The 69,637-nt window shown below is 42.1% G+C and overlaps 6 protein-coding genes and 2 non-coding genes across 10 annotated transcripts in view; 5 read left to right on the top strand and 3 right to left on the bottom strand.

Annotated features, from left to right (window-relative positions):
* LOC139912059 (junction-mediating and -regulatory protein-like) overlaps positions 1–7,301 on the bottom strand; it is a 15,313-nt gene extending 8,012 nt beyond the window's left edge. The window contains exons 1-2 of the mRNA XM_071899753.2: positions 6,462–7,301; positions 2,658–2,831 (exon numbers count right to left, since the gene is read on the bottom strand). Coding sequence (XP_071755854.2) covers positions 2,658–2,831; positions 6,462–7,301 — 1,014 coding nt within the window. The remainder of the gene's footprint in view (positions 1–2,657; positions 2,832–6,461) is intronic.
* On the top strand, positions 112–183 carry trnaq-cug (transfer RNA glutamine (anticodon CUG)). The gene has a single exon. It is a non-coding gene; the product is annotated as a tRNA-Gln (tRNA).
* Positions 7,302–11,412: 4,111 nt separating the features above from the next.
* On the top strand, positions 11,413–11,484 carry trnaq-cug (transfer RNA glutamine (anticodon CUG)). The gene has a single exon. It is a non-coding gene; the product is annotated as a tRNA-Gln (tRNA).
* A 6,058-nt stretch (positions 11,485–17,542) lies between these two features.
* LOC139912034 (betaine--homocysteine S-methyltransferase 1-like) lies at positions 17,543–23,003 on the bottom strand. Of its 2 annotated transcripts, none has more exons than XM_071899720.2 (8): positions 22,932–23,003; positions 20,815–20,947; positions 20,432–20,544; positions 19,819–20,010; positions 19,576–19,723; positions 19,313–19,495; positions 18,614–18,842; positions 17,543–18,368 (listed from the first exon to the last, which is right to left on the bottom strand). In XM_071899720.2, the coding sequence occupies exons 1-8, from the start codon at positions 22,956–22,958 to the stop codon at positions 18,284–18,286; spliced, it is 1,110 nt and encodes a 369-aa protein (XP_071755821.1). In that variant the 5' UTR covers positions 22,959–23,003; the 3' UTR covers positions 17,543–18,283. The 2 variants fall into 2 exon arrangements, with proteins under 2 accessions (XP_071755821.1, XP_071755822.1); XM_071899721.2 differs by having other exon boundaries at positions 22,961–22,999.
* A 770-nt stretch (positions 23,004–23,773) lies between these two features.
* cenph (centromere protein H) lies at positions 23,774–27,094 on the top strand. Its single transcript, XM_071899791.2, has 10 exons — positions 23,774–23,982; positions 24,802–24,981; positions 25,189–25,244; positions 25,334–25,379; positions 25,488–25,556; positions 25,681–25,737; positions 25,990–26,053; positions 26,439–26,490; positions 26,670–26,830; positions 26,931–27,094. Exons 2-10 carry the CDS (start codon positions 24,860–24,862, stop codon positions 27,021–27,023), a joined length of 720 nt encoding a protein of 239 aa, XP_071755892.1. The 5' UTR covers positions 23,774–23,982; positions 24,802–24,859; the 3' UTR covers positions 27,024–27,094.
* Positions 27,095–27,209: 115 nt separating this feature from the next.
* dimt1l (DIM1 dimethyladenosine transferase 1-like (S. cerevisiae)) lies at positions 27,210–31,649 on the top strand. The gene is made up of 12 exons (XM_071899743.2): positions 27,210–27,372; positions 28,345–28,418; positions 28,604–28,690; positions 29,757–29,818; positions 29,951–30,044; positions 30,141–30,190; positions 30,300–30,423; positions 30,576–30,668; positions 30,804–30,868; positions 30,975–31,038; positions 31,164–31,270; positions 31,407–31,649. The coding sequence occupies exons 1-12, from the start codon at positions 27,315–27,317 to the stop codon at positions 31,447–31,449; spliced, it is 921 nt and encodes a 306-aa protein (XP_071755844.1). The 5' UTR covers positions 27,210–27,314; the 3' UTR covers positions 31,450–31,649.
* A 716-nt stretch (positions 31,650–32,365) lies between these two features.
* Positions 32,366–50,576, bottom strand: LOC139911994 (kinesin-like protein KIF2A). 2 transcript variants are annotated; one of them, XM_071899644.2, is made up of 21 exons: positions 50,429–50,576; positions 44,841–44,935; positions 43,822–43,944; positions 43,107–43,161; positions 42,245–42,355; positions 41,844–41,888; positions 40,351–40,451; positions 40,052–40,147; positions 39,899–39,953; positions 39,559–39,721; positions 39,180–39,270; positions 38,867–38,930; positions 38,578–38,669; positions 38,340–38,482; positions 37,820–38,024; positions 37,429–37,539; positions 37,249–37,316; positions 35,534–35,681; positions 34,426–34,527; positions 33,701–33,836; positions 32,366–33,374 (listed from the first exon to the last, which is right to left on the bottom strand). In XM_071899644.2, exons 1-21 carry the CDS (start codon positions 50,487–50,489, stop codon positions 33,289–33,291), a joined length of 2,151 nt encoding a protein of 716 aa, XP_071755745.1. In that variant the 5' UTR covers positions 50,490–50,576; the 3' UTR covers positions 32,366–33,288. The 2 variants fall into 2 exon arrangements, with proteins under 2 accessions (XP_071755745.1, XP_071755746.1); XM_071899645.2 differs by lacking the exon at positions 41,844–41,888.
* Positions 50,577–54,455: 3,879 nt separating this feature from the next.
* Positions 54,456–62,816, top strand: unc45b (unc-45 myosin chaperone B). The gene is made up of 20 exons (XM_071899805.2): positions 54,456–54,658; positions 55,120–55,281; positions 55,489–55,525; positions 55,621–55,796; positions 56,241–56,330; positions 56,444–56,611; positions 56,792–56,957; positions 57,141–57,311; positions 57,447–57,618; positions 57,771–58,071; positions 58,282–58,376; positions 58,689–58,830; positions 58,969–59,109; positions 59,378–59,505; positions 59,850–59,916; positions 60,602–60,715; positions 61,097–61,212; positions 61,298–61,415; positions 61,572–61,727; positions 62,349–62,816. Exons 1-20 carry the CDS (start codon positions 54,656–54,658, stop codon positions 62,619–62,621), a joined length of 2,796 nt encoding a protein of 931 aa, XP_071755906.1. The 5' UTR covers positions 54,456–54,655; the 3' UTR covers positions 62,622–62,816.
* Positions 62,817–69,637: the final 6,821 nt, after the last annotated feature.

Below are 69,637 nucleotides of genomic sequence, written 5' to 3'. Positions count from 1 at the left end.
GAGGAAGAAAAGCTATAGAAAGCCATGTTGTGCTTGAGGCTCCCACTGGCTATAAATAGACCTCGGAAGAGGAGGTTTAACCCTCCCTCTCCCCAGCCCGCACCAGTAAGAGGTTCCATGGTGTAATGGTTAGCACTCTGGACTCTGAATCCAGCGATCCGAGTTCAAATCTCGGTGGGACCTGTAGGTTTTATGGTTTTCGCTTCCTTTCTGGAAAAGCCTCCCAGGGATTCATGGGCTCGTGTATCTATGAACAAACTTGATGTACTGTGTGTAAAAACTAGAGAGAGCAACAGCAGCGAGACAGAAAGGAAGAGAACAAGCTCGGGCAAACACAACTGAGCGGTGAAGAAGTGGATTGAGGGTGAAAGCAAACACAGCTGACTGTCAACTTTGACCTACTGCCGAACGTGATTTCCTGCTTTGTGAGAGGAAAGTGAGAGAGACAGATATGCAGTCCTGCCCTTGATATTGAGTGGTTGACTAACAGAGTACTCTGGACAAATAGGAGCTACTTGCTATACTGAGGTTTTGTATCAGCAGCCTGCTGAACCTACAGGAGAGTCAAGGCCACACTAATTGAATATCACTCACTCCACTGCACAGAAATGGTACAACTGGGTGAAGGTGCTAAAAGGCTGGAAATAAATCAAATAATCAGAAATCTGATAAGGTAAGTGAAGAAAAACAGACAACTGACACCAAATGATCTATTTTTCATTAAATTAATCTAAACACAATCCCTAATGCAAGTTTAATCCAATCAATAGCATCTTATCTCATCACCATGTCATATCATTTAGCAGCAGGAAGCATAGCATAACAATAGATGTTGAGCATTCAAATAAAATTCGAGGATATTTTCTCATCTATTGTGCATCTGAATTAGTCTGAATATAGGGTGAAATTGTTGTTGCACATTTGTATTAGTTTGGTTATAGTTTCCATTGCCAATTGATCAACAACACAAACTTTATCATGTGGTTTATGTGTCAGAATTACAAATTTAGGAAAAAATTAAAATCTTAAAATAATATTTTTCGTAAAACAAGTGAAGAAAATGTTGTTCATTCCACTTGTTTCCAATGGAAATAATTTTCAAATTTTTTTTTGCAGTGTTAAATTCACTTCAGTGATTTAATACAAATGTGATTTGCTTAGTAGACTATCATTTAGTTAATGTATTTGAGCTTTTCAAACAAGGTAAAGGCAGAGAGTGATGGTGTTGATGCACATACAAGAGGGATATGTCAGAGAGAGGGATGGAGGAATGTGAACAACAACCGGTCACTCAGCTTAATTAAATGCATGATTTCCTGCCTACTTTCCTGTTTTCAGTCCAACTGCCTTCTAATGTCGAGCAACTCCAGGGTTCACGCTGGAAGTTCTCACCTCCCCAAAGGAACCGAGCTAAGAGGATTCATTCAGCCACACCTAAGAAGACAGGTGTGAAAGCACTCTGACTTAACTTTACCATCTTTTCATTTCTGGTTCACGCTTTCTGATCCCAGAGCAGCAACCTGCTCCAGCAGTAAACCTATAGGCCCAGACACAACATGACTTATTCATGTCTCTGTGAGACTGCAGGAAATTGGAGATTCGTGGAGCTTCATTCCAGCTCACAGTGTGTCACTCAAACCCCAGCTGCCACATTCCAGAAGCATGTGAGACAGTATGGAAAAGGACAAAACTAGCAGCGAGATATCATGATCCAAGGTTGGGCAACAATGTGTGTGTGTGTGTGTGTGTGTTTGTGTTTGTGGGGTGTGCGTGTCTGTGCACGTGTACACGCTTGCAAGCAAACTCACTCCCATGTCGTGCAGTAGCCTACTGTGGTGCTATTACTGATGTGCCGTGTGTGAGTCAATGAGCTAAATATAAATGTGCCATCAGCACTGCAATAGATGAACAAAGCCTTTCCTCCATTTATCCATTAAACATCCTCCCTCTTCCCTCTGGAATGAAACATATATCACTGCCCTTCCATGTGCAGAAAAGGCTTTTTAACCATAAGGCATTACCACGCACACACACACACACACACACACACACACACACACACACACACACACAGAGGGCAGAAGCTATTTTAAGGGGCATGAGAATTTCCTTTGACCATCTATTGTGTTTTACGACCGTTTGCATGTCGGTGCCTGTACAGAAACACAGCACTGAATCTTGGCCCACCTGCATAATAGCCAACTTCCTATGCAGGCACCCAGTTTAGCCTGCATCTAAATAAACCCCTAACCCAGAAACAAGTCCCACACACTTCACATAGCTTACAGCAATAGGACCAAATACCAGAGACAACAAAAATATTAATAATTCAGTCATTTCAGTAATTTTCTCTTTTTTGGATTTCACCTTCTATGCCTTTCTCTAACTGTCCACCATTTTTTCACTTTATTTAAATCAGCCGGCCATCTGTGTGTGTATATGTGCTTGTCAGTGGGGGCTGGTAAAATGCAGGACAGGCCTCAGTAAATTGCAGGGTAAAAACATTTGGCCCAAAACCGTATGGCTAATAGGTCTACTATACTCAAGACTAAACAACCTACTTTTAAAGGAAAACATCCCAAACATTGCGGAGGATCAGCCTCCCCTGTTGCGGCCATGCATACATTCATACTGTACATGTGTGAACTGTGTGTTACCTTGATCTGTTGTCTGCGTAGCATTGCTAGCTCCCTCATGTCTCTGAAGGGCTGCAGCAGGTACTGGTAGAGCTGTGTGGAGGTCTCCAGTAGGCCTCCATAGGCCTGGTCTTCTTCCTCATACACCTCCAACAGCTCCACCATACTGTCCATGGCCCTGTGCTTCTCCAGCAACTGCATCACACACACACAGGAAATTACTTTTATTGCTGTGTACACATAAATAACCTTCAGGGTAGCAGAATGAGAAGGAAATAAAGAGAGGGATACTACAGGATGAAATTACAGTTTAATTTGTCTACTTCAGAGCCAGATGGTTGGGGTTTGTCACAAAAGGCAATATAACAGTGCCATGAAGTCAGTTAAAAAGGAAACGTATTAGAAAGGGAAGGTATTTGAGGGTCAGAGGAAGACACTAAAATATATCTTTCAGTGTCACTCAGCACTGAATGGAAGATTGTTTCTCAGTGGTACTGAGGTCAAGTGGATGCTTTGTGTGACTGTAAATAATAGGGGTATATGTCTGAGCGCTGTCTCTCAGTGAACAACCCATGGCTGGATGGGCGGAGTCCTTCCTACTGCTGGGAATAAGATCAATACACACACGTTTTTATCAGACCGAACAATCCTGCAAGCTACCAGCGAGCGCTGAAAAAGCCATCAACTTAGCCTGTGAATGGAGTGGGATGATCAATAGGCCAGCGTGTGCATGTGTGTGCGTGTATGGGTGTGTGTGTAAAAGCTACCACACAACAGACTCCTCCAGACTGAACGCCACTGTGACTTTGTTTAAATGGACTGCACAGCACTACCGCTGTAGTCACACAAGCTCGGGCTGTGATGAAATACAGAATGAGATCAGCAGTTCCTCCTTCAACCTCAAGATGAATACACCTTTGAGCAAACTGGAAATCCCATACAGTGATTGACATTTACTGAAACAATTGGAGCACATTAGATTGGGTTGCTTGGTGCAGACTCTGTGAGACTGATAGCTCTGCTGTTTGATGTTTCTTGTTCAGGAAGGGCAGTGAGGCACGGCTTCCTGTGTCTGGGTTTCTCTCTCTCTTTCTTCATTGTGTGTGCGTGTGTGTGTGCTTGCACTCTGTGCGAATGGGAGTGGGTGTGGGACTGATATAGGATGGAATGAGTCGTGGGTGATTCGTCTCTGTTCCTCACAGCCTCCTTTCACTGCCAAAAACAGAGCAGGGAGGAAACGCCTTGGCCAGACACTCACATAAACACACCACTTCACACAATAAATGGATGTAGTCTCTGGTCTCTCTCCCTTACTTTTGCACAGACACATACACGCAGATATGAACACATTCAAGCCTATTGTGAGCTTGCTGCACTTACTGCTGGAGACACCACTACTTTGCTTTAAGCTTCATGCTCTCTCTCTCCTCTCTCTCTCCGGGGAACTCTGGCTCCATGAGTCAAGGCTGCATTAATCTAACACCATTGATTAGTAGGATAATTTGAGAGCCAGTGAGCATCAATACCATGTATGTTTATATTAAGAGCAGTGAATCAATCATTGGCTCTTGCTGGTATGTAAGAGAAGCTGTTGCTGTAGGTATGGGCACTATGTGTATGCCGTCTGGAGCATGTCTTCACTGTCTGTTGCAGTCTGTATTTGGTAAGTCTACATTAAAGATACAAACCAGAATTTAGTTGATCATTTAAATATTGGGACAAGTATTTGATTAGATTAAATACAAGATTGTTTTACTCCAGTGAACATTATGAACATTAGACTTTAAAGAAACCTTTTATAATCTTGAAAATGCATGTAAAACTTGTGTTTAGCTATCATATATCAGTTCTTAGTTCCAAAAAATGAGGCAATACATTTTAGAGCAAAATAATGCCTTGAATCCAATAAATCATCATGTAAACAAAGCCGGGAGGGGGCTGACAGTGTTTTACTGGAATGCACCATACTGCAGTTATGGACTGGGCCTTTAGCCTGATAGTTCACTCCCTTGTCCAGACCAATCACCCCTCTCTGCCAAAAACGATATATTCTACATGCCATGTCTTCTCACACCAACAGACAGAATGAAAGAGAGTGAGAGTGGGAGAGACAGAGAAAGAGATATATAGAGAGAAAGAAATCTGATATAACATCTGATATTCAGTGTCTCAAAGTCATTAAAAATTGAAATATAGTGTGTCACCTAAGTCTTGAAGTTATAAATAACCAAGGGTGGCCCAATATAAATGGTGGCAATGCTATATACCGATTAATTAGGACACAATAACTAACCGTTGACAGTTTGCAAAGTCACGGTAACAATCTGCCAGTCTATCAGTGGGTTCAATGTCACTGCTCTCAAAGAAGATGACTTGGCACATCATTTAGGCAAACAGGCAGATTCTAAAAGGAGTCTGCAATCTGTGTGTGTGTGTGTGTGTGTGTGTGTGAGTGTGTGAGTGTATGTGTGTGTAGTTCTTGGTGCTCTCAGCTGTGTAAGCAGCAGGCAGCCATGCTGAGTAAATAAAGTGCTTATAGTTGCATGATTTTACAAATTCTTACTAGTTAGTCAGTGAGTTATTTTCAAGTTACTTCTTTGATGTGAATGAACCGAATGAACACATATGAATGCATTATTAGATAATGGACACAAATCCCTGCCAACTATCTCATCAGTAGGTAGTGGTTAGGTGACAGATGCTCTCACTTCTCTCTGTCTATTTATGATCTCTCCTATTGTGCTTCTAGATGCTAGACTGTGGCATGCATTGTTCCACATGGAAAATGCGGGACATCTGGTGGCCTCTCCTCCTCACAGAGCTCCCAGATGGTTCTTTTCATCCCTTAGATAGGCACCTATTAATGTATAATCCAAACCAATTTGGCTTCTCATAAACATCATGCCCACTGGCTGAACTTATATATATACCATATACCCATGAAAAGAAGTGCATACACAGAGGCCAGCAGGACCTCTATGCAGTTCCCCGACAAGAAGGAAGACCACTAGTTTGTATCACTGATTATAATGGTTTGGGATTATCTGGTCTGCTTGATTATGTGATAGGGCAGTGTATTAGTGGAGGTTAAACACACCTAAACCCAGTTTACCTGTGTTTTTGTTTGCAGAATAAAGTTTGTTTACCATTTTAGGATGACATCAATCTCGATGATGTAAATTCATAGTAGATCATAGTAAGTATTATCAAAATGAGGCAAAGAAAACAAGCATAAATTAATGCTTTGCTTAAAATATAGGCCTAGGCCTAATTCTTTTTTGTTGATATTGGTGGTTGTTTGCCTTATGAAGGTCAGGTTACCCACTTTAATATATCACTACATCACTGGTGATAGTCCTATACTGTAATTGAATACAGGCCCAATATGCCACTGGGAACACGTGGTCTCGCCAATGACTATGATACAGCTTTCTTGCTCTGACATAATAACTAATAATAGGGAATAAATTCCCTATTAACTACCTATTAACCATGTTTGATGTACTATTTTGTGTTGCAACCCCTCTAAGTGCTTCTGTAAATGCTCTGACTTCAAATTAACAGGGAAACAGGTACAGGGAAAGCATGGCTGCAGAAAGTGAATGAGTAATTCCACTTCCTCAACAACTACCCTTAAGCTGCCCTTGGGCAAGGCACGTCAACCTCAGCTACTCCAGTGGAGCTGCTCATTGGTCAACAGTAGAAGACTTCGGTTGTACTGGGCAGCTCACAGGTGTGAATGTGTGTAACTGTGTGAATGTGAGGTCCTGAAAAAGACACTCAGTCGTGGGAGGACGCTTCAGAAATGGCACAGAAACCTCTCACCTCGTGTAGATGTTTCTTTGCGCGGTTGAGAGCCTCCTCGTACCCGGACTGCCTCAGTTCGCTCAGGCTCTCGTAGTATTCATCTGGGTCGTCGTTTTCCGTGAACAGCACCTGCGACAGGATCTTCCAGCCGCACGTATCGAGCGCGTGGCCCAGGTACACCTGTAAACGGTAACACAGCTCGTCCATTTCGGTCTCGGGGACCTCCGCCGAGCCGAAAAGCACTGTCCACATTCCCGCCGGTTCCTCCGGGAAGACCGGGAGGCATGGCTCCAGGTCCGAGTTCACAGAGCACAGCTGCAGGTGGACCGTCCGCAGGTCCTGGAAGGAGAAGAGCCCGGCCCAGCTGCAGTCCTCTCTGCACAGACTGTCCAACTCCTCCAGGTCCAAGCTGTCGACTGTGGAGGAAACGGGGTCGTCTCTTATTGACTCCAGTACCTCAGTTTCAGGGCTGACCGGGGATGCTGCACCTTTGCTCGCAGTTTCAGTTTTGGCAGGGCTTAATTTTGTCGCTGCCATGGATGGAGACTTTGCCTTAGGGCTGAAGCCTTGAACCGCAGCTCCCCTCGCTCCTTTGCTAGGGCTCTTGGCCGCTTTATCTTTGACGGGACTTTTGGGCCATTTTGTTTTATCCTCCTCCTGGGTCGTCGTCTCCACCAAAGGGTCTCTTCCAAAGCTTCTCCTCTGCACCGTCCTGTTATGACACGTAATGGCAAATTTGCCCTCCACTTCGTTCCAGGCGACGATAAAGACGAATTTGTGCTTTTCCTTCTCCTCAAACACATTCGGCCGAACGGCTACCCACCCCGACTCCAAATTATCCTCCATTGTGAAGGACATATTTGCAGGATTCAAAGTGATGAGACAGAAATAATAAAGCTGGTCGCACCAACAAACCTACGTTGGCACTCTGTTTAAGAGTCGGATGCAGTGCAGCAAAACAGTGTTATCACGGAGTTACAACGTTGAAAAAACGCAGTTTTCTCCCCGAGGATATTTTGGCTGACTGGCTATCCTTCTTTGCTCAAGCGGATGGATTTGGAGCAGTGCGGTGTCGTTTCCCATCTCTGGCCCACCTGCTTTCTACTCGGATGTCTGCCTGGCAATCCCAACCCCTTACCGTTAGCTTTTTCATTAGCTTTCTAACAATACACGATTCACATCTGTACATGCGACCGTTTGTTTACCGGGTCCAACGGTCGATCCTTCTGTCAGCTGTGTTCCGTTATTCCCGATCCCTCGGCTCCAGACTCCCCTTCTCATCATAAACTGGAAGCGGGATGTAAAGACGGCGTACATCGTTCAAATGCGGTAGGCATAAACCATAAATAAGTGTGAGAAGGGGTTTCGTCCAATCCCACTTTTTCAGATGGGTTAGACTCGTCCCGAGGCTCAAACCAATGTTTTCATCTTCGTTTGCCCAGACCGCAAACGCAAAATACTTATGTTGCCTTCAAGTACTGTCAGAAATATCCACGTCTTAAGTGCACATGAACGACCCAGCAAAGTCACTTGGAAAGACAAAAAAAAACGTTATTTACATACCTGATTTCCTCTTCATTCTGTCGCTGCAGTACAAATTAGCTCGGTACCCCTTGAAATAAATAACAGCCAGAATAAAATTATTTTGCTGTTGCCGACCAAAAGCCCTTCAATGCGCGACAAGTTGTATTTACTGCTGTCTAAACGGAAAGTAAGCCAATATCATGCAGCTTCAGACTCGTGGAACAAGCTCCAGCGTCGTGGGTCTGCAGCTGGACGTCAAAGTAAAAGCTTCCCAGGAGTACATGAAGGCAGCATGAGAATCTCAATTTGAGCAGGGCACGTAGGGACGTGCTGACGTTTTAGGTTAAGCAGTGCAGGATGTTTTGCAGAGGGTCTGTAGGCTACAGCAGCATCCAAGTGGCTTACATGCAAAAAACAGTAGCTCTAAACCAATCACGCCTTTTAAAAATCGTTTCTTTAACTGTATCCTTTAATTAAAGGATACAGTTACACCACAGGCGCTTGCTGCCTTCAAGTGCTCCCTGTAAGCTCCTGCTTCCTAGATCAGCAGTTGTAAATACGACACATTCAAATGCCTTTTAGTAGGAAATACTAACAAAGTGGATCCCATAACAAAAGTATTTTTTCGGTGGCTGAGATTTTGATTTAGGAATCAAGCGGCAGTTCTGGTTTGTGCTGTGGTGGCAGAAGGGAGAGGAGAAAATCCATGTCAGGCCATGATGTCTTAATTTATTAAAAACAAAAATGCATGTCAGCTGAAAGTTAAATAAAGAGTAAATAGAAACATAGGCTACAAAACTAGTTATTAACATGGGATGCCAAACAATAACATATGGGCCTAGTAATAATTGTTGTCAGCAATTATTGACATATTGTATGCTTTCCGTGCACTAAACGTCACATCTCGGCCATTTGGGTCTTATAGAAAATTCCTACTTTTCCAGTCATATTTATTACTTTGTTGAGTCGTTCATGTGCCCTGAAATACTAATTATGGTATCTGAAGGCAGAGTAAGTTCAAAGATATACCAGCCATGTTATTATTAAGTGTAGTCCAATCACCAGGCCTATTCCTTCCAAAAAGCAGAATAGTAATCCTGTAATAATTTTCAGAGGGATCTGCCTACTATACAAATATAACATTGAAACTATGAAATACAGATCAAAATTATACCACAAAAAGACATCTCAAGTTATCTGACTGAGTTATCCTGGCTATGGGAGAGAATTGTTGAGTTGTTAATAAATACCGACTGGACTGTCTCAGATGATAGGAATGACATATATGAATTGTTAAGTGAGTAGTGTTCCCCTTTAATGGGCACGGCCCTGAGGCAGATAAAAGCTAATCCCTCACTGGAGGCGTCTCTTCTGATGATCTCTAATGATGCTAAAAGAAATTCTTAATGGATTCCTACAGAGTTCGCCTCCGCTTTGATGAGCCCGGAGCAGCACCTCTGGTGCAATATGTTTGGATTCATAAATAAAACTTCTGCTTTCTCATTCAACCGTTTTTTTTTTTACAAACTCATTCAGTATTTCTTCATTATGTTAGGCCTATGTGATGGCCTTCTAGAAACTATAGAATAGGCCGAAAGCTCTCCCCAGTATAAAATGAGGAGGAGAGGAGAGGAGAGGAGGAGAGAGGAGGAGAGGAGACAGAAAAGGGGCTAAGGATGGAGACAGCTGCGGCGGTGAGGTGAGGTCCCAACAGGCAGCTGACACCTGGCATATAAACGCTGGAGCCAGAAGGGACAGCCCACCTCAAGTTTAACCTGGCTAGTCTTCTGAAAAGTTGTGACAGGAAATCTACGTATATTAGGAGACCTTCCTGTGCCTTCTCCAACCAGCATCAGCACAAGCTCTGAATAGCACAGGGACTCAATTTATGCCTTTTGACGTGAGCTGCCCGGGTTAAAGACAAGATAGTCACATGTCTTAAACCACTCCTTTGTTTAGCTTCTGACACCCTAAAAGTCCTTCAAACTGATTGTAACATAGAATGGGAATTGCTTCAATACATCAAAGGCTAAAAGAGAGCTAGAAAGAAATCTTTGGAAGACATGAACTGTGTCTGCTGAGGTTCCTTGATTTTTATCTGTGAGTCTTAATATATATTTAACAATAGGTTAGAGTTTTAAAATGTAGACCTTACCAGCATCAGTGGGATGAAAGGTCCCGTCTTTCCCCCATGTTATGGCAGCCTGTGTAATCTCAAACTTAAAACTCTGAGCCTGAGCCACTGAACAACCTCCTTGTCCATCATTTGTGTAGGAAATGGCAACAAGTCTCAGCCTTAATGCATCCATGGTCTCAGCCTTTGTTGTCCCTGCAGTAGAGTAGAAAGAGATTAGGCTAGCCTCTTAAAATTAGCCTACCACCCAAAATATCTGCCTCTCACATCATAGTATGCCTGGGTATTTTTAATAATAACTACTATTATTAGTAGGATGTACTATTCAATGCATTTACACCATTTACATCAACTGAAGAAGAGATAACAAAAGAAAATTAGATAGATAACAAAATAAATAATCTCACTAGGGGTCAATAAACGTTAAATATTACAAGCAAATATTACCTGGTTGTGGAGATTACACACAGGTTCTAGCTACCTAAGATAAGGCTATCTCTACACATTAAGTCACACTATCACAGCACTTTTTACATTACAGTTTGTAGAGGGTTAAATTTCTGTGAAAGATTGGCCAGTGTCATCAAGTTATCAGTGAACTCACCTTTACACAGACAGACTGTACACAGGGCCCCTCTGCTCTCCTTATCCACTACAGGTAGAGTTCACAAAGCAGCGCTGAAAAATTCAATTCTGTGAGAAGCTGATTGGGGACAGAAAGTGTGTGGCAAAAAGGCAATATCTACAACAACAAAGGTTTTAAAGGAAATGAGAAATACATGTTTCTATTCCACTCTATTCCACTTCTATCTCATACAAGTACATTTACTTCAGATAGGCTACAGGATACAACAAGAAATCCAAAGCAAATTTTTATGTAATAACAAAAAAATAAATAAAAATAAAATTAAAAATAATTGCCAGCAGGTATATCACTGCTCGCAAAGATAATTTTAGGTTTGACATGGGTGGATTTAGCTTCTTATCCAGACATTGTCACACCCTGTATATGCAAAATATAAGCAACTGCAAAACAATTATTTCTTTCTTTTTTTCCCACTAAATTGAAGTCACCTGCAGGACTAGATGGTGTGACTCAAACAGTAGCTGTAGCTTACCCTGCAACTATACAGATTGTTCAAGGTCAAATGAAAGAAATAAGCCTCCAGCAATAACAAAGACTTTGTCCGGATCTTAGTGCGTTTGATTCTCAGCAAAAGGAAAATAGTTAAGTGAAAATATATTTTCCTCGCTTCACTACGTCCTTCAGCAGCAACAGGAGACGACATTGGATTCACAGGTCTTCCATGTGGTTCCATGGTGTAATGGTTAGCACTCTGGACTCTGAATCCAGCGATCCGAGTTCAAATCTCGGTGGGACCTGCAAGTTTTGAAAATCAATCTACATCGCATAAGCACCGTGCGATAATGTTAGATATTCAAAATACAGTTGCATAACTACATTGCAGCAAGAGTTAGGCTTGAAGCGAATTCACAAAGAAATCACGCAGCACCTCATGAAAACTCGTCAATTAACGTGAACGATCCATCCATGAGTCATTTGCCCATTATACGTTGATCCGCACAAACCACCCACTCGTTATGAATGATTATAAGCACGCTATTCCCAGTTGACTTAATGTAATATAATATAAACCACGCAGTGACATAGGCCTAATGCCGCCAAGAAACAATGTAAGTTTAATGCAGAGATTCCTCTTTTTTAACTCGCAAATGTCTGACTTTAATCTCAGAAATTCTGAGTTTTTTCTCCCTCCCCCGGAGAGAAGTCACCTATAATAATAGGATATGATAGCAAAAGTACACTAACTTATTTTGTTTGAATGGTAACTGTAATATAATTACTGAAATGGTGAAAGTGATTTATTATTCTACTCATTACTGGAAAAATAATGAATGAATGAGGAGTTCTTTGCCACTCAACACTGAAACCAAATAGGCCTCTCATCTTTGCATCTTGCTCTGTGACTGTAAGTAATCAGATTGGTTTCATTGTCTCAAAATTCCCCAAATATAGACTGTAGAACAGATCTCAGTTTATCCCATGAAGCAGAGAAAAACTAGAACATGACAAAAGGAATAAGAGAAGTTAAACTTGTGCGAAGAGGAAGAAATAGTGAGTCTATAGACATAAGAGCCCATAAATCGGCCCTGGTTGTAGACGACTCAGCATCTTCACCTACCCTGACAGAAGGTGTCATGGTAGCACCCTCAACTCTCAATCAACATTCAATTCTTGGTGGGATCTTCTGGGTCTGGTTCCAATCTCCTAGGACACAAGTTACTTAGAGCCGTCTCGGTTGGCACAAACCATGTACCCACAGCTTCCTGTGTCTGCATCTCTCTCTCCAGTCTTTCCTGTCTCCCTGTTATGCAAACTATCAAACAAATACAAAAATCACTGTTAGAAACCCACCCATTCCATACCTTGTAGCAATGTTGACCAAGATACATATAAAATGAACTTTATATTACAACGGCTGTGCTTTGAGTACATTTTGAAAAAGTATTTCATCAAACAGTGTCATTCCAAATATATAGAAACATTGACAAATGATTAAATCTGATTATGATAGCCATAAATCTAGACTTTTGGTGAAAAAATGCCTCTTGCTCTCACATTATTTCTCATATTACTTTGTATGCAACAGTGTGATAGGAGGGGCTAATGGAGAGAAAGAAAAGCTTTAGAGAGCCATGCTGCTGACACTACTGTAGACTATAAATAGACCTGGAGGGTGAAGGTTTGGGCCCAGCAAACACACTGATATGAGGGGCAAAACATCACAGAGGTGCCATAGGTTGAGTTAGGGGTGATAGTAAACAAGTCTGACCTACAACTAACAAAAATCTAGGTTTGAATCTAAAGGAAGAGGCACACTATTGTTCAGCCTCAGTGGTTAACTCACAGAGCAGCAGGAAATGTGAGGTGCTGTGTTGGGTTTTTACACCAATGACTTTCTATCTTCCTTCAGTGGTGCGGAAAAAGCCAACAGATCAACAGGGCAAAACAGAAAGCTGACACCGAATTGCTGCTCATTATGTCCGTCAGAACACAAACCTTTGTGCAAAACTCTAATCTGTGAAAGTGTGTCTTACAATTACTCAAGCCTGATTGGATTTAGTTGTGCCTTCCATCGTCTCATCCCTGCTGCATGCCTGCTGATCCCAGAGTGTTTCGGCTGCAGCCTGCTCCGGGACCGGCAGTAAACCTATAGGCCCAGACACAACATGACTTATTCATGTGTCTGTGAGACTGCAGGGAACTGGAGATCTGTGAGGCTCCAGCCCGGCTCAGTGTGTCACTCAAACCCCAGATACCACATCCACAAGTATGGGAAAGACAGTATGGAGAAACTGTGTGTGTGTGTGTGTGTGTGTGTGTGTGTGTGTGTGTGTGTGTGTGCACGCATGTGTGTGTGCGCTGCACTATGATGGTGAAGGCTAATTATTACTAATTTGCAGTATGAAAGTCAACAAGCTAAATATAAATTTGCCTTCAGCACTGCATTAGTCAAATGAAGCTTCTCTTCTATTTTTTTTTTTACTTTGCAACCTCTCATCTCGTTCCCTATAACGAAAAATATATTCCTGTCTCCTTCAGAGAAAATACTTTCCTACTCTGAGATCCGCTATCATACTACACTGGATAACAAAATTGATAAAATGTGCAGGAGCATGAGAAGTTTCTTTGTTAGAGGTATACAAGGCTGGATGTAGACGCACCTGTATAATGAGTCCACTCTAAAGACAGAAACACAAACAAATAACCTTAAACTTAACCTTGTAACCCTCTAACCCCAAATCAAAGCCCACTCATTTCACATGTTTAACAAAGGAAGGACCAGATATCAGAAACAACAATGTAAATCTCATAATTACTCTTACTACTACTTTTTCGATCCCATCTAAGCAAAAAAAAAATTTCATTTGTTTCCAAAGCAGTTTCATTTGTTCCAGGAATGTTCTTGAGTGTGTCAATATCTTGAAACAAGGCCAAATAAGGCAGATCTTGATTCAAGAGAATTCTTGAATTGAAGTTTATTAAACTTGATTTGCATTGGGAACAAGTGAAATTGCCTCACCCCATTCTGGGGGTGATTTGCCAGACTGAGACTGAGACTTGATTTGCAAGACTCAATACTAGATTAATTGATAATTGATGACTCCATAAAATAATATGGATGTTTTTTTGATATTAGTGAGAAAATGATAACATCATTCCATACTTTTCAGTCATTCTCTTGTCATCCTCTTCCGTCCACCATCCTCTCACATTTAAATCTGTGTGTCTGTGTGCTTTCATATATGCATGCACATGTATATCCATGCCTATGTACGTGTGTGTTACATGTATGTGTATGTGTGTGTGTTTTGCCCAGTAGGTTCCTCATGGCAGTGCTGTGTTGCGGCCGTTCCCCAGAGAGACAGAGAGGAATGAGCAGCGGATGATTCATCTCTCTGCTTCTCATGGCTAACAACAGGGAAGAAACACATCGGCCAGACACTCATGTAAACAAACAGCAGCGCCCAGCGCAGCCTGCCCGCTGCATAGAGCCTGTCTCTGTTCACTCTCACATACAGTAAACACACAGACAGATCTCAACACATGATATCAACAGTCGGCTCTGAATCCATGGCAGTGACTCCTGGATCCCAGGCCACGATGGGCCCAGAGGGGATAAACAGGATTCTGTTTTGTTTGTTTGACATAGTTGGTGATATATTCATTCCTTACTCATCAGTTAATACGCATTCATAAGTTAAGCCTGTAGTGTGAAGTTTGTCCCAGGTCCTTCAAGCAGCCATGGAAACATGATGAATATATCTCGCTGATGTACTTCATTACCCATGAAGTTTTGGAATATTTTGGATCTTGGTAGCCCCTAGTGGCGAAGCAGTAATAGTAGACCCACTGTCCTCATTTCCAGTTAATCCCTGCCGCTCTGCCATGTTATCTCAGGAACAACAGTCTCACTTTGTCTTTTTTTAATTTTCCCCTGCCTTTTCTCTCTTCATTGATTTGGCGGCTGAATCAAAGCCGAGTGAAGGAACAAGACCAGTTTTGCCAAAGCGCAGCAGCAAACAGGCTGTATTCACAGATAGCATACATTTGTCATTAGGGAGTTTAAACAGTTTTGCTTTGAACTAGCAGTGTTAATTATGACTAACATTAGCTGAGCCGTGTCTCAGAGCCACTAGCTAGCAACAACCAGGTGAGTTGTTCCTCTTGGTTTCATGAGACTTCTGTGAGCCAAAAATGAAATCAAAGGAACTGCAGGGGATACAACCCAGCAAGCCAGAGCACAGCTGATGAACTGACTGTACTTTGAGTAGATGGCCTCATTTGTTTAAATCTGACTATCAAATACGGCACATGGCACCTTTGAAGAATCCAAATTTTAAGTATATTCACATAACCTAGCCCATAATAATTCAAAATTCTGCTTTTTAATTTTCAGATGTTGTAAAAATAAACTTTATACTGTCTCAAAGTGCGTGTAAAACTGTGTGTAGCTTTCATATATTGTCGGTTCTTGTAACAGAGGCTCAGACGATAGATTTCTAAGCGCACTGAGAAACAGAGGCAAAGACAATGAACTAATCCATAGTGGAAACATGGACAGGGTTTAATCTGTAGCCTGTGGTACTGGTCTCAGAACTACCACAGGGTGTTTTGGGTTTTTTTTTTATCTTGTGAGGTACAATGGGTACATCAACACTTGAGATATTTTTTCCCTGATATATTCTGATAGATTTCTCCAGATCTCCTGATTGATTTTTGTCTACTTATGTTGCTTGAGGCCAGACTCTGTCCTGTGAAATGCTGATAAGACAAATATGCTGCATGGAGCAGAAGGAACCGATCTCTGTTTTGAGCATTAAATTGTTTATGGATCAGCAGCAAGGACTTTCTTGAAAAACTTGCACAGTAGATTCAATTAGAGTGTAATTTGACATTTAACACATTCCTTTTAAGTAGGCTACACAATACACATAGGCCTATATCTGCATTTGTGCCATTTTGTACGAACACCATACACATGGCAACATAATTGACTGATATGTGAAATTGATTCATATGTACATTGATTTCTCTATTACCTTTATTGGGAGGATATTATCAGAAATTCCTTTCATACCTAAGTGAAATCAAGACAATCAGTTATTGAATGTTTAGTTCCATCTTCTGCACTCACACCAAATTTATTTGCTCTAAGCAACACAGAAAGTTATCTGTGGTGTTTTCTTTGACATATTAACTTTAGATGTTAGTCAAGAATGGGTTGTATATAAATTATGTATTATATATTAACAAGTTTCTACTTTATACAAAATGGGACCCTGGACCCTGAAAATCATGACAACATTATAACCATCAGGCCTATTTGGATAGAAGTTCATCTGTGATAATAACTGCCATCCTTTAAACACTGTGCGACACTGATGGCGATTTTTGAACCACTCCCTCTCTAGATTGTCTTCACTGCAGAAGAGAGAAGCAGAGGGAGAAAAAGTAAAGGTGAATGAATAACTATTACAGTCAGGGTGCTGTGACAGAAAAAAACTCACATTTTCAGTAAGAGTTATAGGTGAAATGGAAACAAGCTTTTTCTTGACCTTATATAACTCCCAACCTGCCTTTTTTTTATAACTAGGATGTGCAACATCATTTCCACTGCCCCTGATTTTGAGTATTGTTAGGTTAATGGTTAATGATTCATTAACACTCACGTCAATGGTCTGTGTGTGTTAATGCAGGTGCATTTGTGTGTGTGTGTGTGTGTGTGTGAGAGAGAGAGAGAGAGAGAGAGAGAGAGATCTGCCTGAGCCTCACATATCCAGCCCTGTGCCTTCACTTAGCCTCCATCGCCTATCACCATCTTCTTGCTTTCAGTATACAAAAATCACACAACATTGCTTATAGTAAACACACACATCCAAAAACACCTACACATACACATAATCATATGTGTAATGTTTCACACACCCATAAATATGTACATATGACCAAATCAATAAACTTTCTCACACACAGGTTGGCGGTGACATATGTTAATTCTTTCACGCTATCTGCATAGATTGCTGGATCCTGATCTGACCACAGGGCCAAGACTGAAGGAGTTTACTTACTTCTTTGACCCCCCAAAAAATCACTGCCTGCCTTTGTAACCAGTCCCAGCCATGACCGCACTCAATTGGTCAAAATAGTGCTCAGAATATAAAGAAGGAAGTAAGTGTAGCTGTGTTTCCAGCAAATCAGTTGAACCAGTTCACTCGCTTGCTCCTCTCCACTTTAAGCCTAATATCTCTCTGCAGTGTCAAAGAGTTCTTAACATAATAATTAAGAAACAACATTGTTGGAAATATGAAGATAACTTGCACAGATATGAAGAGAAGAGACATTGCTTGAGTTGTTTATTGAATATGTGACAATGTATAGCAGCAGATTGCAACAATCTAACAAAAAAGACATAAATGTCATATGATGAACCTATCAGGATGTAAGTGTGTTAATTGAGAACATGAAATTAAAGAGGGAAGCTGCCTTTGGTTTTATGTTTGTTGTTAGATTTAGTGGAAGAATATGAAAAGGAATGGAGAAGAGAGAAATTAGACAACATAACTGGATCAGAAATTATTGAACTAAAGCAATGGTGTGTACATGGTATGAGTAAGTGGTTGACCCAGCTGGGCATTACAATCTCAAACATCTTTTAGTGATAATCTTTTAACACTGCTATGTTACACAGAAGACCACAGTATTACAGTCAAGACAATGAGACAGCCTGTGGAGTCTAAATGGTCATTTGAATTTTACAACAGCTCAAAGCACTTCATGATTCTCTCTGTAAACAGAGAGAAGGCTTAGGCCAAATGATCAGATGGCTGTTCGACAGAAATTCTTGATGCTACATTATGAAAAGCATTCATTTGGTCAGTCATATAAAAACAACAGCATATAGTAATTACAGGATTATATGTTGGTAGGGCCTCTCATGGGGCGAGGCGCAACTAGCTGCTAAAGACCGGGATAGGTGGAGGAAAATCGTTGATGCCTTATGCCTCGAAGGGGGCGAAGAGCATGAGATGAGAAGAAAAGAACATGGTTGGTGGGGCATCATGCATGTTTGATGCCAGCTGTCCCGATGCTGCCCGTTCACTCAGTGGCTGGAGTGGCCATGGAAGGGCATTTGGGACGTCCAGAAGCAGGCAGAAGGTTTTCCCAGTATTCACGACGAGCCCTAGGACAAATTAAGTTTGGTAGTTCAGTAGGTTGCAAACCAATTTATCTTCACAGCATGATTATGCACTTTTCTCACTTCTTTCCCCATGTTTATTTTGCCTCCTTTGTAATATTAATTGTCACAATTCCATCTTGTGTAAAAGACATTACACTGTTTTCTTAAACTATCTGATGCAGATTTAGCAGACTAACTTGATAAGACCAGATTCCTATTTCCACTCAGATGCATTCCTGCTCTCTCACCTGGCTCTGACCCAGGGTTTAGTGTGCATCTCCAGAGCTGCACCCCAGAGTCCATGCTTCTCTGAAGCCGGTGGGAGGAACCCTCTCTCTGCGGCCAGCTCCTCTGCTATAGCTCTGATATGATAAGGCTCAAATCCACAGCAGCCGCCTATGTAGCGAATTCCAGCATTGTAGGCCTCTCTGGCGTACTTCTGCATGTCCCAGCGGGTCATCGCTCTGGTCTCCAGCGCTGTAAGGACAAGAATATATTTAAGCTTGGGCACGTTGTTATACTCATCGTTTTCATTAACCGTCACATATGCTAAGTGAATTTACAAAATGAGATCCGCGCTCACATACTAGAGCTGCTCCTGTGTTATATGGGCAGGACATCAAACTCCAGACACCTGCTTACTCACCTAATTGCAGATTTTTACCCTTTAAGACGGTCATGTGCATGTTCCATCATGACCTGATGAAGCCTTATGGGGAATTTTTAGTTTCCCCATTTTTTTCATTTTGTTGTGTAAGAATAAACACACACACCAAGTATGTGAGAGCGGATCTCATTTTTTGCAAGTTATTTTGTCTCTTCATGCACCACTAGAGACATTTGAATAATTTCATTTGACAATATTCAGGCTTTTACTCCATTTTTAAGTGAAATATTATTTTTTTCCTTCATTCTCTACAAAAGAAATACATCTACAAAAGGCTGACCAAAGGGGAACTCAGGCAGGCTGACGTATCCGGTGTGGTTGCACTCAGGAGTGTGAAAGCCCAGCGGTTGGACCATGAGGTGGGCCTTGAGACCGGCCTGCTCCAGCCCCTCCTTCATCAGCTTCACCGTACGAACACACGTCAGAGGGTCCAAGTGGCAGTTTATTCCAACTATGTCAGCTCCTGTGCACACACACACTGTAATCAGCAGATACAACTACCACATGATTAAATGAACATGTAGTCATAGAAAGCCAGCGTACCGGCCTTGGCCAGCCTGACAGCGCATTCTCCAGGTGGGACTCCATGCATGTCTCCCTGAGGGGAAATGCAGAGTGTCGCACCGACCGGTTTCCCGCTGGTCTTCAGCACCTCCACCGCCCACACCGCCTCTTCCACATGCTCAAAGAACTGCAGGAGAAATGTGCATTCAATAATTAAACCTTCACTTGGGACAGAAAGCTGTAGACTGCTTCCTCTTGGGGTGCTGCTGCTCATGCTCATACCTCCACCATTAAGAAATCAATGTCCTTCTTGAGGAAGTTGTCCATCTGTTTCTTAAAGATGGCCTTGACGTCCGTCTCGCTGTGGCTCTTCAGGTAGCAGGGGGTCTGGGACACGGCCCCCGCCACCAGCGCACCGCCCTCGTTGGCCACCTCTCTGGCCAGGTCACAGGCTGCCTCGTTGATTTGGGTTCCCTAGATCAGACGGGAACAGATTGGAGGGATATCAGACCCATGTGTAGATGTTTTTCATGATTTATGGTAAACAGGATGATGACTATCAGATTTTCTAATTTGATTCCTGAGTTTTTGTACCACTGACCATACAAAATAAGAAGAGTTTCGTTCCAAAATTAGATATCTATCATTTAAAAAAAAAAAGTCCCATATTGACTGCTGGCATGAATCTTAAGCACATTATGGAAGTTAGTCATATTGAAGTTAGAAGTCATCTGCTTATAAAATAGTTCATTTTTTGAGGATGAAATCATTTGGTTTTCACATGTTGCCTGATGAATTTCAGGTAACAAAAGTTTTCCAAAATTCATATATATAGCATTTTGGAATGAAACCCTTCATATCCAAAATCCCTTCAACAACAAGGATGACAACTGACGGTGATGTTGGTGACATTGCCGCTCATCTCCAGCTTGTCCTCACTGCTGTAGAAGGTGAATGTCTGAATCACGTCGGCTCCGGCCCTCAGGAACTCCCTGTGTAGCTGTCGCACTGAGAGAGAGAGAGAGAGAGAGAGAGAAAGAGAGAGAGAGTTAACAGACAGATATAAAACTGTCATTTAGTATTAAGATCGCTCTCAAAAGCAGAGAGAAGATAATGAACAGCTTTGTTAGTAGTTAATAGTCACACTGGTGAAACACCCTTCACATGCACACACACACTATCATAACACACTAACTCAAGAGCTTGTGGTATCTCTCCTAGTGCTGCCCTCCCTGCATTATCATTGTAATGTGTATGCTGTGTGTGTGTGTGTTGTACCGGCTTCAGGGTGTTCCACAGCAGACTCGGGTGTCCAGTGTCCTGCCTTCACGTAGCCACGTCGCTCCAGTTGCATCACATAGCCTCCATCGCCTACAACCACCTCTCCAGCATTCAGCCGTTCCAAGATACCCTGTACACACACACACACACACACACACACACGCTCTATTGTAAATTGAGCGTGTAATTGTAAACAGCGCACATGCTCAAACAGGCACATACAGATGTCCCTCCAGGTTAAAGGCATGCTAAGTGCAGAGATCAGTTGATGTTGTATACTGAACAAAAATAAACGCAACACTTTTGTTTTTGCTCCCATTTTTCATGAGTTGAAATAAAAGATCTAAGACTTTTTCTATGCACACAAAAGGCTTATTTCTCTCAAATTTTGTTCACAAATTTGTTTAAATCCGTGTTAGTGAGCACTTCTCCTTTGCCAAGATAATCCATCCACCTGACAGGTGTGGCATATCAAGATGCTGATTAAACAGCATGATTATTGCACAGGTGTGCCTTGGGCTGGTCACAATAAAAGGCCACTCTAAAATGTGCAGTTTTATCACACAACACAACGCCACAGATGTCGCAAGTTTTGAGGGAGCGTGCAATTTGCATGCTGACTGCAGGAATGTCCACCAGAGCTCATGTTGCAGCATGATAATGCACGGCCCCATGTTGCAAGGATCTGTACACAATTCCTGGAAGCTGAAAACATCCCAGTTCTTGCACGGCCTGCATACTCACCAGACTTGTCACTCATTGAGCATGTTTGGGATGCTCTGGATCGGCGTGTACGACAGCGTGTTCCAATTCCTGCCAATATCCAGCAACTTCACACAGCCATTGAAGAGGAGTGGACCGACACTCCACAGGCCACAGTCAACAACCTGATCAACTGATGGTCACACCAGATACTGACTGGTTTTCAAAAAATGCATATCTGTAGCCCTAGTCATGTGAGATCCATAGTTCAGTGCCTAATAAATGTCTTTTTTCAAGATAAAACTGCACATTTTAGAGTGGCCTTTTATTGTGACCAGCCCAAGGCACACCTGTGCAATAATCATGCTGTTTAATCAGCATCTTGATATGCCACACCTGTCAGGTGGATGGATTATCTTGGCAAAGGAGAAGTGCTCACTAACACGGATTTAAACGAATTTGTGAACAAAATTTGAGAGAAATAAGCCTTTTGTGTGCATAGAAAAAGTCTTAGATCTTTTATTTCAACTCATGAAAAATGGGAGCAAAACCAAAAGTGTTGCATTTATATTTTTGTTCAGTATACTTCAGTTGTACTTAACAAAGTAAAAGTACTTTGTTACTGTTCTTAAGTAAGATTTTCAAGTATCTGTACTTGAGTGTACTGAGTTTTTCTTTCACTTAAGACTTTTTACTTTTACTCACTAATTTCAAAATAAAAATCTATACTTTCTACTCACTACATTTTCAGAACAGACTTGTTACTATTCAGAAATCATTACAGAAAACCAGTTTAGTACATTAGAAATGCCTTTTTAGACGACTATTTAAGTAAATTTAAGACCATGTACTTTTATAGTTTGGTTGAGTAAAGTATTTGAAATGGTACTTTTTTATTATTTTTAGTATTTTTTATTTTTAGATTCTTAGATTAGAGTATTTGCACTTCTACTTGAGTAGACGTCAGTGTACTTATAGCTCCTCTGTGGACAGGCAGGTGTAAGTTGCCTCACAGGTCGGACAGGTTGAGACCCTTCATTCTAAAAAAGTCCTTATCTTCTCAAGGTTTTAGTTTTAGATTCTTATATATTTGTGATACAAAACACTAAAGCAAAAATGACACAATAAATCAGAATTCACATGAAGAGTTTTGTTCCAAAATGAGATATCCACCTTCTTTCTTTCTTTCTTTCTTTCTTTCTCTCTCTTTTTTAAATGACACCCACTTTCACATAACTGCTGGCATTAGCACATTATGGGTTACTATTGCAGTTAGGAGTTGTCTTAAAATTTGTTAATATCTTGGACAGTTTAATCAAGAATTGTGTACACAAACAACAACAAGTCTCAGAGCTACAAATGAGAGGCAAGGTTGCATGCATACACAAAACCACCAAGAGAGAGAGACTTACATGATTTTCAGTATCTTTCTTTGACATACCCTTCTTGTGCTCTCCATCGCAGACAACCTCTCAGCCGGTTTGCCAAACAGGAATGGAGAGAGGAATTCACCGGACAGTAAATCCCCCGGAGAAGAGAAGGGTGTTTTCATCAGAGCTCCATCCAATGGGATTCCTCACTGTCTTTGTTAATAGTTATGTAAACGACGGAGCAGAACAATCCAGCATCACTACACTGTATGAACAAAATATCAGGGATATCTTCCTGGTATTGAGTTGAAGCCCCTTTTGCACAATCCACCTCTCAATTGTCTCAAAGCTTAAAAACCTTCTCTAAATTCTAAAGCCATATAGGTATTAAACATCTGCTACTCAGTTGCTCACTGATATCCAGCGATATAAATCACTTCAATTTGCTCATTGGTAAAGATAAAACCAGAAGCACACGACCTGCAGGCAACTACAGCATACAGCATGTCAAAGTAATTTACTTTACAGCTCAAATATTATGTAAAGTTGCTACTGAGATCTGACATATAACATCATAACTCTACTCTTCTGGCTTGTTTGAGTCGCGAAATTTTGCACGTGCGTGTATCATCATGACAAACCATGAAGAGAAATAAGTTTCTCCTCCAGACCTTTTTGTTTCCCTCATAAAACACATTTCAATGGTTGTCGCTGTTGGCCTGAAGGGGGCGCTGCATTATCTGTGTGGGACAACATGATTATTGTAGGCTAGTCTTCTTCTTCTTTTATGGTGTCACTTCCTGGCGGGTTTTTGATCTGAAAGGCGTAAATTTAAACCAATGAAAGAGTCGTAACTGCAGGGATTTTCATACAGTGGCCAATTGCAGTGCCGTTTCTGAATAAACAATATATTGTTTGTGCCAGCTGCAGGAAATTGCTATATAATTATTATAAAAAGTCGCTAGTTAATTCACCAGGTAATGTGGCTAACGTAAAGTGTAACCGTCAGACAGCCTTGTTTACAACGTAACGTAACGTCATTAGATGCGGGGGAGTATCACTGCTGCTGCTGTCTCGTTTAACCTAAATTAAGGTAAGACATTTTATCCCAAGCCTGTTCGTTTGTGTGACAGAATGGTTGGTTTGGCTGGTCTCATCTGCTTGCTTGGTTTTTGGATGTAACTAGCTAACGTTTAGCTTAACGATAAGCTGATCCAACATATAGCTATACGCATATAGGCGTAGAATCAGTTCAGTATTGACTCCCTGAACTACTGGGATTTCTATGTTTTTAATGCAAAACAACCCATATAGATATGTGTTAACTTAGTGCACCATCTGTCACACTTACCCCCCATCTGGAAGAATTTCGTCTGGCTAGAGATTACAGTGCATAAATGTATATTTGTCTACACTGTTGGTAGATTCATCTGCAATATTTAGGCTAACAATACTGGCGAAATCAAACTATTTGTCTTGTTGCTTTGGACCTCCTACAACTTCCCTTGGGAATCACTGTACTAGTCTTTCATAGGAGAGTAATAGTCTATACAAGGCTAGTTTATTGGTTCCTGTGCGTTATTTCTGTTAGCTGTGTTCACCCTGGCTTTTATGATTAACCAAGTAATCTCAATTAACTGTAACATTACTTTGAGCGCTGTCTTTGTTCTTCACTGTTATCCTCCTGCTTATTTATTTAGCACATTAGAAATCAATTTACTGCATTAATTTTGAGCAGGCTGCTGCACCATGACCTTTATGGTTGATCTCACAGCCTGTGATCGGCTCTGCCTAGGTTGTAACATGGCAGTGGAGACAAGGCTGTAGTTGCATAAGAACTGTAATTTAGTCGTTGCAGGTAAACGATGCTAAATTGGTCAAATGTTGTTTTTTTCTCCTGGATTGATCCCAGCTGATGTGAAGCAGCCTCGCTCTTTGGTTGTGGGGTGTTGTGTCCCATCAGACTGGACATGGACCCATCTGACGACGTGGGAAACCTCGGCCTCACGGTGGAGGCCGTGGTGCTGAAGGATCGTCCAGCTCCTGAGGGCTCCAGCGGACAGAAGGACACCTCACCTACAGACATGCTGAGGTTCTCGTCCCACACCTGCATTAACCCGTTTATTATGCAGTCTCTGAGTTGACGAATCACACCCCCAACACACAGCTTTGGTTTAGAGTCACTTCTCATCTAATGGTGTCATGCTCATATCAGTGAAAACCCATTTCTCCCTGCCACAACTGAAAGAGATAATTGAATAGAAACTTTTCAAACCTGAAATTTCTTTTTTCTTTTCAGAATAAAAGAGCAGATGTCCAACCAGTGCTTTGAGTTGGCAGTACAGCTCCGTGCAGGTACGTAATTATGTGCATAAATGCATTCCCTCACACTGTATTTTTGTACAAGTACAGCTTTATAATCAATGTCAAATTTCCTATAACAGGAAAAAGCAAACGATCATGCAGCAAATCTGAAGCAGAGAGAGAGTTGTGAGTGTGTAAAATTGGCCTAACAGTATTCTAAAATTGTAATTAATTTTAAAGTTAATTTCCTATTTACACTGTTAACATGCATTTTTTTCTTTGAAAATGTCACAGGCCTGATTATGTCAGTGAGTTGGAGGAAGCAAAGACGATTCATTTTAACAGGACGATGACTCTGCACAGGTAGATATCAAACCGAGGGATTCGTTAACAAGTTTCCATCTCTGTAACTTTCTAACCTTCAGTATAAAAGCATGAACATTGATTTGGTGACAGTCACATCAGTGTTTTGACTTGTACCTTACAGAATGCAGATGTGGCACACTATCGCAGAAAAGCTGGAACAGAATGATCCAGATTCTGAGTAAGTCAACTCCCAGTAGATTGAAACAACTGTCATGCATGTGTTTAGTTAAAAAGAAAGTGTTCCTTTTTAACATATAAATGAAATGGGTTATCCTTATCACCAGTGTAGTAAAAAATCATTAACCTAATTAGATTCCACAAGTTTCCAAAGATGTACCACTTTTGTAAGCACCACATATAGCACCACAACAGGAATACCACAATGTAAATACTGCAATTATAACACTTATGTTTTTGTTTTTTTCTACAGTACAATGAAAGCAGTGAGTGATCGCTGCATGGCCCTTTGTTCACGTATAAAACACCTTCAGCAAGTAAGCAGCCTCATCATCCATTGTGTGCACATTGGTTCAGTGTTTCTCTGCATTGATATTTAATTATTTAAAATGGATTTATGTTTATTGAATAGTTTCAGAACTTTGTCTTGACGTGACTTAAATTAACAGGGTGTCTGCTGTATGGAATAGACCGTTTGTCTTCTTGTCCAAGGATGCAGATTTTGCTTGTTGCCTGTTTGCAATTATTGATGATGAGATTTGGGGAGGGGGAATTGATTCCTATGGCAGACAGTTAATGTCTCTTTGCGAGGTTGTCCGCTTATTAACACAAACTGATGTGTGAATTAAAAAAAAAAAAAAAAAAAATTCTGTCAAATTGAAATATAATTTAGTTCCATACCTGATTCCCTCTTGTCAACAGGAATCAAGAGAACTTGAGGATCAAATCACAGAGACACAGAAGAAGAGGCTTGGTATGTCACCACCATTCTATGGTTTATGGTTTACCCAAAAAAAAAGTATTTGAGATGCTCAGCTGAAAACAAGGCACTGTCAACAGTTAGTGAACACATAGTGAGAGGAGAGAACTCAAAAGACAGATAGTGGGGTTTTTACCATGACTCAACATGTCACTAATCACTTTTTTCTGTAGAGCTGAAGCGGCTCACGCATGAGAAAATGAAAGAGATGGACGAGTTGATGTACAAGAAAGAGCACCCGGATATGGAGAAGTACAAAGCTGCCCTCCAGAAAGGCCAGGCTAACCTGGAGAAATACAGGAAGATGGCCATTATGACACAGGACGTCCTGAGGGTAAATTATACAGGAATCTTACAGAGCATACAATGTCCTAATGAGTAGTGCATATCGTTAAATTAGCAGCTGGTGTATTAATGTCAGTGTGTTTCCTCAGGGCATCCTCTTGGCCTGTAAAATGAACTGGCTGGACGATCCCAAAGTCCGAGCCATTGCCATGACGCTGGAGGAACTTCCCATCTCGGACTAGAGAAGAAATTGACTAATCTTATATTTATGTGTATCTGTATTATAAGTAATCAATAAACCCAATACAACTTTTTCTGTGATTTATTTTTGTAGGGCATGCGGGTGTAGTTTTGCTTTGAATGCCACTAGAGGGCGATGCGGGACATTTGAAGGATCTTAATGCTACGCACATCCCGGTAAATCACGAAGAAGAATTAGGGTTGGTTTGCACGTGTTCCCTAGCCAGGAATAGTTTGTATAATTCTTGAAGTATTTTTGTTTGGTTCTTAAGTCGGAGTAACACAAAGTAAAAATGCCGAAGGTCAAGGCGGAGAAGAAAACTAGGCAGCACCAAGAAGTCAAAAACCAAGGTTTGTGTCTGTTGAGGTCCAACGTCTGCCAGCTGTGCTAGCTTTAGCTTGCTAACATTGATGTTGACTGCTTGAAGAGTTGGGTTTTAAACTCCAATGTCCATCATCATCACACACTGATTGAGGTTTTTTTTTTTTTACCACCGCGCCCTTGTCTAAGACCACATTAGTGGCATTGATGGTGATAAAAATGTACTGGCAGGAAGGTGATGATGAGGACGTAGCGTCTACCTGTTCAAATATTTGGTAATTTAATGTGGCCTTGCTTATCGGCCAACATACACACCGCGTAGAACATGGCTTAAGATCTTTTACGAAACATTAGGGACTTCTGGTAAATTCGGCATAAAAGCGATCCACCAAGCAGTACTAAATTTCAACAAAATCTCAACTTTAATACTTGGTTTACTGCCCTCCAAATTGTATTTTGGTGGAAGAAGGTAGGTAGTTGGAATAACACGACAACCACTTCTAAAAGTTGAAATTGTGTAAGTGGTGTGTCGTGTGGTTGGATGCCGAATTTAAGAGGTCAAATGATTCAGTAAAGGTCTTAAATCATGTTTTACTAGGTTTATATGTACCTTAGTTTCCCGACAAACAAGGCAACATAAAAATGGAGTTTGTCTTGATGTTTTCGGGATACAAGAGAACAAAGCGTATCAGGTCTAACGTTTACTATTCTATTTTACTTGCATGAAAGAATGTATGAGAATAACTGTTCTGATGGTTTACTACGATGGGTTCTATGCTTCACTGTTACTTCCCAACATACAGTATGGACAGATCTCTTCAGAGATCAGTCCCTGGTACAAAACCTTTATGAAAGGGTCTGTGGTCTAAAGCACATACAGCTTATCTGGGGGTCCTTGACATGAAGAAGTTTGGGAGCCCCTGATGTGGGAAACCTAACCAGCTGATCTAACCAACAATTGTTTGACTCCTCAGCATGTCTAAATCCATGTCTTTGTGTAGGTATAATGTTCAACACTGGCATTGGCCAGCACATCTTGAAGAATCCCTTGATTGTCAATGGAATCATTGAGAAGGTAGGCTGACTAGTGCTCTCCACTACTGAGACATCACTGTCCAGTTGAGTTTTTGATGCAGGCAAAGACATCTTTGAGAAGACAAAGCTTGCAAACAGACACTCCTAATGCACAGTTTGCAGCTCTGTCAAAGTTATTCCTAAATCCTGATTGTGGCTGAACTGAAATTTGTGGCATGTTTGCAGGCTGCCCTAAGGCCGACAGATGTGGTTCTGGAGGTGGGACCTGGTACTGGTAACATGACAGTGAAACTGCTGGAGAAAGCCAAGAAGGTAAGCGCATTGGGATAGTGATGGTGTAGGAGGAGGGTATACTGTGACATGACATTTCATTGTGAAATTAGGCTGATGAAAGGCAGACTTCCCTCTGAAACGATGTCTCTTCCATGTTCCTGTGGGATTTGAGAGTTGAGGGTGGACGCTGCCTCAAACTAATTATGCCCACTATGGAAGAGGTGGTTCTGTATGAGAGTAATAATTGTGTATCTGCCTTGGTCCAGAGAAAAAACGTTTCTCTAGGCCCTTCTTCAATCTCGGGTGCTTGCTGGGTGTCCTCTTCTTGCTTCACCTCTTGCTCCGTGGGCACAGTGCTGATAAGCCACCGTCCCCGTTCCACCTTTTCCCCTGTTAACAGCAGATGCATTATCTGTGATGTCTTAGTTGTGGGGGTAGAGGTCACTGGCTCCACACTTGGTGTATCCTGGGCCTTTGGAGCATGCCACTAATCAACAAGGAAAACATTCCCCTCTTCCTTGGCATCTGTGACCCGTGGGTGTCATAGTTAAAGCCTCTCGTGTAGCCGGGTTATGGTCTCAAACGCAGGCCAAGCTGAGGCTCTAATTCTCTGAGGTGCAACTACAGGCTCATATCGTCCCTGACAAGCAGGGAGTGAGGTGGCTGCAGTGTCCGGCCTTGTGACAGTTTATGGATGGCATCCTAGCCCAGACCTGCTGCAATATATAAAAGCATAAAATTTGCATATGTACTGGCAGGAAGGTGATGAATTGTTTGTGCTTTGACACCTCAGGAACTGGACCCTTTAGTGACCTGTGACTTGTACATTGATTTGGTATTTTCATATAGAGTTCACCCTACTTCCTAAAGTCCCACTGAGATGTTATTGAAGGGGCTTTATATAAAACCACTTTAGAGTAATAAATGAGGTGTTTTTGCCCTTGAGACAATTATGCCCAAATAAAACAATGGGGGGGTGCTTTTTTCATTTAGGTTCTTCTGTTATTTGAAGTCAATTATTATCCATGCCTTTCTTGTGTTCACAGCAGTGATACAAGAATTGATTTCCAGCGTTATGTTCTAACAGTACTTGTTATTGTTTTAGGTGGTGGCCTGTGAGTTGGACTGCAGATTGGTGGCTGAACTTCAGAAAAGAGTACAGTGCACGTGAGTGGCTTCGTTTTTTATAAGATGAAACTTGAATGATTTCTGTGGAGAAATGGGTGTTTTCAGTCAATTTTCCTGGTTAAATAAGAGGTAAAAATGTGTTGTGATGGAGTGATTTTTGTCTTCCAACAGACCCATGCAGACCAAACTGGAGGTATTAGTAGGAGATGTACTAAAAACAGATCTGCCTTTCTTCGACGTCTGTGTGGCTAATTTACCTTACCAGGTAAAGATATATCTCCTGGACGCTGCACAGATTTGATATTGATCATTGGATGTATAGAACATATTTCTCAAACTAAACGTTCTTTTTATTGTGCAGATTTCATCACCATTTGTCTTCAAGCTACTGCTACATCGACCTTTCTTCCGGTAAGAGACATACTGAGGCTCACTGAGCAGTTTGAATTAAGTTCTTCTCGTGTCCGCATCGTACAGTTTGCACCTGTTCTGTAGCATCTTGTGTCTTCCTTTCATCCAGGTGTGCCGTGCTGATGTTCCAGAGGGAGTTCGCCATGCGGTTGGTCGCCAAACCCGGAGACAAGCTGTACTGCAGACTGTCCATCAACACACAGCTACTGGCCCGTGTAGACCATCTCATGAAGGTCATAGTCCGGTATCTGTCGTTCACCTACCACGCACATGACGTCATGACAAAGCATTTCCATACTTCAGCATCTTTGTTTAAGGTTTCTGTTTTGAGTAAATTGTGCTGCCACTACTGTCCGTCTCAGTAATGATGTTCTCCCTTGCTCAGGTAGGGAAGAATAATTTCCGTCCTCCTCCTAAAGTGGAGTCAAGCGTCGTGAGGATAGAACCAAAAAACCCTCCTCCTCCTATCAACTTCCAGGTGAGGTTTGATTCCTCGGATGGGAAATGCTGATAGTCATGTTTGCAGGAGACTGTACAGTAGGCAGCAAAAGGAGACGCCTAGCTGTAGATATGCCGTCTTAACATTGTTCTTGTTTGTTTTTTCTTCCAACAGGAGTGGGACGGCCTGGTCAGAATTGCCTTTGTGAGGAAAAACAAAACACTCAACGCAGCATTCAAGTAAGTACCTGTCTGCCACAATCACTGCCAGCCTAATCCAAGTCTACCATAATCAATGGAGTGTGTGGAAAAAGGGAAATAACTTGTGTTGCTTTTGAATTTCCAGGTCTGCTGCGGTCGAGCAGCTGTTGGAAAGTAACTACAGAGTTCACTGCTCTGTTCACAATCTGGTGAGTTAACAGCCTGGTGTTGTACAGCTGTATCGCTCACTTAGGTCTTCATCCATTAGTGATTTTTCTCGCTCGCTGCATCCTGTCACTTTCAAGTTCACTCATTCTCGCGTTCTGTCCGACAGGAAATGCCGGCAGACTTCAGCATCACCAAGAAGATTGAGAGCGTTCTGCAGAAGGTGGATTTCAGTGAGAAGAGGGCCAGGTCCATGGACATTGATGACTTCATGGTGTAAGTATGAAAGACTGCTAATTGTTAATGGTCTTTTATGATTCTCCCACCTTTGTTATCCAAATACTAAAGTTTGTATACCGGTCAGGTAACCAGTAAAATAATTTGTTAATTTGAGGTTTTTTTTCATCCACAGACTGCTCCATGCATTCAACTCTGATGGGATCCATTTCTCTTAAATGGCCGAGGGAACTTGATGGGACAGTTTACTGACTCATATGACATCCTGACTGGAGTCCTGTCCTTATGAGAGGGGAGGCGGCGTTATTGGTCGGATGAGTGGAAAGTAATAGGTTGCTTCTCTGACCTTTCCCCTTCCTCCTGTGGACTCTTGGTGCCTTTCTTGGAAGAATTAAATCTGAAATGTTGAAACACTTTGCTGAAATGTACAAGGTACAGTATTTAAGGAAGGGTGATGCATATGAAGAGCTCATATTGAGATTCTTAAGCATGCTACATTATCTTTATCATATGTTCAATGTAGCTGGGAATACTTGTCACAAGTGGACATGCCTCTACGTGCATCTTGGCAGAGGTCTTTACTTTGGACATGGCAAATAGAAGCTGTATAAGACCTTGGTTGTGGAGCGATTATCAATGATTTTGTGACAATTCTCATTGAAAATATCTAGTATTGGATGAAATTTCTAATTGTTTGAATTTATAGGTGTATTAAGAATCAGATCACCTTTACCTGGAAAACGTAGAAGACCACGTTTGAGTGCGGTCCATATTCAAAATAAATTCAGAATTGTCCAGTTGATATTACATGACAGGCAAACAGACACAACAAGCACAAGCCTTTTTCTTTCCACTGTCAATGCTTTTTCTTGGTGAAACTGCTCTTCCTGTTCTGTCCTAACATCACTGGATCTTGTCACTAGGTGGTGCTGCAGACTAAACTCAGGCTGCTGGGTCTCCAACTCTTCTTCACAGCTCTAGCTGTGTCCCTGGACCCTAAGACAGGAAATTATTCTGCTCAGTTTTGGAGTTTACAAGAACATGTCCAGTGTGTATGAAAGACGGGCTCAAAATCGGCTATTCAAACAGAAAAATCAGTCACATGCAGTCCGATTACTCACCGTCCGATTAACATTCAAATGAAACACATGAATCTTTATTACTTCATCCAGCATTACATCCGGTGCAAACACTGAGCAACATAACCAATGGTAGGTCAGTGGTATTCACTATACATTTGTCAATAGCAGTTTTTTCTAGTTTCATTTTTATAACAAAGTGTTAAATGGGGGTGGAAAACATTTCTTTACAGTAAAAGTCTTTTTTTTAAGAGGGTTGCCACACAAAATGACATGGCACAAACTGAAGCAAACTACATGTAGAAACCTGTCTCGGGGACACGAGGAAAGAAACCAAACACAAAGCAAGAAGCACAACTTGGTTCAATGCTTCTTCCAGACTGTAGAAACTGAGGGGGAAGGAATAGAGAAGAGACTGGGCCTAATGAGATATGACTATACTGTACAGTGCCAGTTGAGTGAGGACCCAAAAGCATGACAATGGAGGATGGTGGCATACATACGCTATCACAGAGTGCACATGCAGACATGTCAGCCAGAGCTACCAGAAATCAAATACTGGTGTTGTATGGTAAACCTTACAGCATGTTCGATGTGGATCTCTTCTGAAACCAGATCAACAAGTATTCCATTCAAAGAAAGTACAAACAAGTATAAAAGAAAATAAATAAAATAAAACGGGGTGGGGAAGAAACTAAACATTCTCCATGGGAAAAAAAAAAATCTACTTCTTTAAAAAAGGAGGGAAATAAAAAATATTACTTCCCTCCCCAAGTTTTCTAACAAGACCGGAGTGAGCGAACAGCCATTTTGTTAAGAGAGTGGGATTATAACAAACGCAATTCCTTGAACCTGCTTGTATATCGGACAGTCCTTTTCTTCATGTTTTCACAGCTGCTAGCGACAGCCTGAGTTGTGCCAAACATCTAGTGGTTATGTTTCTGCATGTGCCACTTAAACCTCTTCAGCTACCAGCCTCTAAAGGGCGCGTGGCCTCTTGGGATTGATCTGCTTACTGGCTTGCTCCTCCTCCTGGAGTGCAGAGCGGAACGACTTCACTTTATCTGTTGAAGGAAAGACAGAGAGGGGAAGACATTTTTGAGTTTAAAAGTGATCTGTATTTGATAGGGGTTGAAATGCATGGGATAGCTAGTCTATGATGGTTTGAATACAGTTTTTACAATGACCCAAATAAGTGATTTTGCAAGTCTTGATTCTCCTGTTTAATTATCTACTGAAAGATTGATAAAAAGATTCAACTGTATGTAACATGGGGATAAAGCACGGATGGAGTTTAATCTCTTTATTGTTTGTGATGGGTGCAGTTTTGTCCCAGAAGTTTGAGCAGGAGGTAGTGTCAGCAAGGTGTGTCTCTGTGTTCCTGTCGTACCTCGGAGCTCAGTGAGGATGTCTATCTTCTGGTCTAGGATCTGCTCCAGCTGAGTGGCGTACGAGTCCACGTCATAATCCACCTCCTCTGTCATTTCCAACAGCACCTTCTCATCCTCCAGCCACCGGACAGACTCCTGCTCAAAGAAGACACACAAGCACATATTTAAAACTGTTAATGCCAAGTTAAGCCTGAAATGCAATAGTACCAGCAGCGCCAAAGTACCCATAACCTCAGTAAAGAACGACCTCTCTGGTATTATGGTTTTCACACATCGGTTACCAATTCATGCAATGTATCCTGACTGATATGATTTCTTCAAAGTAGTCGACATAAGAATCAGAAACAGGAAAAAGCAAGGACCATCGGCAAATAGCTCCCTGGTTACCACAAGACTTGCCATAGCGATAAAGCACCAATTACAGTTGAAAGACACCTTTGACCAATCAGATTACTTGGTTAAAACTACCCATTGTATAATAACGCATAAATAACACGATTCAGAAAGTTTCATGTCTGAATATCCAGTAGACTGACATGGTTATGTCCAAGTTAGAATGGGTTTGTATGGTACATATATGTCAATGCCTACAGAAATATACCAAAACAACTGATAACATAAGTCTCTCTTCACACGTCTATGGTTATAAATATGACGAGGTTAGTTGAAAGAGTATTTAAAGAGTTCTGAAAGTGTGTGTGTGTGTGGTCATCAACGTCCTGACCTGGAAAACAGCACGGTGGTCCTCCAGGACTTGCTCCTCCATCTCCACCATCTGAGACACGGCCTCATGGAAGGTGAAGAGCTGGGGAGACACTTCCTCCTCCTGGGAAGGGAATTAGATTCACGAGGTTTACCAGGGACAGAGATATCATGAATCCAGCAACATCAAGAGGCAGCTGCAGCAAGAAAAACTGAACACATTATACCTGTTCCGAGATTGCAAAACCTGACTTAGAAAAGCAGGCTTTCATTACCAGTAGGTTAGACTACTGCAATGGTCTTTTTTCCACTCTCCCAGAAAAAAATAAAAAAATAACTCTGGGGCGGTTACAGCTCATCCAGGATGCTGCTGCCAGAGTTCTCACTAAGAAAATGGGAACACATTACACCAGTTCTTAGATCACTTCATTGGCTTCCAGTGTGCTATAGACTACACTTCTGACCTGCTTTTAGGATATGAGCCACCCAGACCTCTTAGGTCATCTGGGACCAGTCTGTTAGTTGTTCCCAGGGTGAAAACAAAATCTGGTGGAGCTGCTTTTAGTTATTACGTTCACAGTTGCTGGAATAAACTTCCTTTTACTAAATCATCTGCATCTTGGTGTAAAAAGTGTTATTTTTATCATTTATTTATTTGTATTTTTGTTTTATTATTATCCTGACATACCTATTTGAAGTGTTGCAAATGTTATAATTGCTGTTGTTTGTGTCAGTGTTGGTCATTAAGTACTGGAGGACGCAGCCGTCTGAGGACATATTTACAGAGGGCTGTTCCTGTAAATAAGACCCTTTAGGGTACATAGAGGTTTGTTCCTATGTTCCAAGAGGGCGATTGATAAGTTTTATAGGCATAGAGGGTCGAATACTGTTTGAATACTGCGGTCAGAGGTCAGAGGTCAGTTACAGAACAGTTTCCCTGGAGCTGGTAGGGATTCAGTTTCTTGCTCAAGAGCACTTTTTGCTGGGCAGATGCTTGCAAAGACGAAAGCTTAAAAAAAATAGTCCGGTTGACAGACTATTCATGACGCCACCCAATAGCTCAAAGATCCAATTGTATCCACTTTATCTCCCCTCCTGTTAAGTACATTTTCCAGACACTGTGTACTTACATTCTGCTCACAGAGCAGTTTGAGGTCATCTCTCTGCGGCGAGCTGCTCAGCCAGTCCTCGTCCAAAAGGTCCAGCTGGTTGACGGTGTGAATGTTGGGTCGACCCCCCTCCATCACCTGGTTGGGATCCACTGTCAGTTCCTTCACCCTGCAGACACAAGAGAGAGTGAGCAGGTTACGACCGATTCATTTGCAGTGCAGAGCCACTCTCAACATGGCTGCTGTTTGGTCGGGGGTATGGGGTTAAAAGTGGGGTCAAATAACGTCACACATGTGAAGGGAGCATCATGATAGCAATGGCACCATGCATGGGGAAAGACTATTATGTCTCTAGATGTCTGAACCTTCATATAATCCTTGCATCAGTATGTTTTCATAATGGGTGGGTGTGCTAATTGGGGCCCTTTCATTCAAAACTTGACTTGTCTACTCATGTTACAGTAGACAGATGTATCACACATGCCACCCATAGGGATTTCTTATATTGTATTTAAGGCTGGCATCTGGATGGACACGACTTGTGTTTAATGAGGCCTGACTGAGCTGATAAGGTATTACTAACCTCTTGGCACACCGCTAATTAATTAGGACTATGTGAGAGGGATTAACTGCTGGGAGTTGGCTCAAACAAAAAGCTCATCCCGCATCCTGTTACTGAATAGCGGCATGGACGTATCAGCGTTACTACTGCGCCAAATGTCAAGCGTCACCTTATTAAGTCAAGTAGGCAACTCTTGCACAGTGATGCTGATTTATCACACCAACCTTTCTTTCTATGGTAATTTTTTAATATTCCAAATGTCAGAATGTCACAGCTGTCCCTGTCATCCAGCAGCTCAACCTGATCCAGGCCTCACTACTGATGGCGGTTACCCAGCATTGTCAAAATACACGCCCACATGGACAGACGGACAAAAGACAGACGGGCGGACGCGTTATTCTTCATGAGGCGGTGAAAAGAAAAACAATGATCCAGGTCACATCCACAGCTTAGCAAAAGATAACAGTGGAAGCACAAGTCAAAGCAGGAGAGGAGGGCGAGAGGCGTCATGCAGATGAAAGAGAGAGGAAGGATAAGAAGACAGGAACGGGTGAAGGAGTGTTCCATGGTTAGCAGCTGATGAAAAGAATGGAGGCTGCTAAATGTGCTCATATTGAATGTGTATACGAACAATGTATAAATACCTGGAGGGAGTGCATGGGCTTTGTGTGTGTTTTGTGTGTGTGTGTGCTGTGCTGTGCATTGAGGAGTGCTTGACCTGCTGGGAGAGGTAGCAGCAAAGTCATCGTACTCAAAGGTATTGGTGGGCGAGTGCTCAGGGCGACTTCCCTGACCGCCCTGGGAGAAGGGGATGTCCGACGGACTAATCCCAAACTCCTTCACTCTACACAGCGGCACCAGCCACACCAGCGCACAGAGGAGCAGAGGACGAGAGAGAAGAGGAAAAGAAAGCAGGAAAAAAGAGAGAGGGGATACAAGAGAGTCAGATAGAACTGCTGAGAGTAGGCAGAGAATTTCACAATTTTCTGTCAACTTCACATTACAAAATATCGGTACCTCTAGTTTCAATCTATACAAAAGCCGTTGGGCATTATTGTGGAATGGGAAGAGCTATCATTTCATAACATTGCTTAATGTACAGTGTTTCCTGCGACACAAAGGCATTATCCAAGTATTAACACCAATCATTGTTAGTATGTCAATGCATTCCCACCTGTTGGCGTAGCGTAGTGTGTTGAGGGTATTCTCACATGATGTCATACCGGGAGAGATTGTAGCAATCTGTGCAGACAAAGAGAAGATCATTCAGCTCACTTTAATAAGACTGTCACATCATCTATGGAAAAGATATGAAAACACGAACATGGGTCATTTATGAAGGCAGTGGACTGACCATGCATGTGCGGGAGTTTTCCCCAATGAAGGAGTCTCGAAGGACCTGGGTGAGCTTACTGGCTCTGAATGGAGTGTGAGGCTTGTTACGGCCGAGAGCCCTGATGCACTCCTGAAGGAGGCAGAAAGGGAGAGATGCATTATACAGCAACTGTATGCTACTGTCAGGGTGTAACACAGTAAGAATAGATACTATTAGTAATTTAAATAGTAAGTTATATACCATCAGTTCAATAATATGAATGGAGTAGATAAAAAACAGCTATTTGGAATCAATGGTCATTTTGTCTGTCCACAAGCCAGTGAAAAAACAGACTAAAGTGGTACCAAACAATTACACTCTAAAATACAGCTACCGCTATCACTGCCCCTTTACTCCCCTGCCCCCAGACCTTGAGCGCCAGCAGGCTCTTGTTGATCTCAGCTCCCTCCAGACGAGTCTGGCGGTCGGCACTGGACGTGTCGGCCCCCCTTTCGTTCCCCGCAAGGTCAATGAGGGAGAACTTGCCGTGCATCTTCCCCTTCCTCCGAAGAATGATCTGGAATACAGCGTGGCTACGAGACGAGTGGGCGTTGGCGGACGTCTGCCCCGACGTTCTGAGCGCGAGAGAATGGAGGAGTAAAGATGAAAAAGGAGGGAAAGCGAGGGTGGAAGAGGAATGGAGCAAGAAAGGAATCGTGGGAGGGAGAGGAAAAGGGAGAAAAATTAGAGTGAATTGCTTTTATTTGCTAAGAACACTGGGTGTACGAGGAATATGACCTGGTTAATTGGTGCCGACACCTTAAAAAAAAACATATGACACCATGCACCATATGAGAGTGGACTAAACAAACACTCTACAAGTATACATTCAAAGCCTAGGAATTACAGAATTGGCAACAAGTAGGTTGATAGACTTTCTGTTGTCCTACCGGCAGCTGTTTCCCACTTCTATGAGTTTCAGGACGTCCTCCGTGCATTTGACCTCTTTCTCCTGAAGCCCCACCACCTGCACTTGCTGTTTCCCGTCCTCCAGCACCCTCAGCTTAGCTTTACGATTCAGCAGGTCAAACACCTAACAACAGACACACAGTCAGCATTGGTTAATGTTTTTGTTTTGTTTTTTTAAACAGGTAAAAATATCAAAAACGGTTATGACATATCACTTACTTTTCCACTGTAGATTTCAAAGAAGGTTGCGTACACTTGTAGATCTAACTTCTTGTAGTTGGGTTTCTTCAACATGAGAAATACATCCCGAGCTGCATGAAAAGAGTTAAGAGAGATTTGAAAATTACACCAGAGCGAAGCCAACCATTTATAATAAACAACCAAACCAACCGATTTTATCTGAAGGTGCTTTTCCAAACACCCAAACACATTGTACAATAAATAATTAAAATACACACGCGCAATAAAAACAATAAAACAGCACATATAGCACACGTTAGTCACTTACCAGCTAATGCGTAAATTCCTTTAGAACAGTCTTGGTTTTTTCCAGAAAAATCTCCACCCATAGTCTAAAATACAAACACACATATGAATACATTATTCCAAATTGTGTGCTTGGGTGAATAATGCATCTACTGAAATATAGCAAAATTATGGACATTAAAAGTATTTCTATGAGTCAACTGAAGTAAAACAATTAGGATTGAACCCGAATTAAGTGATGTACCACAGTGATATTCCAGTGAACAATGTTATCATGTATGAGTTTTCTAAATCCTTTACACTTTTGTTAATATAGAGTTATTGCGTCAACTGACATGTGTTTTTCCACTGCCTGTCTGTCCATAGGCGAAGCAGGTGGCCATGCCCCTCTCAAAGATGGTCTCCACCAGAGGTCTGGCAGTAAACCTGTAGGAGGAGACAGATCACATGTTCATCCATTACTGCATTGTGTCTGTACTTGGCATCAGGAGACTGTGCACTCACTTACTGAACTAGCACACAGCATCCATCAACTGCATTATCAATAAGTCAAGTGTAAACACACTCTAGCTGCAACAAAGCAATACATTTATAAACAAAGCCTTATCCTCATTGTAGTTAGCAGTCAGGTGTCGTTGCAGTGAACCACTTCATTCTGTTCAAAACTCAAAAAAGAAAGATGAAGCACAACCAGCAGCTGTAAACCAAACCAACCTGTAAACCATCTCGTTGGTGGTGCTGTCATCAAAGGCGTAGTCAAAGCGGAAGGTCTGGTTCTCCAGGTACCGGGTCAGGTCCACCTTCTGTTTAGGTTCATGGACCATCACCACATCCTTACTGGGGATGGTGATCACATCCAGGTCCTTCATGGTCAGTTCTGGAAGGCAGCAGAGGCACGGCTTTCAATGGCACGGACCGGGCATACACATTCACACAAAATATCTCAACTGTAAAACTGTTTTGACTTTGAGGCAAACATTGTAAAGGGAGTGTGATGCCTTACTAGAGACCAATTTGTCACAAAGCTCAATCTATTCACTGATGGAAGACTTACCTTTCTTGTTGAGTGGACGTTTCCTCACACAAACACATATTCTGTGCTCTTCAATCTGTCCAAAGAAGGACAAAAAGACATTTCATCATGGTGTTGTTGAGGGTCAATATAAGAAAACAAGCTAAAGAGTAAGAGGCTGCAGTCTCTACTCACCAGATCTGCTGTGGTCAGGGGCCGGTAGTCTAGACTGGCTCGGAAATCTCTGATCATGTACATGATCTCATAGTTAGGGATGGTGGTGTCCACCTCCTGAGGGAGGACAGAGACACAGAATGACAGTCAGAGGGTAGCTTATTCACCAAATGAAAATTACTTCCATGCAATTCCATGATACATTCTCATAATTATAGTAGTCTAAGAAGAGGGAATTGGAAAAACAGTAACTCAGCCAAAGCCAGAAGTTGAATGATAGGGTGGAGGAAGGAGAAAGAAGGAGAATGATGCTGATGTACCTGCGCTCTCTTCTCCCTGAGCTCCTGTTGCTGAAGCCGACGCCTCTCTCTCTTCTCCTGCAGTTTCTCCACCTCCTTCACACAGTTTGACTTCCTCCTCGCTGCCATGAAGAGAAGAAAAGCAATCACTCCCCTGCCTTTCAGAGGACATACTTAAAGCCTTCCTTTGTAAGGAGATCTCTTCCTCTTTCCGTCCCTTTTTCAGTCTCTCTCACTATCTCAGTCTTGTCCTTCTGTTTTGAGCAGTCTCTTTCTCTTAGCATTTCCATTCTCTTGGTCTTCCTTCATAGTGAACACTATGCGGAGCTTTGGGCTATATCAAACAAAGCAGAACAGTACTACAGCTGAAACAGGGGCGGGCTTCAGTGGCTGGCACACACTGCCTCCAGTATCACACTAGCTACACCCTCTCCATGACCAACAAAAGGCCTTTACAGTGTGTCTAAACCCTGCTGAACTCATTTAACCCTTCTATCATCCTGCAACACTACTGGACTTTGCTTGGGCGTCTTGGAGACCGCTAAAACCCCTCACTCACCATGTTGGCTAAGTGTCTAGCACTACTGTAATGCAAACACCAATTAGGGGTCTCAGATCAAGTATGATTAGAAAATTGTGTGACAATCAAACATGTTATTCCAAATCTCCCCAGCACAGCACACCCAGAGATTAGTGTCATTTCAGGTCCATATTATCAATCACAAACCATTAGTCACCACAATAAGAGAACGCATGTTAGGTAACATGTGAGTAATAGCCACTTCTGATTCCTTGCAGAGGTTATAAAAAAACAGTGTCATCTGATTAGCCCTGGCTCACTGCTACAGCCCCAGCTTCCCACAGCAGAAGCCCTGTAACACAGTCCTGGCCTCCTGCTGGCTCCGGTCCCTGAGAACCCGGACTATCAGAGCAGAGGGATTAATAATCTGCTCTAATCTGGGAGGAGAAGAGGGGCTGGGTCAGCACCAGGACAAGGCAGTATAAGAAGGAGCACCGGCGCTACTTGTGGTTTCTCAGTCTCAGAGGCTGTTGGTGGGGGAGTTGGGAGGTGAGGTGGGAAACTGACGTTTCCCTCCTTAGCTCAACAGAAGACAGTGAACGCTGGGAGGGTGCGGAGGGTAAAGAACAAGATTACTGTTTCTATCTGGGCCTAGAGGAATAACACACAGCACCACAGGCTTCTCCACGTGTGTGTTCATGTGTGTGTGTGACTCAGCGGAATTTCGAGAGGGAACAGACAGTGCATACAGTCAAGCAGCGGCACAATCAGTTTTTTCCCCCCCCCTCCCTCTCTAATACCCAGAAAGCCTGTCTGCTGGATGGATTGTGTTTGTGCTACTTCGCCACCACACCACAGCTTTAAATTGAATCTGCCAGAGACTTTGGAGGCATAAAATTGTCACAAGACTAGAGGATCTTCAGATTCTATTGGGAACTCTATTGAAATCACCAAAAGCGTTAAGGGCAGGGGGTAACATGCAGGTGATACATACAAAGCTGTCCATACTCCTTTCTGGATAGCGGGTGATGTGAGGATTCTGTGATAAAAATGTGGTCAGCAAAAATAAGATATTAAAAGAGTTAAGATTATGTACCGGCTCTGTGTTTTCTGCAGATGGCCTTAAAAATCTGAACAAAAAAATTGTTAAAAACAAAGTCATTAATTAATTGATGTCATTCTTCACTATTCATTTGACAACATATTTAGAGAAAATCATATACAAGTTTTGCCTTTATATCTCTGGCATTGAACAAATAATTAAGGCTTGAGTTAGCATCCAGCCAAATGCTCCCAACTGGCTCTCTAGCATTACTCTCTTCTTGTGTTCAGAGAAATATCACAATTACATCACAGTTAAGATAAAGAACACAAAATATTGTTTTGTTTTATTACCATTCTGCAGCTGCTGTTGCGTCTGAGCTTGGGTGGGCTGAGCAGGCTGCTGGGATGGAGGAGGCGGTGCTGGCTCTGGCTGCTGAGGGGGTCTGGCCCGGGTCGAAACCACTGGAGAGACAATGCAACAAAGGTCAGAGACCGGCCTTTTAATTTGGACCCGACTAATATAGGATTTTTGAGACTGGTATTCATAACTGAGCCTGGTATTCGTAACTTAAATTACGTGTTCATCTGTTAATTATGCAAAAAATAGATATGTTCCATAAAGTAACACTCAAATTTAGCTCTCAGAGTAATCCAGTGAAAAGTTTACATTAAAGGTTATTTGACCACTTCGACTGATCACTATTCAACATTTTTACAACCATGTCAACCATGTCTAAATTCTATTTCTATACACTGTCTTTTTGTTTAAAACTGTTTTTTTCTTTCCAAAGGTCTGTTGTCAAATTAATCAGACGTAATTGTGCTAAAATATGTGTAAAATATGGGTGGAATATGCAGACACCAATATAATGATCTCTCTCATCATTAATACCACTACCATTGATATTGACACTAAATTCAGATTCCAGATATGTTAGAGCTGTCTTTAGAGAGCAACTAAAAATATTTGTTCTAAAGTAACAAAATTTGATTTGAGATCAGAAGTTCAATTTCAAGATTTAAGATGAGAGTAACTTGCCTAGTGTCCAGCCCCCATGAATCACAGTCTTTAGCACTTTTTGAATTTGCATGAATCGCCATGCAAATTAAAAAAGTGCTAAAGACTGTGATTCATGGGGGCTGGACACCAGGCAAGAGAGTAATAGTATAGGAGAAAAATGAAACAATTTCCAGAGTCTTGTATAAAACACACCTCTATTATCCCTGGATGGCGTTTCACTCTTAGTAGGTGCTATCGTCCGACGGTTCTGCAAGAAAAATCAAAAGCTACGGTAAGCTATTCTAGGATTAGAGGATTAGGACAAGTGAATCCTAAATTCACTTTTATATTTCACGCCCAGTCATGACCTGTGAAAATAAACGTGATCTTGTTTCCACACAGCTTTCAACCCCTTCTGACTCCCGTGGCTACACACGATGAAGAGATACAGAAATAGACAAAGCCTGAGAATCAGATTACTGCTGATTACAGGAGCCTCTTTTGTTCACAGTAGTGTTCTTGATGGCTCTGCCAATGCAGTATCTCAAGGCATCTTAAAGAAACGTAATTAAACTTGTAGATATAATGCAGGCAGTCCAAAATGTATCACCCAATACATTAATTTGTGAGGATGCTCGCTGTGTAACTTACTGCATCTACTGTGCACCACATACCAATGGTGTACTAATCAGGACCAATTAGCTTGCTACCTAGGAGGATCCTGTGTCCACATTAAGGTCCAGCCAACTGGAGCCACACCAACTCCCAGAACATGACCAAGCACTTTAGATACACTCTGACTATAATGTATATGAGGGAGGTAAAAGGGAGGGAGGGAATCAAAAGAAAAAGAAGGAGTTGAGGTTTTTTTTAAACAATCCAACCTTTCACCGGTTGGTTACCTGGCCAGATATGGTAGCACACTCACCTTTGCAATTTTGCTGACCTTCACACATGTGGGTGTAGGTGGGGGTGGGGTCTCTGGGCTGGGGGCAATCTCCTCATCTGGAGCCACATCTGGGTTTAGTGCAAATATACTCTCCAAGTCAATCTGTCCAGAAACAGAGTACAGAGTATTATTAACAGAGTAAACTGATTACTTGTGTGATAATTAACAAGCATTTGATATTAAACAGCACAACAACACACACTATATTCCTAAAACGTCTCATGTGTCATCAAACAAAAAGTAAAGGTTTAATTCTAAAATGCTCTGTATCAATTGTGGAAAAATTGTGCTACCTAAAATTGACGAGTCAGCATTTCAAAAACATAGATAGTTCTATCCACAAAAGAAAAAACATTTTGTAAGAAAAGGTCTTAAGCTGGTTCATAACTTTAATGGTAGCCCATGATGTGCTTTACTTTCATGCCAACAAACATTTTATAGGAGTGGACATCATTTTTCCACCTTGATGGATATCTTCATCTCTATTTTGGAATGAAAATTTTTAAATGTTGATTGAACATTATTATAGTAATTAGGCTATATTACCCAACAGTATTGTTACAGTGTAGCCTATTCAAAGTTATAGCAGAGTTATTAAACAGGGAATATTGTCTCCCTAACCATCCTGGGGCTTAGAGTTAATTAAAGTCAAGCAATAAATGAGTGGAAACAGTAATAAATAGTCTATTAGTCAACCATATTAGAGGCACTCTTTATGTTAATATATAACAAAAAGAAAAAGAAAATCCAATGAGACTACATTGTTAAGTAGTGGGATATAAATACTGTGTGGGAAGAAGCATGACTACAGTTAGGGGCTCAGTGAGCTCATGCACATCAGAGTACAGAGGGCGATGTCTGGCGGGACTGTAGCGCATGCAGGCTGGTTGTGTAATCATCACAGCTCTTGAATGTCTTTAGATGCATTATTCATTGCAGTGGAAGAGCTGAGCGCATGCTGCCGCTGGTGCTTTGACTGGTAATGACTGGTGGCTTACCTCTTTCCCTTTTGTGTCTCCATTTTCTATCCACTCCACGGTGACGCTCTCGTTGTCCTCATTCAGTGAGGTCACCATCGCCTGGTGTATACGTCCTGTGGAAGTGTCACACACATGATGGGATACACAGACATCAGATCGGCTGACCGAGACTTGAGGGTGTAGGAAGCGCTTACTTGGACTCAAACTTTGTCTCATTTCATCTACAAAGGCCTTACTGTAGCCTATGTAACCCCAGCTGATTTTTTTGGTGATAAAGGATCAGCCTGGACAACAACATTTTATGATGCAGGAGCAGGAACAACTGAGGGGAGTCAGCAATGGGGAAGACAAAATGAACACACAGACACTTCATTATGCACGCTGAAACCAAGATCTAATGAAAACAGCGCGATCTAGGGCACAGTGTTGAATAATGCTCAACTGAATCAACTGCTTTCTGTGCTCTTTAAGGCACTAACCGACGTAGCATTTCAGTTTGACATCGACACCTGATATCATGAGGCTATACATTTTCATTACTGCCATGTTGAAATTGAGTCCCTTAAGTTTCAGAGGAGAGCCAGGCAATACCCTCAGGCTAATCTTAGTCTAGTAAACTCTGGCCATGAGGTTTGATAATCACCCGTTAGAGAGAATCACTGATAACAGAGGCAAGCACAGCTGCTGCCGCTAACCTCTGTGGCTTCTGCCTGCCTCCCTGTCTGTATCGTAATAATACCAGCTGTCAAGCGCTTGCCCAGCCCTCCGATCTTATGTGGACCTAACTGTGCGTTGTAAATTCCCAGCACAGTCCAGGGAAACGACGTGTTCCTCAGTTCCTGTATCCATTATTTAGAGAAAGACAGGGAACGAGCAAAGATGCTTTTAGTGTTCTCAGCTGCTGAACACTTCCCTGATTTAACTCACAATGGTTTTACATTGGCAAGCAGCAGGAAAAGCAAACCAAGTGACTAGTGCTTACAGTGTACACTGTAAGCACTAGGGACCTTTGGCTAGAGAAGGTAGTCCTATCCTACCTATTAAAAAATGATAGTAAATAAATGCAGTTTATACCTATCTCCTTTTAACTGATTAAAATAAAAGTGAATTAACACTAGATCAATTGAAATCTATTAGAACTGATTGTGAGTAGTGTGTCCAAAGGAAGGAACTCCTAGGTCCTCATAAATCACATCCTTATAGGTTGCACACAATACCAGTTCTTTGTAGAAACAGTTTTGGGGTATCACCAAGAGAAGTTCAACTGAAAGATAAGGGAGAGACTAGATATTAGTCCTGGTACAGGTTCACCACAATATTCCAGTATTTACATGACAAGCTTACAAAGATGGCCTTTTGAGAGCTTAATAATGAGATTCTTCTCCCTTCACAACAAAATACTAGGGGCACGCACAGTCATTTTAGCCTATCTGGTTAAACAGGAATGGCTTTAGTTACAGAGTAGTAAAATGCATTCTTTACATCAATACAACTTGCAACATTTGTAAACGGCTGAACACATGCCACTCACTTTAGAGTCCTTCAGTAACTACTACTTACTACGGATACGCTGACATCTGTGCCTCAAATATCTGCGCTGCGGAGAGACAGCCAGACAAGTGTGTAAATAATCTGATGTTGGATTGTGACAAGGTAAGTTACAGTGTAACCCTGGCAACAGTAGAGGCTGCTGCAACAACAGGCACGCGGCACATGACGCCACACCTCTACTTAAGGAGGGTTAGCCAAGAGCACAGTGAGCTGTGACAGGGACTGCAGTATTCAGGGGGAGGATTACATTGGGGACACAGAGGGGACACAGACAAGAGACTGTCAGCCAAGTACCTCCAAAACACAGCTGCTTGCTGGCAGTCTGAATTCGTTCCCGTCAACTTTCAGCTAGTAATGTCAACAGTAGAGCTCAAAGAAAAAAGAAGTAAAAGTGACAGAAACTGAGCCAATGTCAGTGGTAAGTGTGAAACCATAGCCTTCCGTTGTGATCAACTATGTCATTCAACCATAGAGACGGGACTCTGTTGAACATGCTGCATGTTTAACAGTTATTAGAGAACAACAACCACCTCCTAATGGCATAAGCGGATAAGTCTTGTTACATTTTGTTACACAACACCACATCCAGTTTACCTCAACCTGCATTAACATATGCTATTTGATGGATGCTTTTATCCAAAGCACTTTACAGTACCATGAGTGCATACATTTTTAGCATTGGTGGCCCCAGTGAGAATCAAACCCCTTACTGTGGCAATAACAGCTAAAAACACAGAAGAAGACAGACAAACCATATTACAACAGTAAACAAACTCAAAATGAATAAAAGAGACACAAAGCGAGAGGTTTGCACCCAATTCTGATGAGTAAGCATGATGCTTGTTGCATCAACTGTCATTTTATAGTGCAGCTTGCTTATGTTGACCGCATTCCTTCCCTAATGTAAACATACATCTCAGTGTCTCTTGACATAATGACCCAGAAAATGAGTCAGGAATACCAGGAAAAGGTCAGCAAATCTAAACCATAAACACTAACACACTGGCCAAATACTGGGGCTGTAGTCATAATAATGTAACAGTAAGAGCTACAATTTCCCACTGGAAGTCAGTCTGAGTAATGATACAGTGTGACCAGGCTAAGTGGCTATTTGCAGAAATGTACTCAGATAACACATCGAGCTGGATGAATGGTATTCATGTTCAAAACTACACAGACTAATAAACCTTTGAATCGAGCATCCGGTAGGGCTGCACAATTAATAAAAAAAACTGCAATATGAAATACTTCAATTTCCAATCATTTGCAATTATTTTATCAGAGTGGTGGATGCTCTAAATGGACTCTTAAACATGGTATTCTGGTGCTGAGCCCAATTTCTGGGCTATAAACTAAACTGCACATTGTAAAAAAAACGGAAACAAAACTCATTGTATTCAAACAGAGCAAATCTTAAGCAACGTGTCAGTTTTTTATTAAAACAAATTCTTCTTTGCTGAAAAATCTAAAATATTGAATCAGTATCTGTATACTGTATTGCAATTTATACCGCAATTGCAATACCCAGCAAAATAATTACAATTAATTGTCAATATTGTGCAGCCCTAGCATCCAGCCTGCAGACAACATCTGAATATTGTCTGCTGCCCCTAACCTTGCATGCCTAATGTTGTGTATGGTGCAACTGTGCACCATGCACAACATTAGGCATGCAGGGTGGCCCGTCTAACCTGTTGCAGCCAGAGGCCTCGAGACCTAAGCACACAAAATCTACCACGAAACCATGATAAAAGAAAGTGTCAGAAAGCATCTGCCCTGCTGAAGTATCCTTGAGCAACACTGAATGCCTACCAGGTCCAGGCCTTCTGTAGCTGCACTCTGACCTCCCTGGAGAAGAGGAAGTGAAAAGACCATTTCCCTATGGGGATCATAATAGTACCACAATCTGTATTATCACACTCTGTTCCTATATGACAGACCTGAAATGCCAAGCCAGAGAAAGTCTCCTCCTGTCACATACTGGCTTGTCATCAAGCAACTGATCCAGTGTTTGCCTAGATGTGACTGAATGCACTGTCAACTGTGTCCCACTTTTATAATGAAACCTGGCTGAATGAGTGTGTTGACACCTCCCATTAGCTGAGGGGGCACAAAGGGGGGTGCCTGAAGCTCTGCTTAGCCCGAGGAACAAAGCCTTCAAAGCATCAGTTTCACTACATCAACAACAAAGGCACCCATACCAGAAACTGTGTCATCATATCATAGATGAAGAAAAATTCTGCAGTCCATAACCACTAAGCTGATGGTTGGTCCTATATGTCTCTACTTTGAGAGATACTACCAAGTCAGTCAGAGATGATTTCAGACAAAAACTGATGCCCAATAACACAACAGATAAAATCCATGACCAAGATTAAACAGGGGATCTTTTTTTGCATCCAAAGAGGACATAAACGCCACAGGGTGGAGGGTGACAGACTGGCTGATGAGATGACTACAGGTCCTCTCCTAAATAACCGTTTATCCCTCCAAAGTTCCTCTCCATCAGTCCCTGCTCTCAACATGCAGTGCTTGTATGTCAGGCAGTGAAACAGGGAGAGAAAAGAGAGAGTCCTGGCAGAATCCAGGGAGCTGCAACAGATGGGGCGGTGGTTAATAGCTTGAATCTGGCTCGCCTTCACCAGCCTCGCCACCTACCCCCCAGAGCGAGGGCAATCCCTGCTCAGGACACAACACCAACCAGCCACGAAATGGATGGACAGGACAGCTTCCCTTTCGGGGCTGCTGTGCTTTTCTCTCTCATCTCACCTCTGATCTTCAGGAGAGTACAATCACATGCTCCCAGTGAAAATGAGTTGGTGAAGTCAAAGACATCATCAACAACAACCAACACTATTACTACTTCTACTAACACAACCTCAGCACCATCTTTGACCAGTTTATTTTTAAAAGGAGCAGTTAGTTCTAGAGGGGATTTGCTGTTTTAGGGTTTACTCCAAAACACTCCCACAGGGTGTAGCCTAATCCTGGAAGGGCCAGTAGAAATGACATGAACCGTTTGTGTGTTCATCTTTGGCTGCCTGGCCCTGGAGCAGTGTGCTCCAACTGCACAGAGCAGAATAAAGCTGACATTCACAGAGAGAAAAGTCATACAGGCAGCCTCTCCCTTTCTCTATCTTCCCCTTTATCCACCCTACAATAAAACAGAAGGCCCAGTGTATTGTAGTCCGAGCTTCTTAACGAAACGGATATGCAGCACTCCCGCAAATATAACCGACACAGGTGTTTAAGATAATACTGCTTGTTTGACCTCATGCTATCTTGGCCTAGGTTATTTTTGACGAGATATTCACGATACTCCACAGCATTTCTGATGCACTTCTTGATTAAGTACAAAATCAATGTAGTTAATAGCTTTCGGGATACGTCTATGTGGTGCAGTTATTAATCCATAGCATGACCAATGTACGATAACCGGTTGCCAACGTAATTCTTGCTTTGGTCTCGCTCATAGGTGTTCCCACAACTAAGTTAGCTGAGTAAACATTTAATTATTTGGTTAAGTGATGTTTGTAGGCCAAATGATAAAGCCAAAGAGCCAACCAGTCCCTTAGCTAGATGGATCTTGGATAGGTTGGACTGTTTACGGCTGCAATGATGCCGGTAACGTTAGCGTTAGCTACCCTAATCTCTTGCTAGTGTTACTCACGAGCTAACGTTAGCTTGGTTAGCAAGTTAGCTAGCTAACGTTAGTTTATAATAGCTAGTTGGATAGTAAGGTATACTGCAGAGTTAACGCTGGATATTTAGCTGTGTTAATGTCTAAATAGAGCATTTAATGTTACCAATATTGAAATAAAGATATATGACTCTTTTATTCGCAAGCGAGCTTGCTAACAAAGGTAGGTGCCCATTCAAAAGGCTTTGGCCGTGAAGTACTCCACCCTGACACAGCTAATGTTATCTTGCAGCTAACGTTACGCTCTGCAGTCAGCGGCAACGGTTGCTGTATTCAACAGCACACCACAGCAACAAAGATCCTCAAACAACTTGCACAGAACGAGGGAAAAAAGAATAGACAGGGTGAAACTTACCATCACTGCGCTTTATCTCCACATAAGTACCAACGACAATCTTCCCAAAAGCAGACGCCATTCTACATTACTCCAATAACTAAAAGAAAAGGGACTAAATAGTTATTATATTCGAGATAAATGTAGCTACTTATGTTTGGCAGTCTTTGGTCGGGGAGGAACTGGAAGATGCAGGAGAATCATGAGCCTGCATAAAGTTACCAGGAATAGCAGAGCATTTCCGGTCCCGCTTTTTCAAAATAAATGCATGTAGCTTTAATTTATGCTTGGGAAAATTCATAGCCTTGGCAATTTAGCAAATCTGTTTATCACCACAGTATTACATTTCTGCTGTCTTGAATCCTTGTGTACAGTCAGTTATTTCACGTCATCTTATATTTGGTAGTTTCAAATGTATTGAGTCAGTACCAGATATGGCATTCTGTATTTCATTATTTATATGCAGCATACACATTTCACCATACTTGGAATCTGTGCGGTTCTGAAAATTCAATTGATTCTGGAAACTGACAGGCAATAAAAATGGCTTATTTTGGCATAATAGTTTCAAAGCACACAATATGCCTTTACACAATGCTTGTCACACTCCTGCTGTCATAAATGGGCTATGGCTATGCCACCCGGAGGAGCTAATATCATACTTCCATGTGTGGAGCTAAGGCTACAGCCAACACTACATGCACACTATCTTTAAGAAAAGTGAACCATAGAGCACAATCTCGTATAAACATAGTTCTTAAAAGAGTTTCAAAATAAAATATTGAAATAATAGACAAAGTCACCCAGACTCCCCAACATCATGTTAAAGAAATGCTTAACAGAAACCACTTCCACTCGTTTGCCTTTCACAGACACCCTCGAGGAACCTTTATTGCATACGAACCCGGAAATACTATTGTGGTGAGTTCTTGGCAGCCTCTCGTGAAGGGAGGGAAAGAACCATGGAAAGAACGACCGGATGAGACTCTCATACTGCGCATGACAGCCTAAGTAAAGGAACAGTGCTGATATTTATTGAACACGAAAATTGTGTTGGTGAAAATGACACATGCAACTTGCACAGCTCTAATGGAGAGGTAACGTTAAATCAAATTTGACATTTATATAGGTCATAGATTGCATTCAGTCACCTGTAGGCATATGGAGTGCGCGTGCAGCAGACAGGAAACTAAAGTTTAAGCAGGGGCAAGTCGAATGTGTCAAAGTTCAAATCGCTATTTTGCTGTCATTTTGACATTTGGCGCGGAAGGTGATTCAGCATAACGGTACATTAACGGTAATAGAGTTTAACCTTTACAAACTTTGGCGCAACACCTCACGGGATTCCTTTGTAATCCCGTGAAATCTATAATATATCTGATAATGTAGCCTAATCTCATCATAGGTTCATTGGTTTGTGATCAGCTCAGCCACACGTGTCCATTGATTCTAGAAGGAAGTTGTCAGGCTACAAATCACTTTACTTATCAGCTATTAAAGAGAAACCACAATTGTATTAGCAGAGCCGGCCGGCCCCAACTGCTCTCGATAACAGCTGTGAGATTTTAGTGTATCTTTGTACCTCCTAGTGGTGCATTCCGGGTAGTGTGATGCAAATATGGATGGACACAAAATGCAATGTTTTTCACTCCAACTTCCACAGATTCCACATCTTTTATAAGCTCTTTTCTTTTCTTCCCCCCCACCTCCCTCCGCCCCTTTACCCCCTTTCTTCTTTTTCTAACAAGAGAACAAGTCCTCATACCAAACAACATTTATTATTCACGATAACCATATATTTTTGAGTCCATTTCTCACTCAAAATGGATCCACTCTCCACTCTCACATCTTTTGAGTTGGCATGGAAAGAGCTGCACCCACCCAAAATTAACACAAATTCACAGACAGCATTTCCACAATGCCCATATTTTTGTTGTACTTGTTATGTTCTCCTTCCTTCCCTCCCTACTTTCTTTTGTGAATTTACATTGATGCAACTGTTCCCTGTTCATTGAACTGGCTGTTCCTTGATTGACAGGACACAGACTGCCTCAGGTTCCCCAGGTGATGAAATCTATCACCCATCTATAATTTGCTAAACCATTGTTTTGAATATGATCCACCAGAGAAATAGATATGATGTGCACACCACTAAGAGGGAATGCTTTCACAAGAGAAATCCAGCACTAGAAAATCATTTTCACCTAGAATAGAGGCAGTAACCAATATTTACAAAATGTCTCTCATGAAATTCTATATTTTCCAAGCCCTGCACTCTGCTTTTCTGAAAAACTGTGATGAACCAGACATTTCCCCTTTGAATCTTGCCAGTGTTTACACAGACCCTGCATGGTGAAATGTCAAAGCACCCCTAGTTCCCAGGGAAAGTTAACAAGGCACATCGCACAGGTCCATAAACCTTCACAGTGATGGAATCATACATTATAGAGCACATAGCATCTAGTTTAATGGTCAGATGATGAAAGGTTTAATAACTCACAGGCCAGACAGAACAAGCAAGCTCCAAACAGGGTAAAGAAAAGTGATTGAAGCAGAGTTTTGGGCTTTATGCGTTAAAATGCATTGAAAACAGACAAAGCAGGGATCAACTTCAATAACTGTGTGTGAATTGAAAATGGTGTGAGCTCGAGTGACAGTGTGTGCCAATATGGTTCTGATGATCAGATCGGCTCTTCATAACACAGACTCCATAGACTTTTGGCCAAAGCGACCCACCATGTTTCACAGAGTGTTGGTGTCGGCCTGAGCGACCCGGGCTCACTGTGTGTTTTGATAGTCAGTAAGTCGTCAGCTAACTAGCAGTTTACAGCAAGGATGTAATACCTTATCTAATTGTTTCTATTGTACTGTATTGTTGTCTATTATTTTCTATTCTATTCTATTCTCATTAATTCTTTCATTCATTTTCCATATGCTTATTCCTATTCAGGGTCACAGGGGGGCTGGAGCCTATCCCAGCATGCACTGGGTGGAAGGAAGGGAAACACCCTGGACAGGCCACAGGCCTATTCTATTTTATACTATTCTATTCTATTCTGCCCTGCCGTATTCTATTCTGTTCAACTCTGTTCTATTCTGTTCTATTCTATTATGTTCTATTCTATTATATTCTGATCTGTTCTTTTCAGTTCAGTTCTTTACTATTCTACACTATTCTGCTCTGCTGTATTCTATTCTATTCAGCTCTGTTCTGTTCTATTATGTTCTATTCTATTCTAATCTGTTCTATTCTATTCTGCTCTGTTCTATTCTATTCCACCCTCAGACACACTTACACAAAAACGGCCAGACCCCACACACACATACACACACACACACACTTCAACACGTGTAACGTCAGACTCGAGATCCTTCTCTTTCCAGAAGCTGCCAGGTTCCTCTGTGGTCCTACAGCTGTCACCCCCCCCCCACACACACACACACACACACACACACCCCCACTCCCCCCGCCTCTTTGGTGAGTTCTCAGCTGTCACCATACCTACGCCCTAAATAGACATTATCAGGACCAGACTAACTTTCAAGGGGGTGACTTTAGTCATCACACAGACTTTATTATCTGCACCATTACTGTGTTGTTCATAACACTTTGCATATTAAGACATCTGAAGGACAAATACGGCAGCTGAATTAATTTGCAGTTTATCGTAGCCTTTGGTGCAAAGTTCTTCCTATGGGCTCTGCTGTGTTTTGAGGGGACCCTGTCCCTCATCAGAGATGGTCCGTCTTGGCCTCGTCCCACCTCATTGAGATCCAGTATAAATATAAATTGAGGTGGTGGTGGTGGGGGGTTACATAAGACAAAAACAAGTTTCAGACAACTATCAGGGACTGAAGCTCCAGACTATCCAAGCAAGGGGGAAAAAAAGAGAGAGAAGAAAGCAGGAGAGGATCAAAGAAGACACACCACACACAGTCTTGAAGGTACTGTATAGCTTCAACAGAGATTTGCTTGATTTTGTTCGTCACGTTTTGAGTGACATGCAGGTATGCAGGGGGGTACTTAGGATTGGGACAGAGAGGGGGACAGACTGAAGTGAATGCCTATCAGGGGAGCTGGAGGAGATGGTGGCTGTCCATTAGGAAAGTGGCATCTGTGGCCAGGCTCTGACTGGGGTACCAGACCATGCCCAAATAAGGCATGAGGGGAGGCCATTTAAAGTTAGAGATAACATGTGCATGGCCATTTGCTCCAGACCCAGGTCAGCAGGAGACTGAATAGAAAGAATGGTAAGAAAAAATAAATCTAACCTTACAATAGTGTTACATTAGTGTTATGATGTGCTGAAAGATTATGATCACTCAGCTATTTTTCAGGGTGCATGTGGAATAAGGTTGTGTATTGTACTTGAATTATAAGTCTTTGCCTCATTTTGAAGCCCAAAAACAGCTATAAAATTGTTCAGCTGATTTGTTTTTATTCCATGGCTGTTTGAAATATTTGTCTTTATCCTGAAATCTATAGAATGTTTGACTTTAATATGAAATTTGCATTGCTTTACTACAGTTATATTACTGCATTTAAATGAACTGATGACACTGAAATGCTTAAAAAAAAGTTTGTTAGTGAGTTGAAACTGTCAGACACAAAAAGTTACGTTGACTAGCACTTGTTATGCAGCGTGAAAAAGACAACTTTCTGTGATTTATAGGTTTTACACCTCATAATCAATAATCCCATTTTCTATCAGATGGGAGACCCAATCCAGTTAAAAGACGAGGGAAACAAGCACTTCCAGGATGGAGATACTGATAAGGCCATTGAGAGCTACACTAAAGCCCTCAAGGTGTGCAAGGACAAGAAGGTGCTGGCTGTCATTCACAGGAACAGATCTGCCTGCTACCTGAAAAAGGTAAACTGCTTGGTAAATCAGTAAACAAACACACAAACAAGCACACACAAAAAGCATGCACACACACACACACACACACACACACAAACAAACAAGCACACACAAAAAATGTGCACACACACACATACACACCAGATGAAGAAGTACATTTGCAATTTCTTTGGCATTTTGAACTTTTTATTTAGATTTTTAAAATTGTTCTTACAGGAAAACTATGCCAATGCAGCCTCTGATGCATCCAAAGGTAGAGTAATAAACACAGAATTTACATAAACCAAAGGCATACAAGCTCCAGCTGTCGCATTACACCCAATGCATACTCCTCTTCCTCTTTTGTAGCTATTGATGTTGATGCAGCAGACATTAAAGCCTTGTACCGGCGTTGCCAAGCTCTGGAGAAACTAGGAAAACTGGACATGGCATTCAAGGACGTGCAGAGATGTGCCACCCTCGAACCAAAGAACAAGACCTTCCTGGACACTCTTCGCAGGCTGGGGGCGGACATCCAGGCTAAGGTCAGGAATGAGAATCAGAATCAGGATCAAACAAGAATGAGAATCACATTAATCAGCAGGTTCAATACATGTGAAGGGATTTGTCAACTTGACATGATAACTTACAGAGTTTCTCAGTACTTCCAGACACAGGGCCATCATAAACAGTGCAAAGGGACAGTGCAAGACTATGGACAGCAGACTATATCTCTCTACATATATGTATTCAGCATTCACTAATCAGTGACATTAAGCCAGCACTCCTACATTATGTATATTCAACAATGATCTCGTCACTGAAAAATATGATTAATTTGGGTTACTTTTCTATGATATTAGAATGAATCTTCTATGATACTAAGGGAAAATGGACAGTTGTATGGTACATACTGTATATGGAACATATATCACACACAAAATACATGGGTCACATCAACACATTGATTATATTTCCTTCCTTCACAGCTCAAAACAACATTCTCCACAGACTCCAGGGTGCAGAACATGTTTGACATTCTACTCGATGAAGAAATGGAAAAGGATAAGAGGGAAAAGGTTGGTATTTTCTCTCATTTTCTCTCCGCGAAATATTTGAGTGAGCCTTCCATTTTGGTGTTTGATTGAATGCGGATACACATTTTTGTTTTTTTCTCTTCTTTTACGTCTAGGCTGCGAACAACCTGATTGTCCTGGCCAGAGAGGACGCCGGAGCAGAGAGAATCTTCCAGAACAATGGAGTGCCTCTGCTGCTCAACATGATAGAGACGGGCAAAGCAGAGATGGTGCTGGCTGCTATCCGGACCTTCGCAGGAATGTGCACAGGACACAAAGCTCGGGTGAGTGGGCGGGAGGAAACAGGGTGGCAAAAATAGAACAGAGAAACATTAGAAAAGTGAAACATTGGAAATTAAGGGGAAGCCAGGGGACACAGGTAACAATTTCAACACTAAAAATAACTGTATTTGTATAGCACTACAAAATGTCTACATATATTTCTATTCACTTCCCCAAAACAGGCAATGGCCATCATGAACATGGTGGGCATCGATAAGATGTGCAGCATCATGGCTGTTGACAATGAGGAGATTTCACTGGCAGCATGCAACCTCTTCCAGTGCATCAACGACTCCCTCACTGGTGGAGATAAAAGGGTTTATGGGAAAGAAGAGGCCTTGGTATTGGGTGAGACAGAATCATCATCATGTACCTGTAACAAAAAGTTCATTTTATTATAGGCACTTATTTAATGCTCCAGCTGGGCACAACAGTGATATGGCCATAGCTATCCTGTTTCCATTGTAGGTGATGTTTTACAGCACTATTCATTGAGAGAAACAACCTAATATATCATCTGTCCCTCTGCAGATGCATCCAAGGACCTGAAGACCATTCTTCTCTCCCTGCTGGAAATGGTTGGGAGTAAGAAGGTGTCCGGCCATGGCAGAGACCAGGCCCTGAACCTCCTGACCAAGAATGTACCTCGCAGCGACAAGAAAGGACCAGACCACTCCAAGACCCTCTTCACTATTGACCACGGTGAGCAGGGCAGCTGTGTTAGGTGTCATTGTCATTTGTTTTTAGCTACAGTCCATCGCCACATCTCAGACTCCCTGACAAGCTGGATTCAACAGATAACCAACTGTGCGTGCCGTGCATGTGTTTGTCCTCCAGGTCTGAAGAAGATCCTGAAGGTGTGTGGTCAGGTTCCTGAACTGCCAGACCAGCTGCCCATGACGGAGAACACACAGCTGATTGCCAGCGTGCTCCTCAGCAAGCTCTATGACGACCTCAAATGCGACCCAGAGAGAGACAACTTCAGGGACATTTGTGATGAATATATCAAGTACGTCCTTCAAATACAGGGCCTCTCTTTGCTCCATAGTGCATAGACAGTCCTCAGCTTGTTTTCTGATTGACTTGACTTTATCTACGGATTAACCAACTCCATCTGCTCTGCATCCTTCTTCCCTTTTTCTTCCCCTTCCTTTTCCACAGATCCAAGTTCGACCCCAAGGACATGGACAGGAACATCCATGCTATCAACACTATCTCAGGGCTGCTGCAGGGTCCCTTCGATGTCGGGAACGCCCTGGTCGGACGGCAAGGCGTCATGGAAATGATGGTGGCGCTGTGTGGCTCCGAACGTGAGGTGGACCAGATGGTGGCCGTGGAGGCGCTGATCCACTCCTCGACGAAGATGAGCCGCGCCTCCTTCATCATCACCAACGGTGTGTCACTGCTCAAGGACATCTACAAGAAGACCAAGAATGAGAAGATTAAGATACGCTCACTGGTGGTGAGTGTGCCTTTCTGGTAGAGCATGAGTCCAGACAATAAGGCAAAAATGACAAAAACTATATAGATGGTAGCAAGAATACTGCGCATGTCAAACATGTGCAGAACAACCTGAGCAAAACTTCAGTAGGAATAGAGAAGTTACATTAGACAACACTCTTTCTAGATTCCCCCTAATACTGTGTGTGTGTGTGTGTGTGTGTGTACTCAGGGTCTCTGCAAACTCGGTTCAGCCGGTGGTGACGATTACAGTTTGAGGCAGTTTGCAGAGGGCTCTACAGAGAAGTTGGCCAAGCAGTGCAGGAAGTAAGTGACTCACACTCATGAAGCATCAGCTTGGTAAAATTGTTTCAGATATTTTAAATGTGTATGTCAAAATCCACAGGTCAAACAGGTTTGGTAACAAGACATACTGTACAACATAATGACAGATCTAATACCAATATCAGTTCATTTTCAATATCAAGTCATTTTGATGCAACACGTTATACAGGTACAATTCTTTACTATGTATATATAACATTAAAACATCATCCTACTTTACAGTCCTCCCACTCTTATGTCAACCTACAAACACATTTCCTGTTACAGTAAAGAGTTTCTTTGTCACACTCCTAGGTGGCTCTGCAATCCCCAGATTGATACCAGAACAAGGAAGTGGGCCATCGAAGGTCTGGCTTATCTGACTAACGATGCTGATGTGAAGGATGACTTTGTTGAAGACGAACCTGCCATGAAAGCCATGTTTGAACTGGCCAAGGTATGAAAATAACAGAAACAAATACAACATCATATGGCAGACAGCATGTAGCTGTAATGCTTATGTCTAGTGTCGGGGATTTTCATTGTGCTCAAGGCTACGGTAGAAATCACCTTCCTCCTTTCTGTGTGTCAACAGTCCAGGGATAAGACCATCTTGTACGCCGTAGCTTGCACCCTGATTAACTGCACCAACAGCTACGAGAAAAAAGAAATCATCCCTGAGCTGGTTCAGCTGGCCAAGTTCTCTAAACAGCATGTGCCTGAGCAGCACCCCAAGGTAAGAGGAGAGGGGAAGAAGCTAAATGGAAGACAAAACAGACATTACAGTGTGTTTTTTTCAGACCACAGAATAAAGTGACTAGATATGACACATTCTGATCAGTCACTGACCTTATGCAACACACACACACACACACACACACACACACACCATAAAACATAATACACAGTCGGCACATATTTGCAACCATTACTCATCAGTTCCACCAACAGTAATGTAATGTAGCTGCGCTAACGGAATGGCTTGCTTTATTATTATTGCTCAGGACAAGAAGGACTTTATCGACAAGAGAGTGAAAAGGATGCTGAAGGCTGGAGTCATATCAGCTCTTGCTGTCATGGTCAAAGCAGACAATTCCATCCTGACTGACCAGACCAAAGAGCTGCTGTCAAGGTGGGCAAGGCAGCCATTTCATATTGTAGCAAAGTGACAAGGCATTCTGATATCTTGTCAAGCATATTCACATGACTGACTGAAGTCCCATAAAACCACAATTTTATGGGACTTTCAGCCCCATAGGAATTTCAGTTACAATCAGACTCAGGCCCTTTTCATTTTGGTTTGGTGGATTTGCCTAGGTATGGTCCTAGGTATAGCAGAGGGAATGCAGGCCCAGACACAGAACATGAATTAACCCCACTTCTTGTTTGTTCCTCCTCCTGAAATGCAACACCACCTAGAAATATTGCAAATATAGCAGCCACACCGCTGCAACTGTTTTCTGTTTTTATCCTCAGGGTGTTCTTGGCACTGTCAGAGGATGCAAAAGATCGTGGTATTATCATAGCCCAAGGTGGGGGAAAGGTGAGTCACAGATTCTGGAAACTGATGTATGCTTAACAAAGTCGAATAAAGACACACACAGATTCTGAGGCCTTGCTGTAGTGAACTGTCCAGGCAGGTAAAGCCAGCAAAGGAAATGAAATGACAATGAAATGAAAAATTACTTTTTCACCCAACAAATTACAAATTTTATTTTCTGGTATTTTTATATAGAGATACACTGTTTGTAGGGAAGTAAAAATAATTTTCACTTCCCTACAAGTGGTTACCTCATGGTGTACCAGTAGGTGTAAATAAAAAAAAAAAATTCCAACTATAACACCATCACAGTTTTGATTTCTATAGGTTTACACCTACACTCTTGAATGATCCCTCCCTGACATCCTGTTTCAACAGGAAATACATCAAATTCAGGAAGCAACATGCTCTCAAAATACCATGTCGTTAGGACTTTCAGCTCCTGGTGTCTGAATGGGTGCTCCTCTCCCAGCACCCACTCAGACACAGACACAGTGAGAGGTTAATGAGCTTCAGCTTCATTCCAATGCTCAGTCGTCACACTGCGTGCCACGGTATGGCTTCTTGACCTGACTGATATACCAGCTCAACCTGCCTTCACCTTGCTAAGCACTGGTTGTTGCAGTATCCCCACTGCTTGACTGTGTGTCAGACGAGTGTAGAAAACAGCACCTGTCTCTGCCCTCAGGCTTTGATCCCTCTGGCTCTGGAAGGGACAAATGCTGGGAAAGTGAAGGCCTGCCACGCCCTTGCCAAGATCGCCGCTATCTCAAACCCAGAGATCGCCTTCCCCGGTGAGAGGGTAAGAACTACACGACTTCTTTGATTCAGTTTTCATCATACAGTCTCTACAGCAGGCCCCTGTTCCTACAACAGTGGGGGAAGGCCCCCAGCTGCAGCCTTCAGTGGAAATTTACTGAGTCTCATTCCCTCCTGTCACCACACTTTCTTTCCTCCCTGTTTGTCTTTACTGGCATGAAATACAGCAGTATTTCTTGACTAAGCAAAACATGAGAATATAATGATATAACAATGAGCAGAAAATTAAATCAATAGAGCAGTCCAAATAAATAAACATTAGTAATAAAACAACAAAAACATGTATTAAAATCTGATGTTTCCTCTGTTCTTAGAGAGTCATTTCCTGTCAGACAAGATGTTACATCTCTCTTTCTCCTGGCAGGTGTATGAGGTGGTGCGTCCTTTAGTCAGCCTGCTAAACACAGAGAGAGACGGCATGCAGAACTATGAAGCTCTGAAGGGCCTCACCAACCTGGCTGGTTTCAGTGAGAAACTGAGGTGAGACTGAATTCTGGGAGCGCCTCCACTGCCGCCGGCACATTTTGCATGATTTTTCACCTCAACCCTTTCATCCCTTTTGCAGAGTGAAGATTGTGAAAGAGAAGGCTCTACCAGAGATTGAGAACTACATGTTTGAAGAGCATGATCAGATCAAACAGGCTGCGACTGAATGCATGTGCAACCTCGTGACCTGTAAAGAGGTGAGGAGAAAACAGTGGAGCCGAAACATTTAACACAGTAATAATTATGAACGGCACATAGTAAACGTGAACGTGACACTCTCTCCAACAGGTGTTAAGTCTAGCATGACTAAATAGAAAATATTATCATTGTGTGTGTGTGTGTGTGTGTTCCAGGTCCAAGAGCGTTACCTGGAGGACGGCAACGATAAGCTGAAGCTGCTGGTGCTGCTTTGTGGTGAGGATGACGAACACCTTCAGATCGCTGCGTCCGGAGCGCTGGCCATGCTTACTGCTGCCAAGAAGAAGCTCTGCACCAAGATGACCATGGTGGTGCGTACAGAGTTTCCCAATGCCGCTGAATAGCCACACCAGTTTTATAGTCTGATATAGTCTGAATTCTGTTTTTAAAGCATTTCTACCCTGCTAAAAATGCTCAAAAATCCCCAGCCTACCTTTACCTGGCTCTGTGTAATAGCTTCTAGCTCTTTTAACAGTTAAGCTACACTGCAGCTATCTGCACCCATTGTTGCAACTGGACATCAGCCATCGAAGAAATACTTCCTTTAAAATGAATTTAACTGAACCTGCTTTACTGTGCATATTGTGTTGCATCAAACAGCACCTTACTGACAGGGTCTAGGGTCAAATTTGGCTTTTAATCAGTTCTCAGTGACTGATTCACATATTCCACCTGTTTTTTCTGTTGTGGAGAAAAACCCAGACATTGATGCTTTGCCCTCATAGTGATTGTTCTGTGTAGGAGGTCAAATGTGATGCGACCACTGGACACACAGCAGTGCTTTCTGTGTCAAGCTATCAATTTAGATTTCATAGAATCACTCACCCACTGCTTAACTTGATAAAAGCCGTCCCATTCACCACAATTCACATGCTCTCTCAGAGACTTTGCCACCGAGTCTCACTGACTGACTGACCGTCTTCTCCCAACAGACCACCCAGTGGCTTGAGATCCTGCAGAGGTTGTGTCTGCACGACAACCCCCAGGTCCAGCACCGCGGCCTGGTGATCATCTTCAACATGCTCAACTCAGACGACAGCGAGCTGGCCAAGAAGCTGATCGAGTGTGAGATGTTGGAAATCCTCACGGTGATCGGCAAGGCGGAGGACAATCCCAAGAGGCAGCTGGTCATCGATGTGGCGCGCACGTGCCTGGTCAAGGCTATGGATCTTGGCCTCATCAAGCCGTTCAGCACCCCCTCTTAAGATGGAGGCAATACGCCTCTTCAAACAACAGCAATGGACATTTTTCTCTTTTTCTCTGTTGAATAGAGACTTGGGTTTTTTTTTAATGTTTTTCCCCACATCAAAATGATTAAAGAATTCATCAAGCTGGCATCAAATCTCTGGTCATCATCTCAAAGGAATAACTGGATGATGCTGTTTGGCCCACAGGCAGTCGAGGAAGACCGAGAGAGAGAGAGAGAGAGAGAGAGAGAGAGAGTGAGTGAGAGAGAGGGGGGGGGGGGGGGGGGGGGGGGGGCATGCAGAGCCCCGTTAATCAGCACGAGTGACGAGTGAATTTTAAATCCTCAATTACAAACCAGTTTGCCGTCTCTTTTCCATGGATCTGACACCCCGCATCTCCGTTCTCCATATGCCTGCTCACCAAAACTTTGCTTTGTGCTCCATAAGAGTAGTTAAGGTTATGGATATGATTTGGATTGTGATATTAAAGATAAGATAATAATGTTAAACTGAACATGATGCTGTAATATTGTCGCACCAAGCACAGACACACGGACTTTTAAAAGGGAGCCGTTGCTTGAATAGAGGAGACATTGCTATTAAGTAGAATTTTTTAAATGTTTAAATATTTTAAATAAAATGTTCACTCTTTTTGTACAGTGATTTTGTAAGCCCACACAACTCAGTATTTCCGTAATCAAGTTCATCTTCTGTGAAGTTGCCCCCCCCCAGCAAGCAAGCCAGCACATGCTTCCTGCCTCAACAGTGCAGTGGACTGTCCGTCAAGGTAAACATTTTATCTGAACTGCAATAACTATATAAAATATATCTTACTTTTTAGAATGTACATGTTGAACGCCATAGGTAAAGGCTAAAGATAAAAACAATCGATACATGTGGCCCGGTGGCTAAAGAAGCTAGCTAGCTAGCTAGGGGTGTGAGTTTGACTGGCAGCGGCGGCAGCTGCGCTGTCTGTGGGAGGGTAAGACAGTGTAAACAAACGTGTTGGTAACTGTAGCTTGCAAGTTAAGGACAGAAAGTTTTGTTAGCAGTTGTGTTGAAGAGCAAGGACTTCGCTATTTGGGCGGTCTTGATAGTTTTAGGTACCACTAGTGTTTTAGCTGCAATGTGCAGGCTAACGGCTAACTGGCTAACGGTGAACTAACGGAGTGAGTGAGTGGGAGAGCGAGAGTGAGGGAGCGGCGATGTGGCTGCTATCAGGGCAGACAGGTGCTGATCGGCGCAGTTGAATGTCTTTGAATTGGACAGAGAGCAAGTTTCTACATACTGTACAAGACATACTATTTTCCTTTTTTTTTTTTTTTTTTTTTTTTTTTTTTACAGTTTTGTTTAGATACAGTACCTTGTTATACAGAGGGCACAGATGTGCTGTGAGTATTCTCTCTACAGTGTGATTTGTGCGTATCCTTTTTACCCACAGGTTTTATACTGTGCATGTTTGATTGTTAAATGACAGAAGATTAATTAAAAAATGAAGCAGGCACATGGCAAAAAAGCTCTGTTGAAGCATTTAATCCAAGTATTCGAACACAGCTTCTTGTTATTTCTAGTGATTTCTTCATTTCAAGTCCAAGAAGAAAGGTTGAACAGTAAAGTGAAATCTATCTGGCATTTTGGGGATATACTGTGTGAAAATGGTGTGAGTGTTCTCGTGTGCACCATGGATGTATTAAACTGCACGCGTGGATATGTGTGCAAGTGTGTTTATGCCTGGGTAAAATATGTACATACACAGTACAGGCATATGCATATACAGTAGCATTCTACTTCCTGTTCTTCCTTCCTGTATGGTTCAAACTCTCACCAGAGCCTTGTGTACATTATAAAAATCTGAATATTCTGCCATTTTGTACAAATTCTGAATGCCCAATGTTACAAATGTATTTTCCTGTATTTTGAAAATACAAAATACATGTATTTTATCTTGATACATTTTCTGGCTCCAGTATTTTGTATTTTATTTTGATACATTTATTTGAGGGGTATTTTGTATTTTGTAACAAGATACATTTTGATATATCTTTGCCCATCTCTGCTTGTATCCATAGGCTAAAATGCAGTAGCGTAACGAGTCAGCGCCAGGCCCCAATGCAAGATGGTCAAAGCGGGCCCTGCCCATCACAATGCATCATAATGTTCCGCTTGCTATTCAGTCTGCGGCCTGCCTTCCTCCTGCCTCTCCTCCTCCCCTCTCCATCCGGTACGGATTGTTCCGTTGCGACCTCACCAGAATTTATTGTGATCAGGTTCTCATATAAGATTTGTTATATATAAGATTACGTTATGTTAAGGTAACATAACGTAATGTTAGTAGCGAATGAAAGAAGTGAAGGCACGCAGCTTTAAGACGACCAGCAACAGCAAAATGTACTGCACAGTTGACGCCTAAATGAAATGATTACTAGGAAAACAGACCGCCGTGCTATACTTGACAAAATCTGGTGTCGGAGCACCATAACAGATGAAAACATAATCGGCGACAGCGCACCTTGACACAGATGAAAACATAATCCGTGACACTTGCTGTCTTAACTCTTTTAACTTCTAACTCTTCTAACGCAGTAGTACGCATGTGTCCATAATCACCATAACCCAGAATTCCGCGGGGCGGGGGCACATTTTGCACATTTTTGAACATCAAATCGCCCATTAATCCTTATTTAAACTTAATTTAGAAATGTAACATAGAGGAGTCAATAAACTATATGTAAAACTGTTTTTTGTTATTGTATTGTTATTTATTTGGTGAATGAATGACATCAAGTATGTGACACCATGGAGCAGATGACTTGGCTCATTGAGTACTATAAATACTTACAGTTTACCATAAAAATTTAGTGGCTGCGTGTATACTGTAGACTCAGTGCTTGAGCTCTTATGATGTGATCGTGGCGAGATAAAGAGGCGCATGCGCCTGCGGGCCCCAATGTGGCTGCATTACCTGCATATATGGTAGTTTCGCTGCTGCTAAAGAGTCGGCTGGTGACTTGGAAAGCCCCAAGATTCATTGTGAGAACGACGCATCACCTCCACATGCACGCATGCGATGTGAAGCACATCTCAAAGTGCAAGGAGGCTTCTCTGTGCTTTCTTTCATGAGATCGTTTTCCGTAATACAACTTGGGAAGAATGCCAAGTCGATGCTTGCGTCCTTGTGGATACAGTTCTTCCCAAGTTGTCTTGGAGAGAACGATCTTCTTGTGAAAGTAAGCAGAGAGAAGCTTCCTTGCATTTAAGATGGACTGTGTGCTTCATGTCGCGCGTGTGATTAAGACACACAGCTGTTATCTTCCCGGCTCTGTACTGTAGGCAGTGCTGCTCGGAGGTGATGCGTTGTCACAACGAAACGTGTCAAGACGAAACGAAAGGTCTATTGTAGGTCTATACCTACAAAACCACATTATGTCTATATTTTTAGCAAACGTTATTAAAGGAGGAGAAAAATAAATGACAAAATAAATTCACAACGCCCACTGGCGTTGCCTATGGGCCGTGTAGTGTTAATGTGAAAATTGCATCTCCCGTTGGTCACAATTTTCTGGATATCCGATGAGATGCGCAGGCAATTCTCTACGTTTTTGTTGGTCAGCCTGTTTCTCTCATGTGTCTTGATTGCATTCATGGAGGAGAATGCAGGGACCAAAATATTTTATAACTTGATAATTTTCCATCTAAACAAAATGTTTGTAAGTAAAAAAAAAAAATAAAAAAACATAGGCCATATTATGGAAGCCCGTTTCCGCCACCTGTTAAAAAAACATCCTGCTTGTTAAGACAAACAGCCTACTCATCCAAACAGTGACTCATGTGGCTGCAACTCAATATATAAAGCATGCAGACATGGTGAAGTTGTTTAGTTTTTTGTTTGACCAAACATTAGAATGGGCAAGATGCGTGATCTAAGCGTGTTTGATTGATTGATACGATTTTTGGTGCCAGACGTGGTAGTTCAGCATCTCAGCCCTCCTGGGATTTTCATGAACTACAGTCTCTAGAGAATGGTGTGATAAACGAAACACATCCAGTGAGTCGCAGTTCTGTGGCCGAAAACAGCTTGTTAATGAGAGAGGTTAGAGGTCAAAGGAGAATGGACAGACTGGTTCAAGCTAACAGAAAGGCCACAAATGCTCCAATAACAGTCTTTACAACAGTGTGGTGTGCAGAAGGGCATCTGAACACACAAGTTGTTGGCCCTTATGATAATAGGCTACAGCAACAGATGACCAGCCGCTACTAGATAGGTGTACTTATGTTCTAAACTGGTTTTCTGTTGAGCGTTCCTCTGAATCCCAGATGAGAAAGAGTCTGCAGCTCAAATCACTAACCCTAACCCTAGCAGCTGAATTCACTAACGTTAATTCTTTCTCTTATTGCTTCTCTCTTCTTTGTGTTGCTTCTCTCTCTGTCCCTTTCCCTAATTTTTGGTGTCGCTTTACTGAACAAGCAGCCAATCACATCTGGCTCTTGATCAGCTGCTTCCAGGTTGGAAGCCGTCTGATGCTGAAAATATATTTTTTTATAAAATCAGTTGATTTCCCGAGAGTAACGAGTCTGTTCTGAAAATGTAGTGAGTAGAAAGTACAGATTTTTCTTTTGAAATGTAGTGAGTAAAAGTAAAGTCTTCAGTGAAAGAAAAACTTGAGTAAAGTACTGATACTTGAAAATCTTACTTAACAAACAACAAAAATAAAGTGGCTCCTGACATTTAGGCTACCTATTAACTCGTTCCCACACCATTCCTCAAACTATTCAACATTCAAAAGACTTTTACCCTTCATAGACTCTCAGCATGTGTAAACCGGCATGGTGTAAGGTGCTGGTAAGGTGTAAGGGTGTGTCAAGTATGATGGTGGACAGAGTAAGGTGATGGGTGGTATGGTTGCATACCCCAAAGTGGCATGAATGGTGCTCCAAAAACTTCTACCGTGTTAACTGAAGGATGTGGCTGAAGTGAAGGTTGGCCTAATGTACTGTAAGTGAATTGTGTTGCTGGCCGTTTATTACGAGTGGACTTTCTGATTGAGTTTGTTTGATCATCAGTATTAGGGGTCATGGTAGGCCCAAGTTCATCATCTTCTGGAACAGGCTGATCAGCTTCACCGTCACTTCCAACAGGGGGGGTCAGGGCAAGCACTGGCCCTCCATCCTCCAGATTATGTCTCACACTTTCACAGTCACTCTCCGTTTCAGTGTTAGAGTATTCTTTTCCATTTTGCCTCTGTCCTGATTGAGTCCTGAACCTGATGACAGGTTCTTGATTGCTGGCTGCTCTCTGGGGTTCAGCAGGAGCTGGGTTTCTCATAGAATCGCAGGTAAGCTCACAGGTAGGTGAAATATTTGTTCTATTTCCATCTCTCACAGTATATCTGAGCCAGTAGTATGTAGAGTTCTCATCGTCATCAGAGCCCGTTTCACTGCTCTGTCTCTGTTCGGCCTGCCTTTCAGCTTTTGCTTGTCTTTTTCTCCTCTCTTGTGGTGCCCTGGCTTTCTCTGACGATGGAGGTAGGTCAGCAGGTAGGTCGTTGACAAGATGCAACAGATTGCGATGTAGAACACGTGACTTGGATCCATCCATTTCTGAGGCCACCTTGTAAACTGGGTTGTTGTTGATCTGTTCTTTGACAACGTGGATTGTCTTTTCCCAATATGACCTCAACTTTCCGGGACCACCCCTTTCACTCAGGTTCCTTACAAGCACCCAGTCGCCTGGTTGGAGGACTGCTCCTTTCAAGTGTCGGTCATAGGGGTGTCACGATTCTCCAAATCCACGATTCGATTTGACTTTTGATTTTAAGGTCACGATTCGATTCGATTTTCGATTTAAACTTTTTTTTTTTCAGCACTGAGGCTGTGCCATTGTTAGACTATCGAGTCTTGATTTGTAAAGATCAACAGATCATTGGTTTTATGCCCTGACAACTGTCATTTACATTTTCAAATTCTTATTTAAAAAGATGGTATCAAGTGTGATATAACTGCCATATTTTTTTTTTTGGAATGTACCACACTAAGGCCATATGGTCAAATTTTTTCAAAGTTTTTCCATTTAAAAAAACACAACTTTCCTTTTAATTTGGTACCAAATACATGGCAAGGCGATTCAGGGCGTCTCCTTACTTAAGTGTCATTCACAGTATGACAACAAAACAGATCCTTCCTATCTTGGCTAACGATAAGCTTTCAAAATGCATACAAAACCTCCAGTGCTTCAGCCCACACAGTAATAAGATCAGACAATAATAGTCGCCAAACAAATATGGAAAAAGTCGCCAAACTTATATGGATAAAAGTCGCTGCAACCCGGCCAGTCCTCCTACCGACTCTTCGGCGCACCGCCTCCCAGAAAACAGCATCCGTCACCGACGGTGAGAGCAGGTAGGTCCTGCTGTTTAGTGAAGGTGATCTTGTGTCTTGTTTTATCGAGCAAGAACAAGCAATTTCGATCAAAAGACTTCAACTCACAATGTCTTTGTAACTTTCCACTACATACGACGGGTCAAGTTCTGTCTCACAGCACAATCTGACAGCTTCCAGAAGGTTTTAAAAGCGTAATGCTTAGCCGGCGAAGCAGGTGGAGGACGACTAAACCCGGGGAAAATCAAACGTCTCAGTGTCACTAGATATACAGTATTTTCCGGTTCCAGTTCATCGATGACAACTTGAAGTATATATAAAACAAAGCTGATAACTTGATTTTCAGTTTTTGGTACATTTTATACTATTTAAAAGTGACGGGTCCTCTTGGGCGCTATAGTGAAATATAGAACGGGCGCTCTCTAGCAGCTACGCTGTGTCATCATTGAAATGTTGAAAAAAAAATACTGGGAGAATCACGAACCTGCTTGTGATTTCGAAGGTCGAAATCGAACGCTCATTTCGATCGATTTTCGATTTAGAATCGAAATCGTGATACCCCTAGTCAGTCATAGTACTTCTTATCACGTGCACTTGACTGTTTGCTGTTTTCTGAAGCGATACGGTAAGCTTCGGTCATCCTTTCAGCCCATTTTTTA

This window comes from Centroberyx gerrardi, chromosome 8 (genome assembly GCF_048128805.1).
Source record: "Centroberyx gerrardi isolate f3 chromosome 8, fCenGer3.hap1.cur.20231027, whole genome shotgun sequence".
In the NCBI taxonomy this organism is placed as follows: domain Eukaryota; kingdom Metazoa; phylum Chordata; class Actinopteri; order Beryciformes; family Berycidae; genus Centroberyx; species Centroberyx gerrardi.
Note: the sequence above shows the minus strand (reverse complement) of the source record. Positions and strands in the feature narration are given on the sequence as shown.

Excerpts from the sequence above, each read along its gene's own strand:
- LOC139912034 (XM_071899720.2), bottom strand. The coding sequence starts at position 22,958 with ATGTCAAAGAAAGATACTGAAAATCAT. Across the intron at positions 20,948-22,931 it reads AGAAAGATACTGAAAATCAT|GGTATCTTGGAACGGCTGAA; the intron begins GTAAGTCTCTCT and ends GTGTGTGTACAG. Across the intron at positions 18,369-18,613 it reads AAACCCTGGGTCAGAGCCAG|GGCTCGTCGTGAATACTGGG; the intron begins GTGAGAGAGCAG and ends AATTTGTCCTAG.
- cenph (XM_071899791.2), top strand. The coding sequence starts at position 24,860 with ATGGACCCATCTGACGACGTGGGAAACCTCGGCCTCACGGTGGAGGCC. Across the intron at positions 25,557-25,680 it reads AGGACGATGACTCTGCACAG|AATGCAGATGTGGCACACTA; the intron begins GTAGATATCAAA and ends TGTACCTTACAG. Across the intron at positions 26,054-26,438 it reads GTATAAAACACCTTCAGCAA|GAATCAAGAGAACTTGAGGA; the intron begins GTAAGCAGCCTC and ends TCTTGTCAACAG.
- dimt1l (XM_071899743.2), top strand. The coding sequence starts at position 27,315 with ATGCCGAAGGTCAAGGCGGAGAAGAAAACTAGGCAGCACCAAGAAGTC. Across the intron at positions 28,419-28,603 it reads TCAATGGAATCATTGAGAAG|GCTGCCCTAAGGCCGACAGA; the intron begins GTAGGCTGACTA and ends GCATGTTTGCAG. Across the intron at positions 30,869-30,974 it reads ACACTCAACGCAGCATTCAA|GTCTGCTGCGGTCGAGCAGC; the intron begins GTAAGTACCTGT and ends TTGAATTTCCAG.
- LOC139911994 (XM_071899644.2), bottom strand. The coding sequence starts at position 50,489 with ATGGCGTCTGCTTTTGGGAAGATTGTCGTTGGTACTTATGTGGAGATA. Across the intron at positions 37,540-37,819 it reads AGAGCCTGCTGGCGCTCAAG|GAGTGCATCAGGGCTCTCGG; the intron begins GTCTGGGGGCAG and ends TGCCTCCTTCAG. Across the intron at positions 34,528-35,533 it reads AACTGCTCTGTGAGCAGAAT|GAGGAGGAAGTGTCTCCCCA; the intron begins GTAAGTACACAG and ends TTCCCTTCCCAG.
- unc45b (XM_071899805.2), top strand. Across the intron at positions 57,619-57,770 it reads ATTTGTGATGAATATATCAA|ATCCAAGTTCGACCCCAAGG; the intron begins GTACGTCCTTCA and ends CCTTTTCCACAG. Across the intron at positions 60,716-61,096 it reads TCGCCTTCCCCGGTGAGAGG|GTGTATGAGGTGGTGCGTCC; the intron begins GTAAGAACTACA and ends TTCTCCTGGCAG.